The sequence below is a fragment of the Leucoraja erinacea genome, chromosome 8 (assembly GCF_028641065.1).
Source record: "Leucoraja erinacea ecotype New England chromosome 8, Leri_hhj_1, whole genome shotgun sequence".
Taxonomy (NCBI): Eukaryota; Metazoa; Chordata; class Chondrichthyes; order Rajiformes; family Rajidae; genus Leucoraja; species Leucoraja erinaceus.
Genome location: NC_073384.1, coordinates 65,333,953 through 65,406,041, shown reverse-complemented (window position 1 = coordinate 65,406,041; position 72,089 = coordinate 65,333,953).

Sequence of the window (72,089 nt, the reverse complement as noted above, 5' to 3'; positions counted from 1 at the left end):
GTCATTGTAATGCATTATTCTCCAAAGCATAAAAAGGAAGGTTTTCTGGGTGACGATTCTTTCTTCTCCCCTTTGTCCTGTCGACTCCTTCCTTGATATCTTCATACACTGACATGCCCAGATGTGCTGTGAATGCTGATGTGAGCAAAGCCCCCTCCCCCTTCACTGCTCGTGTCATTAAAACAGGAAGGTGGCTGTTCCCCTGGCATCGTTGGCAAGGCTCATTGTATACTGCGGAGTAAATTATTAATGAAGAGCACTTCTGTCGTAGAATGTTTTACCGGTAGTTAAATGATACAGTGAGGATAGAGCTGTCAATGCTTCCTCACTCCCTGCAACTTCTACATGACATTTATGATGTGGTTCAGACTGCACACAAGCAATTAATTTCCAGTGGGAGCCACACTTTGAATAAGGATCCCTGACAATTACTGAAGAGTATTTGTCAGTGAGCACAACAGAGTCATTGGAAACTGGTACAAAGCAGCAAGCGCACAGCTATTTGATTTAAGTATTAGGTGATGAATGTTTACAGATGTCGTTACTTGCGTCCCAGCCGATTATAGTGCAGCACAAGCTGATGTCTTGTGAATGAGCATCTTGTGGTTGTGTTTCGTGCTCTGCATCATCTGGGAAATGGATAAAGAAGAGTCCAGAAACAGACTAGGAATGTGTTATTTGTTTCATTCCTCTCCCGTGAGAAAAAAGTTTTTCATTTATAAACCACTCATTCTCTTATGTTTTCTGAAGTCCTTTGAGCGCCTGTTCTTTGCCCGTATGACTGCCTCTCGTAGACACAAGGAACTACAGATGCTGGTTTACCAAAAAAAAAAGTGCTGGAGTAACTCAGCAGGTCCGGCAGCATCTCTGGAGGACATGATAGGTCTTGTTTTGGGTCAGGACTTTGTGCCAGGCACCAATCGAGAGTGGCAGGGGGATATTTGGCCAATGCAGCCATTTCACTTGAAGCCTGATCCTATCCCTACACAGAAATCTTGCAAGAGTTAATGAACAGAAATGTGATCCTTTCTTCATGTTCTCATGTCTTATACTGGGGGCTGAGGCCAATTGTAGGGCCTGTACTGGCATGGATATCTATGAGCAATTAATTAATCACTGATCGAAACGATTGATCACTGATTGATCTTGACCCGGAACGTCACACATTCAAGTCAAGTCAAGTTTATTCGTCACATACACATACGAGATGTGCAGTGAAATGAAAAGTGGCAATGCTCGCGGACTTTGTGCAAAAAGACAAACAAACAAACAACCAAACAAACTACAAACAGAATGGAACAGAATCACATATTCTTTTACATATTAAATATTGTGGGCGGAAGGAAAAAGGGAAAAAAACAGCAATTTAAAAAAAAGCAGTAGAGTGGTTCAGTAAATTTAGTCCCTGGTGAGATAGGCGTTTACAGTCCTAATGGCCTCTGGGAATTAGGTCTCCAGAGATGCTGCCAGTCCCGCTGAGTTACTCCAGCATTTTGTGTCTATCTTCAGTTTAAACCAGCATCTTCAGTTCCTTCCTACAACAGATTGAAGGCTAGTAGACACACTATTTACAGGATAACCTTGTTGAGCTATTTAGATTCACTGTCAGTTATTAGTTCCATTGCCTGACCTAAAACTGAACTGAAGCCAGGTTTCTTTTCGAAGTTGGGCCATAACCCCAAGACCCCAAGGGGAAGTAAAGACCTTATGGTCCTGATTGGGGCATTTTACAAAAATACATTTCTTAGTTCCAGCTTCTCTGTAACTGTCTTCATGCTGCAGTGTCAAAGCTGATTCAGCAACAGGCCCAGCACTTCTGCGGAAAAACAACAGCTCTGGGCATGTGAGCCAATACTGGGTAGTGCCAGTTTCACTGGGGCTAGTTAAACATAGAAACAATAGGTGCAGGAGTAGGCCATTCAGCCCTTCGAGCCCACCGCCATTCAATATAATCATGGCTGATTATCCAAAATCAGTACACCGTTCCTGCTTTCTCCCCATATCCCTTGATTCCTTTAGCCCTAAGGGCTATATCTAACTCTCTTGAAAACATCTAGTAAATTGGCCTCCACTGCCCTCTGCGGCAGAGAATTCCACAGATTCACAATTCTCTGGATGAAAAAACTTTTCCTCATCTCAGTCGCAAATGGCCTACCCCTTATTCTTAAATTGTGACCCCCCTGGTTCTGGACTCCCCAACGTCGGGAACATTGTTGTTCGATTCCAGGTGGAACGTACACAACGTTTTGGGGGATTCTAAAGCTGTAATAACTGTAAATCAGTTTGTAGCCCCTTAGTTGATGTCCAGGTGAATGACTTCAACAGTTGTCAAGTTTGTTCTTATTGTTGCCCATATAATATATCTCACCAGGAGGGAAACAAAGGGGCAAGGGCATGGTAATCAAGGCAGCCATAAGTGTAAAGCACTGACAGCATTTCGCAACATGCATCAGCCCATTTTAGCTGCAAAAGTGCCGATTTACTTTTAATTCACGTCATGAGTGAAGATTTCAAAAGGAGACTCATACGGTGGTGGCACAATTAACTTGCACGCACAGCAGTTTTCCGAGTAGTCTGCTGCAAATGCAAGATTTTGTACAATGCTGATCCAATATCAGCTCTGCCAAAATGCACCCTTGTGATTCTCTCAATGTCAGAGTTATTTATATGCAGGAAACCTGGCCTTTTAGTGACAGGATGAACTAAATCCCACTTCCCTCTCCCTGGCACATGCCCTCTTCCACAGCCTGTGCTATTTAAGGAGATCTTCAGCAAAATTTCATTTTGTTGGTGATTGACTGGGAGTATTGCAGTCTGGAAAGAGTGCGAAGGATGATTTTGCCTGAGAGTGCTGTTCCTTGGGCTCAATGGGAATCTTTTCCAGGGGTAAAACCAGGAGTTTATTACATCCTCCTCCACGTTGCAGGGTAATTGTTGCAGAGGTTCAGGCAAGTTTGAGCAGCCAGCAGTAAGTCAGGGCATCAGGCCAAACAGCATCACCTGGCCTTACATCCGAGATACAGCACGGAACCAGGCCCTTCAGGCCACCGAGTCTGCACCGACCAGCGATCCGCATGCACTGGCACTATCCCACACACGCCAGGGACAATTTACATTTATACCAAGCCAATTAACCTGCAAACCTGTATATCTTTGGAGTGTGGGAGGAAACCGAAGATCTCGGAAGAAACCCACGCGGTCACGGGGAGAACGTACAAACTCCGTATAGACAGCACCTGTAGTCAGGATCAATCCCGGGTCTCTGGCGCTGTAAGTGCTGTGAGGCAGCAACTCTACCGCTGCACCACCGTGCCTCCACTATTTTTCTTTAAAGTTGTTCCAACCTCGTGTAGAGTCCCAGAATACTCATGGTGGTGGCCCTAGAAATCGGGGATGCATTGGTGACCATTTTCCAATGTTTTCTCAACTCTGGGCCAGTTCCTGTGTACTGGAGGGTAGCCAATGTAACTCCACTTTTTAAGAAAGGAGGGAGAGAGAAAACAGGGAATTATAGACCAGTTAGCCTTACATCGGTAATGTGGAAGATGCTGGAGTCGATTATTAAAGTAGTTTTCAGAACCAAGGATAACCGACCGGTAATGTTAGATGTTCGCCGAACTTCACAGCTATGTATCCCAGGCTTCTTAAAAGTTGTCTCCACTCCTTCTCCCTCCTCCCCTCTTTTAAAGAATTTAGCTTACACTGTGCTTTAGCCGTCTTACTGCGCCAACCTTCCTGTTCATCGCAGTGTGTATCTGTATCACCTTGGCCGTGTGAATTTCAGACAGCGCTCTGCCCGCTTGCTCTGTCCCCCGCCTTTGTGATGTGTGCCTGAAAAATCACCTAAGTGGGACAGGCCCATTAGATTGAACTCTTAAGGCTAAGGAAATCAAGGGATATGGGGGAAAAAGCTGGAACGGTGTACTGATTTTGGATGATCAGCCATGATCATATTGAATAGCGGTGCTGGCTCAAAAAGCCAAAATAACTACCCCTGCACCTATTTCCTAACTTTCTATTCTTGGCAAAACTCGTATATTTATTTTTCAGTGCGTCGTTATAATATTGGGTACTGGCTGGCACATTGCAAACGCTTTGGCTTGTTCTGTATTTTGGGAAGTACAACTAAAGAGCAAAAACCACATCCTGTTCTTGCAGCCTCTGCTCACTCGCATGTTCAAATCCTTTTCCTGCCCACCCAAACTTGGATAAAATTACCTTCTGGTGCAATTACAATAATGTGCCAATCAGTTCACCTACTTGAATAAATCTATGATCAGTTCTTCTCCCACAACAGCCTTTATGAAACCTAAAACTGTCAATGGGGAGCAGTGCTGGTATTCCCAAATTCCTAAACTCCTAATTCCAGCAATTATATTGATTACATGTAAATGTGCACTGCATTTATAGTCCAGTAGAGTTAATCAAACACCTTTAAACAGAGATACCCATATTAATCTTAACCCTGAAGAAGTGTTTTTGAAAACAATGAACAATGCTAGAATACATTCAGTGCTTTGCAAAGAAGCGTTTGGTCAAGCAAATCAGATTTCTATGACTTTTTTTTGTAGTAGAATTTGTGATTAATGGCCAGGAGAAAGATGGTGAGACAATTGTTTCTTCCAGGTAATTCCATCTTTGCGGGGATTCTGAAGAGCCAGCTTCAGGCATGTTGGAGTAGTTCATGACAGTGCCTCAACTGCTAAAATCCAGTGTGTATTGACAGAGTTCATGAGTGTAACATTAGGGACCATTATGAAATGAAGCTGGCTTCAGTCCAGATGAAAACTCATTGACCTGGGGTATGAGGTGTACCTCTACAACACAATACAATACAATAATACTTTTTCTCAGTACAATAAAATTCTCAGTCCCAATTTCCATTGGCCCATATTTTGCTGCATCCTGCGACAAACTTCCTTGCTGCCCACAACTCCTCTAATTTTCATATTGTCTGCAAACTCACAAATCAGGAGAAACTCACAATCATAACAAAGCAATACAATACAATACAATACAATACAATTTATTTGTTGTCATTTGAACCCAGAGGTTCAAACGAAATTTGGTTTCTGCAGTCATACAAACAAGAAGAAGAACCAAGACACAACACAATTTACACAAACATCCATCACAGTGAAACTCCTCCTCACTGTGATGGAAGGCAAAGTCTTATCTCTCCCCTGCACTCCTCGTTCTCCTCCCGATGTCAGAGTCAAAGCCCCCGGCGGGCGATGGTAAATAAGTCCCGCGGCAATTATAAAGCCGCACCGGGTGATGCAAGGCCGCGCTCCGGGTCTTGGTGTTGGAGCCCCCGGCGGGCGATGGTAAGTGTCCCACGGCCATTAAAGCCGCGCCGGGCGATTTAAGGCCCCGCTCCAGGTAATTTTTAACCCCGCAACTCGGGCGGGAGAAGTCGCCGTTGCGGAAGCCCCGAAAAGCGGTCTCCCAGCAGGAACCCGCGGGGCTCCCGGTGTTTCTGTCCACCGGGCCGGCTGCTGGAGCCTCCGAATCTCCGGGTCGGGTCGCAGCCTCGTGCCACCACAGCTCCTCCCGCTCCGAAGTCGGCCAGCTCCACGATGGTGGGTAAGTCCGCAGCTCCGCGACTGGAGCCCCAGGTCATTCCGGTTGGAGGCCGCTCCACGGTGCTAGGCCCCAATGACAACGGAGACCCGACAGGGAAAAGGTCGGGTTCTCCGTGCAGGGGAAAGATTTTTAAAAAGTTTGTGAGTTTGCAGACAAAATGAAAATTGGAGGAGTTGTGGGCAGCAAGGATGTTTTCACCTAAACCACAGCTAACAATGGCCTGTTTCCTTTATCATCATTATTTTTTTGAATATTTTTCATTCATTAGTTCTAATATCTCTCCATATCAGTGACGATATCTCTCATTTCCCTTTCCCCTGACTCTCAGTCTGAACAAGGGTCTCGACCCGAAACGTCACCTATTCCTTTTCTTCAGAGATGCAGTCTGACCCGCTGAGTCACTCCAGCTTTTTGTGTCAATCTTATTGGGTTTAAAAGTTGGCAACTCATGTTGCAACAGTACAAAACGTTAGTTAGAGAAATGTCATTCATACCATTGGAAAAATGTGGGGGCTTTGGAGAGGGTGCAGAGAGGTTCACCAGGGTGTTACAGAAACGTGGAGTTATACAGAACAGTACAGCACAGGAATTGGCCCTTCAGTGTATAATATCTGTGCTGACTATGATGCCAACTTAAACTGCACATCTCCCTTCACATGATCTATATTCCTCCATTTTCTGATGTTGCCTGAATTGGAGGATATTAGTCATAAAAAGTCAGACAAACTTAGATAATTTTCTCTGGCGGATTGGAGGCTGAGGTGTACTAAAAGTATATAAATTGATGAGATGCATAGTTAGGGTATATAGAGTCTGTTTCTCATGGTGGAAATGTCAAATTCTAGAGGGCATAGGTTTACAGTGTGAGGGGGAAGGTTTGAAAGGGATTTGCGACTTTTGTTTTTACACATGTAAGTGCCTGGAACACACTGCCAAGGGAAATAGTAGAAGCAGATACGATAACAAAGTTTAAGATGTATTTAAATAGACATGAACAGACTGTAACTAGGGGTTTATGGACCATGTGCAGGCAGGTGGGATTAATTTAGACACTGGATGGGCTGAAGGGCCTGTTCCTGTGCTGCATTGTTCAACGCCATATATTCTAAGTTACAGATGCTGCAGACATGCTGAATATTTCTAACATATACATGCTTTTCTTTGCTTTAGCTCCCATCTATTTCCCTGATTTAGACCATTCTGAATCGAAGTATGTAGCAATCTTAGAAAGAACTTCCCAAAAGTTGACAGGATTTATTTTGCAGATCTGAAAGAATTTCATGAAAATGGAGGAGGAACCTCTTCAAAAAGTACAATGTGAATATCACTTTGGTTCATGCTGGATTGGCTTCATCATTTATAATTTTTATTTAATTATTTATCTGGCTAGTATTTTTTTAAAATCAAATTTCATGTATTAAGTTTGATGCCTTCTGCAAATTACCTGTTACAACTGTAAAGATTTGTAGAATGTCCCACCGTACACACTAACTGTGCTATCTACGACTACTATTATTTCTTAAAATGTTCAACAATATTAGTTTAGTTTTGAGATGCAGCATGGAAACAGGCCCTTCGGCCCACCGAGTCCACGCCGGCCAGCAATCCCTGCGCATTAACACTATCCGACACACACTAGGGACAATTTTTACATTTACCAAGCCAATTAACCTACAAACCTATACGTCTTTGGAGTGTGGGAGGAAACCGAAGATCACGGGGAGAACGTACAAATTCCGTACAGACAGCACCCGTCGTCAGGATTGAACCCGGGTCTCCGGCGCTGCATTCGCTGTAAGGCAGCAACTCTACCGCTCCGCCACTGTGACCACCCATGACCGTGACCGTGATTCACACAGATGCTGGCTTACTTTCTACCAGTTGTTCTAGAAATTATTTTCCCTACTTAAATAATACTCAAATTAATGCCAGATCATTTGGGGCCCTCAGTTGAGGATATGGGGCTTTTTGATATTTCCAAGCCTCACATCAATTACTGTTATTTTGTGAGGGAAAAGCTTCAATTGATAAGGAGCAGAGGCAGATATGCCCTGGCTGAACAACCCCATAAGGAAAAATGACCCAATGGTTTGGGATAAAATCATTATCACTAACTCTACATGTTTTGCCTTCTTATTTTTTGTTGCTCTACTGTCAGATATTTTGAAAAAAGTTGCCTTGATTTATATTGGTTTTAGACTGTCACTGTTGTTAAGGTCTGATTGGTGTGATTTATAGTGTTGGCTTAGTACATTTTATTTCTAATCAGAACATGTAGAATGAGTGGAGTTAATTAGATTTGCTGCTCCCCACTCTGTTAATTGGATCAATTGACCCAACAAGTAAAAAACAATTACCTCTGTGTTAAATCCACACCAAAATTTGTAAACTAGTATTAATATCAATCAACCTAACTTTAATAAGAGACCTGACTTTTTGTCTCACAATATCTGCCTGCAGAATTTACTGTTCCTACAATTATCGTCTTTGTAGGCTGTGATCTACACACACACACACACACACACACACACACACACACACACACACACACACACACACACACACACACACACACACACACACACACACACACACACACACACACACACACACACACACACACACACACACACACACACACACACACAACGGCATTATTGAAAGTGAGAGTTGCACAGTGGAAGGTCTCTGTGAGCAAATTCCGGATTTCAAGAGAAGAAATACGCTGTGTGATATTTGACAATATTCCATGTCATTCCCAGTGAAACTATATGCTGTTTAGTAAAGAAACCCTGCTCCCATTGTAAATAAATCTTTACAAGAACTTTGTGCAGCGTTTTTATTTTCTCCCTCAAATCATTTTCAGGGTCTGGGTGCTGCTGGTAGGTCAACAATTAGCCCCTCTTGTCTCCTTTTGTACCTCACGCTGCCTCGGCGAGGCCAGCAGCACAATCAAGGGCCAGTCGCACCCTGGCCACTCCCTCTTCTCTTCTCTCCCATCAGGCAAAAGGTATAGAAGTGTGAAAACGCACACCACCAGATTCAGGGACAGTTTCATCCCAGCTGTCATCAGGCAACTGAATCATCCTACCTCAACTAAAGAGCGGTGCTGAACTACTATCTACCTCTTTGATAACTTTGGACTATCTTTGGTCAGACTTTGCTGGCTTTACCTTGCACTAAATGTTATTCCCTTATCATGTATCTATAACAGTGTAAATGGTTCAATTGTAATCATGTATTGTCTTTCTGCTGACTAGTTAGCACACAACAAAAGCTTTTCATTGTACCTCGGTACACGTGGCAATATAGGAAACGAACAATTATTGCCAATGCCGATGTCTTTGAGAATAGTGGTGAGTTGCCTTCTGAGCTGTTGCAATCCTTCCAGTGAAAGTACTCCTATAACAGTTTTGGGAAATGTTAGCATGTAGACACGGTGACAATGATGGACAGGTGATCTATTTCCAAGTCAGAATGGTGTGTGACTTGGAGAGGAGTTCATAGGTGGGTTTTATTATAGACATCATGGGTATGGGAGGTGCTGTTGGTGGAGCTTGTGTAAGTGGTTGGTGCATTTTGTAGATGGTACACATTATAACTAATATCTGGTGTAACCCCCTTGATGTTGTAAATTGCTCGTTTCTAAGTTCTCCCAGTCTAGTTTCAGTAAAAACACTGAATCAAGCATTTGAAACAACTACATTTTATTTTAACAAAAGCGTATCACAGTTCAACTACTGTACCTATCCCACCACGGGTTTGATCCTCATGTCTGCCTGTTCAAGCCCTCTAGGCCTCGCTCAGACAGAGACACTCCAGAAGTTCACGCAGTCCCAAGCGCTCTCCCAGAAGATCGACGCTGGACCTTGTGGTAACGGACTTTTATATGTCCCGGAACCTCGAGGGGCCGAACCACATGGGGGTGGTCTCTTAATAACTCAATTACAGATATCGATTAACCCCCATACATAACAGACATTTCCCTAACCCAATAATACAACAGTTCATACATTGTATAAGAAAGAAAGCTCTCAAAGGAAGCTAACAAGAACAAACATTGAAACATGTGCCCTGAGAATCAAACAATTCAACAGTTCGACCAATCACCAATTAACAGGATGGCCGTCTTGCAACATTATGTATACTGTTTGCAATGCTTTTGCAGCGATCTAATATAAATGACGCATTTAAGGTTAGTTTGCAAAACCGCTATACATGTTATCAATTTAAGAGAGGGAGTACACCTGGATCCCTTACCATCCTGCATATGAGTCTGAGCCTAGACTGGCTGGCGCCAATCAAAGCCTGTAAAGTTCAGCTGACAGGGGTTAAGCAATTCTGACACGTGCAGGGATCCTCCATTTTATGGTGTCTTTAATTTAGCCAATATTAATGTCACCATGAGGTGGTGCACGCAATGAATGTTTAGGTGGGTGAATGGGTTCAACTCAAATTTTAGTTTAGTCCAGAGATACAGTGTGGAAACAGGCCCTTCGGCCCACCGAGTCCACACTGACCCACGATTCCCGCTCACTAACACTCGCCCTGCACACACTAGGGACAGTTTTACCTTGATCCCAAGCCAATTAATTGTCAAACCGGTATGTCATTTGAGTGTGGGAGGCAACCGAAAACCTCAGAGAAAACCCACGCAGGTCACGGGGAGAACGTACAAACTCCGTACAGAAAAGCACCCGTAGTCCAGAATGGAACCTGGGTCTTTGGTGCTGTAAGGCAGCAACTCTATCGCTGCGCCACCATGCCGCACACAAATGGGTTGCTCTTTCCTGGATGTTTCAAATTTAACAAAATAGTAAATGCTGGAAACACTCAGCAGGCCCAAGCAATTTATGTCAGGTCAAATACATGTTATCAGAACCAAATGTTATCCTGGATATTGTCTCTCTTCGACTCCCTTGGTGGAGATGGCAATTTTGTGAAACAAATGTTACTTGCCATGTATCACTTCATGCCTGAATGCTGTCAGATCTTGCTGATGCAGGCATGGGCTGCTTTATTTGCAATGTAATTGAACAGTGTGCAATCATCAGTGAACATACCCCACTTCAGACCTATGACAGAAGAAAGTTCATTGATGAAGCAGCCAAAGATGGTTAGATCTAGAACAGTGCCTTGATGAACTCATACCATGATGGGCAAAAGCTGGGATTATTGATATCTTAGAACAACAGCCATCTTCCTCTGTACTGATGTTAATTGTATCGGAGCTATGAAGTTATCATAAGGTCATAAGGAATTGGAGTGGAATTAGGTCATTCGGTCAATCAAGTCTACTCCGCCATTCAATCATGGCTGATCTATCTCTCCCTCCTAACCCCATTCTCCTGCCTTCTCTCCATAACCTCTGAGACCTGTACTAATCAAGAATCTATCTATCTCTGCCTTAAAAATATCCACTAACTTGGCCTCTTCAGCCTTCTGTGGCGAAGAATTCCACAGATTCACCACCCTCGGACTACAGAAATTTCTCTTCATCTCCATGTGCCAATTGCCAGCATTGTCAACAATACCTTGCATCACTTTACAGATGATTGGGAGTAGACTGATTGGCTGATAAGCATGTGCAGGAAGGAACAGCAGTGCAGGAAGTGTAAGATGCGAGAATAAGACATCAAAGGGCTTGGATGGTAAGCAGTCTGATCAGATTTGTCCTGCTTTTTGTGAACAATTGCAGACTAAGATAGTTGTTCATGTTGTTGTTTCGATATCAGTGTGGTAACAGTCTTCAAGCTGTTTGGTTAGAGGGCAGCTAGTTGTGAAGTGTATGTCCTCATCGCTATATCGGGGATTTTCTCTGCTCTTCTCGTCTATACCATATCCAATGCTGTCAGCGATTTCTTAATATCACACTAATTGAGTTGGCTGGAGAGGGACTGCCATGATGCTGAGGACTGCACAGGACCATCTATCGGGCACTTTGGCTGTACGTAGTTGCAAGCATGTCAGCTTTTCCCTTCAGCTTTTTGCTCATATTTCGCTTGGCCCAGTGGTATGAATATTGATTTCTCTAACTTCTGGTATCCCCGGCATTCCCTCTCTCTATCTCTCCCTCACCCAAGTCGCACTAGCTTCTCGTTTTCACCCATCAAACAGTTGACAATGGCCCGTTTCCTTTAGTGTCGTTATTTTTTGCATATCTTTCATTCATTTTTGCATATCATCATCGTCCATATCTCTTGTTTCCCTTATCCCTAAGAGGTCTGAAGAAGGGTCTCGAGCCGAAACGTCACCAATTCCTTGTCATCGGAGATGCTGCCTTTCCCGCTGACTTACTCAAGCTTTTTGTGTCTATCTGCAGCTTTTGATATGTCAGATGCCGTTTTGCTGAGGATGGGCATGTTCCTAGACCCCCTTCTCCCAATAGCTGTTTAATTGCCCACCTCTTTCCACCATTAGTTGTGGTAGGACTGCAAAGCTTTGATTCAATCTGTTGGTTGTGAGAATACGTAGCTATGACTAATGCATTCTGCCTTTGCAGTTTAGTCCCATGTTGTAGTTTCACAGCAATGGTCATTTGGCACTGCTACAGATTTCTACCTTTGTGCCAAGAAACTGTGGGAAAAAAAACTAAACTGGTGTAGCTCAATGTTTTCAGCCTTGGGATAAGTGTCCCCGAATTTATTAGCTGTATTTCTGAAGTTCATTGTGATTTAAAACAATTTTTTTGCAGGCACCTGGTACCAGCTGTCACACTCGGTGCACCCTGAAGCTCCTCAAGCACTCTGGAGCAACCAAGCAGCTGGGATTTAAACAGATAATGCTGCACATGGATTATGCTGGAGACAGGAAAAGAATTAATGTCTCGAGTCAAAGATATTTCATCAGAATTGCTGACGAGCAGATGGAATGGTTGTTCAAGGACTATACGAGTGTTTTACATCATGACAAAAGGAGCTGGACAAACATCAGAGGCAAGAAGACCAGAGAGAGATGGCATGATGGAAACCAGCAACCACCTTCCTCGAGAATGTACAGACTCACAAAACCCCCAAGGATTAGGTCAATTGATCTTCAAAAATGAAAGGGATAGTTTAGAGCTGTGGGAACTAGATAGGGAGTGATGCGTCCAATATCCATGATCTAGCAGAAAGGCAAAAGCATTCTCAAGGAATTGAATGGATTGTAATTATATGACTTGATATTGACGGAGAACAATCTTGGGATGAAAAACTAGAAATGTTGTGGTTCTGAAAATTTACCGGAAGCAGCACATTGGTTTTATTTTTCCTGCAACGTATTGCGCGGCAGCAGCAATGTTGAGCAGCAGGTGCATGGGAGAATAGACTGCTGGAGGTGGTTCCCACGAATTGAAATGAAGAAAACAAAAGACTTGGCCTCAGGCCTGTAGAGTGGTGAAAGTGTGCAGAAATTGGAGAGAGCTAGTTGCGTTTGGTTTGGAAAGAGCTGAGATGTGCCGTAGGGCAGCAGTCACCAAGTGTGCTATCACATGTACAAACTCGTTGGAGATACCAATACTTACTGCCAGTTGCCCCACATCATGGGCTTGGGCAGAAGTCATTACACTTAAATTAGACTCCCAAATTCAATGTGATTTTTTTTTAATTACCAAAGAAATAGAAGCAGGCACCTACTGCTCACGGTAGGTTAGTGTGTTCTCTTTGGTGTTTAAAACCCAAAAACCTTTCCGCCCATCATGTTGTGCCTTTTTCCCGTGCAGTTTTTCCCTGTCAATTATTATTTTCTGTTGTAAACAAATAAGCCCATTGTGTAATTTGGTCATAAACTCCCTTCAGCATAATTGGCAAGGTGGCCTGTGAATATTTTGTTGATAACTCATTGTCGTCTAGACTGCAGTGAGCTTGCAATTCCAATGCAAACTAGGAGATAGTTTCAATTTAGTCAAGGAGAGAGCGAGAGACATGTACCTGGCAATTACTCAAAATGTTGTCTGTGTACAATGCTGAGCTTGAGAAAAGATATCTTGACAAGCAAGCTGGATTAATAAGTGAGTAAGGATTGCAGGATCAAAGAGTTAACTAACAGATGGCAAATAGTGAAAGAAGATCCGTAATTGGAGCAGTGAAGGAAATATTTAATTGATGGGATTCAGTTTTCCCTTTAACATTGGTATTGGTTTATCATTGTCACATGTACCAAGATACAGTGAAATGCTTTGATTGCATTCTGTCTAGTCAAATCCTACTGAAATGAGCACAATCAAGTCATACAAGTACAACAGGTAGTGCAAAGAGAAAAAATGCCAAAGTACAGAATATAGCGTTACGGCATTATAGCATTACAGTTAAGATAAAGTTAAGAAATAGCTGGTTCTTCTTTACTTTCCAGTGGTTTACATTACTTTAATGAGTATTATAAATTTAGTAATATAGACTGTGTGATGGAAAGGTGGAACATTAGAATGTAGTTCTTGCACCCCTGGGATTAGGATATAGGATGACAGTCTTTTCCTTTTGACAGCTTTTAAGGGCACTAAAGGAAATTAGTTTGGTCAGTTTCAATAGAATTCTCATTCTACAAAAATCCTTTCCTCAGCATTTTTTAATTCACAAGTGATACCGGATCAGACAAAACTAAAAGTTAGAGAAATCATTTTCCAGCCTTTATTTGGATGGAAAATATCTAATTATTTTGAACTTCGTCAAAAGGGTCAAAAAAAAAAAAGAGCATCGATATTTAAGCATCTATGTATACAATTAATATAAATATTATATGTGAAAGAACAGCTCAACAGGATTCCTGTTTGTGGTGTGAAATAGTAATTTCAAGACAGCCGAGGGAATATTCTGCCTCATATTGTCCAAATTAGCCCATTTAAAGCAATTAAGCCTAAACTGTCCTAACAGACTGCAATCATTGTATGTGAGGATAAGACACATGTAAAATATTACCTAAGTGGGAAGCTGTGTGCTGGAGTGGACTTGTACTGTCTCCAGAAGCGTTGCCACAAGGGACATACTGGGGTCAAGTGGCAAATATGCAGAACTCGTTCTGCTGCACTGAACTAACAGAAGATTTATTACTTGCAGAATATTCAGGTATTCCACAACTCTTGCCAACGCTCTGCACTTGGTTTTAGGTTAAATATGAAAAGAGTCGCGGAAAAAACAGCAGCAATTATAAGTGTGTATGATTTGTGCTTACGGACTCTAACAATGCTAACCTTTGTCATTCTGAAAAAGCAATCAAAGAAGAAATGCACAACATTCCACCATTGTTTAGACAAATCCCACACAATTAAATTACGGTATAGTTTTCAGTTTTAGTTTTTTAGTTGTAATTATACAGCACGGAAACAGGCCCTTCAGCCCATTGAGTCCACATCGACCAGCGATCCCTGCACATTAACACTATCCTACGCACACTAGGGACAATTTACACATACACCAAGCCAATTCATCTACAAATCTGAACGTCTTTGGAGTGTGGGAGGAAACCGAAGATCTCGGCGAAAACCCATGTGGTCACGGGGAGAATGAACAAACCCCATCTAGACAGCACCCGTAGTCAGGATCGAACCCGGGTCTCCGACGCTGCAAGCGCTGAAAGGCAGCAACTCTACCACTGCGCCACCATGCTGCCCTAATGCCGGTATGCTGGGCTTATTACCAGGTCACCTCACCTCACCCCTATGCCCCTATCACCATCTTACCAACCTTCTTCTCATGATTTCACAGCTGATCAGCATCAGCATAACATTATCAAGGAGGATGTCAGTCAAGTTTAAACGACAACATCTTGTCCGTCTTCAACAGGGTAAGGTATCCAGAACAGTTCACAAGAGGGTAAATAAAGAAAAAATGACAATGTATTTTCCCACCCAGAGAAGTAACCAATACTTTATAAAAGCAAAAATGTTTTCTGCTTAGTTAAAATAACCTTGTCATTTATTTATTGTGTTCTGCAGTAAGTTGGGCAATGACTTTTGTAAATGTCATGCAGACTCAGGTTAGAGTAAAAAGGTTTCAGAGCACAATTCTGTCTCCCTTTATGTTTACTTCACGCTTATGCCAAACCACCTGAAATGCTGTTGGAAATCATGTTTTCCCCACTGGCTGTGACTTTGAACCAACCTCTCCAGGATGGAATGTATTATTCCACGCTCTGCCTAAACACCATCAGATGGGTATTGGCAATTACTGGAATAATCCAAGGCAAAATCTCTTTGCTCCTTTCCCCACATAGCCTTTTGTAAGAACTGACTCTTTATCTTCAGCAACTTTAACTCTACCAGTATTTACACCATTCACTCTCCGCCTTTCCCCTTTTAACCTTCTCTAGCAAATGAATGAATACTTGATACTTTATTGTCACCTGTGACAAGTCACTGTGAAATTATTTTCTTGCATACCTATGGTATGCAAATAGTCACCACATAAAGGGTACTGACAAACTTACAAAACCAGATCGACCTTTGTTCTCATAGCTCTTATAGGTTTATATACTTCTATCAGGTCTCCCCTCAACCTCCAGTGCTCCAGAGAAAACAATACAAGTTTGTCTCACCTCTCCTTGTAGCTAGTACTCCCTGATCGAGAAAGCATTCTGGTAAATCTCTTCTGCACCCTATCCAAAGCTTTCACATCCTTCCTGTAATGGATGACCAGAACTGTACACAGTACTCCTAATGCAGCTAACCAAAGTTCTATAAAGCTGCATCATGAATTCCAGACTCTTTCACTCAATGCTCTGACCTATGAAATACTTCTTATTTACCACTATATCTATTTGTGTTGCCATGGACTTGGACCTAACAGAGAGCAATTGACTTGGATCGCAAGACTCCCTTGTACATCAGTGTTATTAAGGGTCTTACCATTAACTGTATACTTTGCCTTTACATTCGACTGGCAGCAGCCTCTACCTACAGCCTGTCTGTTATTTCTATCTTTTTTTTATTTTTAGTTAGTCTAAAGTTTTGTGTTGGGGGAAACTTTAACTTTTCTATATGGGTGAGGGGGGCAGGGTAAGGGGGGAAACCGTTTCCCAGTCTCTTCCTGGCGGGGACGTGACTATTTCCCGAGACGCGTCCTCGCCCCCCAACTCGCGGCCAACCAGCTGGATCGGAGCAGCCTTTCCTGCCGGGGACCGGGAACCGGACCAGGGCTGCTACAGCGGCGGCGTAGCGATGGAGTCACCGCGGAGCGGGCGATGCCTACCTGGGTCGCCGTTTGGAGCTCTGGAGCGTTGGGCCACTGCTCCAACATCGTGGAGCTCTGTTGCGGAGAGCTTCCAACGCGGGCGGCGCTGAACAACATCGAGGAGTCCTGGGGCGCCTTGCAGAGGGCCTACAGCAGCAGTCTCCACCCGGCGCGGCCTGCGGACTTTGGAAGCCGCCGACTCCGGTAGGAGGGGGCCGACTCTGGTGTCCACGCCGCTGAGGACGTCTCGCAGCCCCGACATCAGACTTACAACACCCCAGCGAGCGGTCCTGGACATCGGGCCGCCCGTAGCGGCAACTGCGGAGGGCACGGGGAGGCCCTGACCATGGGGAACAATGGAGGAAGAGACTGACTTTTGTGCCTTCCCACACAGTGGGAAACTGTGATTCTGCTGTGTGGGGATGTTTTATGTCAAACCCTATAGTGTGTTGTGTCCCTTATTTTTATTGTATGGCTGTATGGGAATTTCATTTCACTGTGCCATCTGGCACATGTGATGAATAAATCTATCTTGTATCTTATATCTTGTACCTTCCAAAATGCAACAACTCAAACCTGCTTGGATGAAGCCCTATCTGCATTTTTCCACCTATTTCCGTAGCTACTCTATATCCTGCTGCATACTTTGGCAGCCTTCCTCACTGACTGCAACTGCAGTAATCTTGGTGTCATCTGCAAACATATTAACTAACCCACCTGCATTTGCATTAAAACTCATTTATATATAATCACAAACAAAGATCCCAGCACAGATCCTTGCATAACTCCACTGGTCACAGACCTCGTGTCACACTTCAACCACAATTTCCTGTCTTCTCTGAGTGAGCCCTTCCTGAATCCAAATGACCAAGTCATCCAGAATCCCATGCATCTTAATCTTTCAGATCAGCCATTCATGGGGGATTTATAAAACCGCTTTACTAAAATCCAAGGAGAAAACATTCACCACCCTACCTTCATTGATTGTCTTTGACAACTCCTTAAAAACTTAATTAAGTTAATAAGACATGACTTGCCACGTGCAAAGTCACGTCCCAATTAGCCTAGTTCACCCAAATGGGAGTAAATCCTATCCTACAAAATCCTCTCCAATGGCTTTCCCCAGATGTGAGGCACACCTGCCTAAAATTCCCTGGATTCTCTCAGCTTCCCTTTGTAAACAAGTAGACATCATTGGCTACTCTCCTGTCAGAGGGTGTCAGTGGTTATGGGGAGAAGGCAGGACAATGGGGTTAGGTGGGAGAGATAGATCATCTATGATTGAATGGCGGAATAGACTTGATGGGCAAATGGCCTAATCCTGCTCCTCTATGGCTAAAAAGATACTAAAAATCTTTGTCAAGGTCTTTGTCAAGGCACTTGCAGTCTCCTCCCTTGCCTCCCTCAATACCCTGGATAGATTCCCTCAGGCCCTAGGATATTATCCACCCTCGGAATTCCTATTTATTCATAGGAATTAATGCTCTTCCAGAGACCCAACGCCACCTCCTCTTGCTCTCAAACTGCCCTTGCATATTAATATTTCAACAATGACCTCATTGTCCTCCATGTCCTTCTCCTTGGTGAATACAGATGCAAAGTACTTTGCCTACATCTCTCGTAAATTCCACCCTTTATCCTTGAGATCTTAGATTTCCATATCCTGACATAGTTGTGAATTTGGAATAATGTAATATTTTTCCTCACTGATTTGCACATGTTTACTAACTTGCCCAGAGTGTCAATTGTATTCTTTAAATTAACAATTGAAAATGTAATGTTCATATGCTGCAGCCAATTGGTTGATTTCCATTCAACAAACACCCCTATTTACTAAATGACTATGATGCTAAATTACAATGTGAAACGGCCAGTAATTTCATTCTTAGATCAATTACAATTTCAGGTACTTTTGTTTACTGGATTGAATGTATTAATGCAGATTTCCCTCTTCCAAACAAGCTAAAACTCACTTATATATGAGGTTAGAGAATACCACTTGATTATGCAATCACTAAAACTGTTAGTAATGAACATGGTACCACTATTATTTTTCATTTTCACTTCTTTTTGCAAATGGAAAGTTAAATTGCCCACTATCTTATCTAACGCTTTAAACAATTCTCTTGTATCCATTAATCTGAGTGGTGTTATTGATCACAGGGTGTTCCAGCAGCACTATTATAATTAAGTCTGACCAGAGGTTATTAAAAATGTTTCTGTTTGCACTCTTCAGAACAAGCAATAATACTATATTACAATTTCTGGTGGGCCAAATGCAAAATCTAATTTTCTCACAGTGGGAGTGGTATGGAAATAATCCTTTGATTTGCATTATAAGATTTGACCCTGTTTATATTCAGACACTGACATTGTGGTGCAACTCGCTGCTGCAGCCTCACAGCTCCAGGGACCTGGATTTGATCCTGAGCTTGGCTGTTGGTTATGCATGTTTTACCTTTGACCCAATGGTCTTTAGGCTGCTCCACATTGGTGGGTTATCCACGATACTGTTAACTACCCATTCGTGAAGGCAAGTGGCAAAAATATCCATGGGGAGCTGATGAGCCTGGGACATAGAGTGTGAGTTGTCGGGAACAGGGCAATAAGGAGAGCAGAAATGGGTTTGAGGGGCTGCTGTTGGGGCACAGCACATACCCAATGGGCCGACCAAACTCTTTTTGTTCCAATGTAAGAAAATAAATGATTTTGATTTCTAAGAATATACTCATTTTGTTTTGTAAAGCAGGGACTACTTCTACTATCCCATGTTTAACACTGTGAAGATATTACAGCTAAATTTTAGTTAAAACACTGGGGAGGAAACTGCTCAGACAGAAAAGTCCAATGCTCCCTGCTCCACTCCCCCCCCCCCCCCCCCCCAACCCCCCAGCCTCCAACCTCATCGTTCCCCAGCCCCGCACGGCCCGATTTTACCTTCTCCCCAAAATCCACAAACCTGACTGTCCTGGTAGACCTATAGTCTCTGCCTGTTCGTGCCCCACTGAATCTATTTCCACATATACCCCCTGATTAAATCCCTCCCGACCTATGTTCAAGACACCTCAGACACTCTCCGTCGTCTCCAGGCATTCCATTTTCTAGGCTCCCATACTCTCCCCTTCACCATGGACATCCAGTCACTCTACACCTCCATCCCCAACCAGGATGGCCTCAAAGCCCTCCGGTTCTTCCTCGACCGGAGAACCAACGAATCCCCGTCCACTGATACTCTCCTCCGCTTAGCGGAGCGGGTCCTTACCCTTAATAACTTTTCATTTGCCTCCTCCCATGTCCTCCAAATCCAAGGCATAGCTATGGGCACACGCATGGGCCCCAGCTATGCCAGCCTCCTTGTAGGGTACGTCGAACAATCCTTGTTCAAGAAGAATCAGGGCCCCATATCCGACCTCTACCTCCACTACATCGATGATTGCTTTGGTGCCACCTCCTGCACCCACACACAACTCACTGACTTCATCCACTTCGCCACTAACTTCCATCCGGCACTCAAAAACACCTGGACCATTTCCGACACTTCCCTACCATTCCTTGACCTCACTATCTCCATCGCAGGTGATAGACTTTTGACCAACATCCACTATAAACCCATTGACTCCCATGGCTATCTAGACTACTCTTCTTCCCACCCTGCTTCCTGTAAGGACTCCATCCCCTACTCCCAATACCTCAGTCTACGCCGCATCTGCTCCCAGGATGAGGTGTTCCACACCAGGGCATTGGAAATGTACTCATTTTTCAGGGAACGGGGGTTCCCCTCCCCTACTATAGCTCACCATGGTCTCTTCAATACCCTGCAACACTGCTCTCACTCCCCATCCCCCCACTCGGAACCAGGGCAGAGTCCCCCTAGTCCTCACCTTTCACCCCACTAGCCGTCACATACAACAAATAGTCCTCCGTCATTTCCGCCACCTCCAACGTGACCCCGCCACTCCCCACATCTTCCCATCTCCCCCTCTGTCTGCTTTATGCAAACACCGCTCCCTCCGTAGCTCCTTGGTCAATTCTTCCCTTCCTACCCGTACCACCCCCTCCCCGGGCACTTTCCCTTGCAACCGCTGGAGATGCTACACGTACCACTTCACCTCCCCCCTCGACTCCATTCAATGATCCAAGCAGTCGTTCCAGGTGCGACAGAGGTTTACCTGCACCTCCTCCAACCTAATCTATTGCATCCGTTGCTCTAGATGTCAGCTGATCTACATCGGTGAGACCAAGCGCAGGCTTGGTGATCGTTTCGCCGAACACCTCCGCTTGGTCCGCATTAGCCACCTGATCTCCCGGTGGCTCAGCACTTCAACTCCCCCTCCCATTCCGAATCTGACGTTTCTGTCCTGGGCCTCCTCCATGGCCAGAGTGAGCACCACCGGAAATTGGAGGAGAAGCACCTCGTATTCCGCTTGGGCAGTCTGCACCCCAGCGGCTTGAAGCTTGACCTCCAATTTCCGGTAGCCCTTGCTGTCTCGTTCCCTTCTCAGCTCTCCCTCAGCCCTCAGGCTCCTCCTCTTCCTTTCTTCTTCCCCCTCCCCCCCCCTGCATCAGTCTGAAGAAGGGTTTCGGCCCAAAATGTTGCCTATTTCCTTCGCTCCATAGATGCTGCCACACCGCTGAGTTTCTCCAGCACTTTTGTCTACCTTCGATTTTCCAGCATCTGCAGTTCCTTCTTGAACAAAGTTTGATGTTTACCCAGCAGTGGTGATACAGAGATGGACATGGAGATATCAAGTCTGACTTTAGTCCACAGTGAGGGAAAGGTAGGTACGGTCAAATAAGAAGTTGGAGGATGGTAAACATTTACTTTTGAAGCAGGGTTGTAGATTGGCACAGCGTTAAGGGCATGTCCCACTTGTGCGTCATTTGCGCGTCACGCAGGTGGCGTGCGAAGATTTAGTGAATCCCAAAATCCCGGGGCGCCCTCGCGCGACCGCTTGTCATTGCTTACGTCACCACGCACCATGCGCATGTAATGCATGGCATGCGCACATCACGTCCGCATTACGGCCTAAGTGGGAAAGGCCCTTTAGAGTTGTTGACTTACCTCACCAGAGACCTGGGTTCGATCCTGAATACGACCGCTGTCTGTGCGGAGTTTACACGTTCTCCCTGTGACCGCTTGGGATTTCTCCAGGTGCTTCAGTTTCCTCCCACATTCCAAAGACTTGCAGGTTTTGTAGGTTGATTGGCTCCTGTAAATTGTCCGTAGAATGTAGGATAGAACTAGTACACGGGTGATTACTGGTCTGTGCAGACTTGGTGGGCTGAGGGGCCTGTTTCCATGCCGTATCTCTAAACTAAACTAAAACTTCTAACCTCATTCTACTTCAAATCGTGGTCACATTCTACCTTTTTTTGAATGTTCATTTAAGAGGCATGAGAGTAATTGTTTTTGAACTAGGTGATGGGTGTGAATCATTATGAAAGGCACATTCCCTTTCTTTTTTGTTGAGCTTTACCTTATTTCTTTTCTTTTCTTAAGGCCCTCTTCTCTTTGGGGCCTTCTTTTCCTTTTTTGTTTCACATTTTCAAGCACGCAATCTACTTAACCATCATCATTCATTTAACGCCAACTACTGCGGACTACACTTCACTACTATCCTCACCTCTTCTTTCTCTTTTCTCTTTTTCTATTATAGGTTAAAGTTAAAAAAAAAAGAAGTTGTACATGAAATGTAGTATGTTGCATATCATGATTAAGATGTATGTACATTGCTTCTAACAAAAAAAAAGTCATGTGAGTTTTGGGTGGGCACATGGAATGTCTTCTCTCATGTGCACACACACTAGTGTAATGCACAGCTCATCCTCTACAATGTTAAACGCTGAAACCAGTTGGAACAAAATGGGAAATGGAGCCATCCAATTTAATTATTTCCACATTGCACTTACATTGAGCAGAAAACAATGAAATGCCATGTTTCTTGTTCACATTAGAATTATCGTAAAAAGTTACAACATGTTACCAACGTTTCTTAGCGCTTACTGCCCACTTTACAGAGATAAATAATTACATTCACCTAATGCAAATAATTACGTTGCACGCCCAACATCAGTAAGGTCACGGTGCTATTCTACTTCTGGACCTTAGAAAAATTCAACGTAATGGCTCTAAAGGAAACCTAATCCATCACAGTGTTCTCATGTGTTAATTTTGGAATTAAATGAAAATTGATGGTGACCACTTCTGCTTAAATGACAAAATATCTTGTGACTTGAACATCACCGTGTCAGAAGCTTGCCACACAATTAGGATACAACGAATAACCCTGTGACTTAGCCAAAAATAGCCTCATTATATTCTTCTACCAGTCAAATGATCAATAACTTGCATTCATTGACAATGAAAGATGTCACTTGATATTCATTTTCTACGCTCTGTTTGTACCAGGCAAGAGAATTAGACAAGCAGAATCTCAAAAGATTGAATCTGGCAAATTAATTGCAGAAGACCAAAGCGAAGATAAATCCCCTTTCTCTACTGGAACTGCAATTAACATCCAATGTTTTCAATGGGAATTCGCAATCAATATTGCTTCATTGAATGGAAAACATTGGCATGGACAATGAGGTATCGCATCAAATGATTCAGATAAAATGAGTTATTAAACAACCAGATTGGGATTGAATATTGTCACCATTTCTTAATACTATTTTTCTGGGAATCTCTTTATAAAGAATGTGTGATAGTATACTGTAACATTTTTACAAATGCAGTGATATAGCATAAATATATTCACGAAGAAGGTTACCAAACAAGGCAACAAATTTAAACTATTTACATGTTTTTATTCTTCTAACTTATGGTGTTAGCTGAATGTAACATTGTCACAGACATTGTGGAATTCAGTAGAGACACACAAATAAATTAAAACATTGTGGAGAAGCAAATGCACCACGGGAAATTCAGACCAATTCAAATATAAGCATTGATGCAGAAAATAACATGTTTTTGCTCAGATATGCACCATGCATTATGTTGGCAACAGTGGAGATAATGCAATAATAGAACATGAATGCACAAAGAGAACACAAATACAACATTGAAGGCCAAGTGTTGCATTTGAGTGAGTGTAGAAACAATGAAATGCAGATGCTGGTTTACAATAAAAGACACTGCAGGTCAGGCAACATCTATGGAGAACAAGGATGTGGCATTTTGGATTGGGACCCTTCTGCAGGAAGGTGGAGGGAACCAAGTTGGAACAGAGTAATAGGTGGATACAGGTGGTGGGGGGGGGGGGGGGGGGGGGGGGGGGGGGGGGGGGGTTGATAGGGGGGGGGATGGTTGGACGGATGGTTAGGTCAGAGATGTAAAAACAGAAGGTGGGAGACAAAAGGATTAAAGAGTTGCAAATTGTGAAGCTGGAGGAAGGAAGTGGAGGAAGGTAGGTGGAATGGGAGGAAAGGGGGGGGGGGGGGGGGGGGGGGGGTGGATAACAGGTGCGAGTCCAGGTAGGGCACAGTGGAGGAGGGGGGAAATAAAGGGGGGTTTGGGGAAAGGCGGGGTGTGAGATTGGGGATTACCTCAAATTGGAGAATTCAATGTTCACCTTAAATTGCTACTCAAGCGGAATATAAGGTGCTGTTCCTCCAGTTTGCATGTGGCCTCACCCTGACAGGGGGGGGGGGGGGGGGGGGGGGGGGGGGGGGGGGCGCAGGTCAGAAAGGTCAGTATAAGATTGGGCAGAGGAGCTGAAATGGTTGGCAACCAGGAGATCCAGTACAAGTGTTTGGCAAAATGTTTGCTGAATCTCTGCTTGGTCTCACTGATATACAGGGGCCCACATCAAGAACACCAGATGCAGTAGATAAGATTAGAGGAGGTGCATGTGAACCTGAAAGGACGGTCTCACCTGAAAGGACTGCTGGTGTCCCTAGATGGAGGTGAAGGATGAGGAAGAGGGATATGGTCTACATCTCAAATGATACAAAAGTGAGTGGTTTTGCAGATAGTGAATATGGTTGTGAAAGATTGCAGGAGGATCTGGATCGATTGGCCAGGTGGGCTGAGGAATGGTTGATGGAATTTAATGTAGTGAAGCGTGAGGTGTTGCATTTTCGGATGTCAAACAAGGGCAGGACCTACACAGTGAATGGTAGGTCTCTGGGTAGTGTTGTGGAGCAGAGGGATCTAGGAGTACAGGTGCATGGTTCCTTGAAGGTCTAATCGCAGGTAGATAAGGTGGTCAAAAAGGCTTTTGGCACATTGGCCTTCATAAGTCAGAGTATTGAGTATTGATGTTGGGAGGTCACGTTGCAGTTGTATATGACATTGGTGAGACAGCATTTAGAATATTGTGTTCAGCTCTGGGCACCATGTTATAGGAAAGATATAGTCAAGCTTGAAAGGGTTCAGAAAAGATTTATGAGGATGTTGCCAGGACTAGAGGATAGAGGGTGTGAGCTAAAGGGAGAGGTTGAGTAGGCTGGGTCTCTCTATTTCTTTGAGCGCAGGAGGATGAGGGGAGATCTTACAGAGGTGTACAAAATCATGAGAGGAATAGATCGGGTAGATGCACAGTCTCTTGCCCACAGTAGGGGAATCGAGGACCCGAGGACATAGGTTCAACGTGAAGGGGAAAAGATGTAACAGGAATCAGAGGGGTAGCTTTTTCACACAGAGGGTGGTGGGTGTAGAACAAGCTGCCACCAGAGGGAGTTGAGGCTGGGATGTGCTCCTTCATTCTCACATCGTATAAGAAACAGTTAGACTGGTACATGGATAGGACAGGTTTGGAGGGATATGGACCAAGTGCAGGCAGGTGGGACTAGTGTAGCTGCCACATTTTGGCCGGTGTGGGCAAGTTGGGCTGAAGAGCCTGTTTCCACACTGTATCACTGTTTGACTCTATGAATCTACCTCCTGCGGCTTCAAGGGAAAGTACAGCGGCAGGGAGTGGTTAGGGTGGGTAGGGATGAGTGAAACAAAGAGTTGTGGAGGATGTGCCTCTATGAAAGGTAAAAAGTGTGGGATTAACCTAGAAACATAGAAAATAGGTGCCATTCGGCCCTTCGAGCCTGCACCGCCATTCAATATGATCATGGCTGATCATCCAACTCAGTATCCCATCCCTGCCTTCTCTCCATACCCCCTGATCCCTTTAGCCACAAGGGCCACATCTAACTCCCTCTTAAATATAGCCAATGAACTGGCCTCAACTCCCTTCTGTGGCAGAGAGTTCCAGAGATTCACCACTCTCTGTGTAAAAAATGTTTTTCTCATCTCGGTCCTAAAAGAGATCTTATCCTTAAACTGTGACCCCTAGTGCTGGACTTCCCCAACATCAGGAATAATCTTCCTGCATCTAGCCTGTCCAACCCCTTAAGAATTTTGTAAGTTTCTATAAGATCCGCCCTCAATCTTCTAAATTCTAGCATGTTCAAGCCGAGTCTATCCAGTCTTTCTTCATATGAAAGTCCTGCCATCCCAGGAATCAGTCTGGTGAACCTTCTCTGTACTCCCTCTATGGCAAGAATGTCTTTCCTCAGATTAGACCAAAACTGTACGCAATACTCCAGGTGTGGTCTCACCAAGACCCTGTACAACTGCAGTAGAACCTCCCTGCTCTTATACTCAAATCCTTTTGCTATGCTGTAAAAATCAGCATCTGCAGCTTCTTGTTGCTACATTTATGTCCAAGTCATTTATATATATCACAAATAAGCAGAGGTCCCAGCACAGATCCTTACGGAACTCCATAGAAGGAAAGTATAGATAGGTACTTGATGGCCATCATATGCAATGGTGGTCAACAGCTTGTTTCCTTGCAGTAAAGATTTTATGACTAGGACTTCAGTAGTAAAAATTGTCTTGCTCACTTACAATCACAATTTTATCATTATGCAAATATCGGGAAGAAATGGGTGGCACGGTGGTGTAGCGGTAGAGATACTGCCTTACAACACCAGAGACCCGGGTTTGATCCTGATATGTGTTTATCTGTACGGAGTTTGTATGTTCTCCCCATGAGATGCGTGGGTTTTCTCAGAAATCTTCGGTTTCCTCCCACATTCCAAAGACGCACAGGTTTGTAGGTTATTTGGCTTTGAAAATTGCCCCTAGTGTGTGTGTTGCATAGTGTTAGTGTTCGGGATCGCTGGTCGGCGCGGGCTCGGTGGCAGAAGGGCCTGTTTCTGCGCTGTGTCTCTAAACTAAACTAAACTAAACAAAAATGGAAATTAGAACTAACCCAACCTCAACCAATGTAAAACATCTTCATTTACCAATGTCACTCCTATGGAGTTATACAAAACAAGTGATGTGTGAGATGATGGAAGAGTTTCACAAAATGAATTATGGTGAATGGAACATAAGCATCTGAACTTTGAGATTATAATTGTGGATCATGGAACAAAATCACAAAATGTAAAATGCTTCCCATTTGAAACAGGTAGGTATTCCAAATGGCTGTCCATCCTTGGAACACATCCAAGATGGCAATGATTGAAATGCCAGCTTAAATGATCTCTTTCCTTGTTTACACCAGTGCAAAAATTGGTCATTAATACACCTCACACATTTAGTACCAATGCAATTTAGCAAAAGATGACAAAAATAAACTGTGAGAACAAACTTAATACATAAAAGTTTTATGTACAAAGCTTTGAGCACTAAGCTTTATGGATCAGGTTCGTTTTTAAAAGGCTACGATTATTCAAATGGAAATGTTTATGGATATACAATTACTATAATTACATTGTATTCACACCAACTGTTATTCAAATGACTTTTTGCTTCATTCTCTTTTTAATAATAACTTTAATCTAAGTGGCACAATTCATATCCCTTTCACAGCATCCCAAAGAGATTTGCAGCTAAAGGCAAACATCTGAAGGATAGTCACTACTACACCAGAGGAAACAAAGCAGCCACTTCAGGCGGTAAGTCCCTAAATAAGCAGTGTGATAATGACCACCTATTTCTTTGATGACAACTGAGAGATGAATATTGGCCAGTACATTAGGTATAATTTCCAAACCCCTTCTCATAATTGTCCTGTACCTCCTTTACATCCATCAAAATGGGCAGACGCCAACTCAGTTTAACATCTCTTCAGAAAGGCGACATCCCCAACAAGCTTTAATTCCATGTTTAAGCATATAACAATTACAGCACGGAAACAGGCCATCTCGGCCCTACAAGTCCGTGCCGAACAACTTTTTTTCCCTTAGTCCCACCTGCCTGCACTCATACCATAACCCTCCATTCCCTTCTCATCCATATGCCTATCCAATTTATTTTTAAATGATACCAACGAACCTGCCTCCACCACTTCCACTGGAAGCTCATTCCACACCGCTACCACTCTCTGAGTAAAGAAGTTCCCCCTCATATTACCCTAAACTTCTGTCCCTTAATTCTGAAGTCATGTCCTCTTGTTTGAATCTTCCCTATTCTCAAAGGGAAAAGCTTGTCCACATCAACTCTGTCTATCCCTCTCATAATTTTAAAGACCTCTATCAAGTCCCCCCTTAACCTTCTGCGCTCCAGAGAATAAAGACCTAACTTATTCAACCTTTCTCTGTAACTTAGTTGTTGAAACCCAGGCAACATTCTAGTAAATCTCCTCTGTACTCTCTCTATTTTGTTGACATCCTTCCTATAATTGGGCGACCAAAATTGTACACCATACTCCAGATTTGGTCTCACCCTTGTACAATTTTAACATTACATCCCAGCTTCTATACTCAGATTCTATACTATACGTTTCTTGTATCGTGTTGTGTTTTATGACTGTTGGCAGACCAATTTCCCTCCTGGGATAAATAAAGTTCTATCGTATCGTAAGCCAGCATATATTCAGTACTGCAGTGGGTTATCGCCCCCAATATATGCTGGGTCTCTGGTAAAAAAAAATTCAATGCCCAACATCTGACGCAGAGATAGGAGTGCAATGAGGTATTTAGTTCCGACAATCATGCACACATGTTTGGGCTTGATCAGGAAACCGCCACAAGTATCTTCTTCAGACCTCAAAATATAATGACCAAGCAGCGAAATCATCAGAGCCTAACTTGTATATTTAAAGGGGAGCCCACAGGCATGTACTCTTTCATGTCAGCACCCCTGCCAGCCGCACCACTTGTCTAAGGGTGGCACAGTGGTGCAACTTGTAGAGCTGTTGCCTCATAGCTCTGAGACCCAGGTTCGATACTGACCTCAGCAGCTGTCTGGGTGGAGTTTGTGCATTCCCTCTGAGACTGTGTGAGTTTCCCCCAGGAAGTCCGGTTTCCTCCCACCTCCTCGCAAAAATAGGCAGGTTTGTAGGTTAATTGGCCTCTGTAAATCGCCCCTAGTGTGTAGAGATGAGTTGATGAGAAGATGGGATGACAGAGCCAGTGTGAATGGGCAATCGATGGTCGGTGCATCGAAGAGCCTGTTTCCATGCTGCATCTTAAAGATAAACTAAACTTCAAACTGCAATTGGCGACAAGTCATCAGGATCCCATTTCATTTTAATAGCCGCCCCCCCCCCCCCCACACACACACTGACTCCTCTTCCACGTCCATCAGCAATCCTCCACAAGTGACATGAGTTAGCTGCAGTTAATATTGAGGCCACTATGCTCAAATTTTGGGAAAATGCACCCACCCCAACGCTTAAAATGTGTATTACAAGCAAGTCTAAAATGTTACATCTCGAAGATATGAGATTCGTCCTAGGTGGAAAATCAGAACAATTCTTAAAGATATGGTCTCCTTTCATTGATTTATTACAAGTATAATATGGTGCAACACAACTCGGGAAATTAACCGTTTCGGAAGTGGGTGAAGGGTGTGGAAAGATATGAAGTTGGTACATTCCTTTTCTTTTCTGTTCTGTTTTTTTTTCCCCCTTTTTTCTTTTCTTTTTTTCTTTGTTTTTCCTTTCTGGGTTTCTCTTTTTTTCTACATCTTTATGGGTTCTTTCTCTCTCTCTATCTATCCACAAACTACTAATTGTTAACCTCTGAGGCTTACACGTCACTACTTTCCTTAATCTTTTATTTTCTCTTTTTTTCTTGCTTCTGTTATTTTTCTACTGTTAAATTAAAAAAAAAAAAAGAAGTTGTACATGAAATGTATTATGTTATATGCCACGGCTTATATGACTGTACATTGCTTCTAATAAAAATATTTTTAAATAAATAAATAAATAAATAAATAAATTGTTGAGGCCACGTTTTAGGATGGGGTCAGAAAGGGGATGAAATAAATGGTTTGTTGGTTTTAGACACAGTGTTACTTTCAGCGTCTTTTCGGGATGAATTAGACTTGGCGCCCTGATTCATTAGCCATGGTTCCAACCTGCCTGCACTTTTAGATTAGTTTTTTAGTTTAGATACACAGTTTAGTTTAGAAACAGGCCCTTCGGGCCCACCAAGTCCGCACTGACCAGTGATCCCCACACATTATCACTATTCTACACACACTTGGGACATTTTTTACATTCACACCAAGTCAATTAACTTACAAGCCTGTGCTTCTTTGGAGTATGGGAGGAAACTGAAGCTCTCAGAGAAAACTCACGCAGGTCACAGGGAGAACGTACAAACTCCGTAAAGACAGCACCCGTAGTCAGGATCGAACCCGGGTCTCCGGCACTGTAAGGCAGCAGCTCTACCACTATGCCACCATGCCGTTTACTAGGGCGAGACATGGTGTGCCACAATAACTAATCTTCTACACCTGAAAGATATCTGGGGAAGTGTAGCAAGGTCCTAGAGTGAGCCCCGATCTCTCCTCCAAACAATATTCCAGAGCCAACTCAATCAGAAGGGTCTCGACCCGAAATGTCACCCATTCCTTCTCTCCAGAGACGCTACCTGTCCCGCAGAGTTACTCCAGCATTCTGTGTTTATCTTCAATCCAGATGATCTATTTCTTAATAGACACAAAAGCTGTGGCTGGTTCCTTTAATGAACTGTTAAGCAACTGAATGGCATCCTTATCAGTTTTTAACCTCCTCAGTCGCTGGTGAGACGGTCATAGCACAGTGAGGCTATAGTATGCGATTCAGGGAAAGATCATTCTGCAGCTGATGATTTGACTGATCCCTATTCTAAATGGAGGATGATACCATCCAGGAATATACCAGAGAGGACCAGCAATTGTGCTAATGATAGTGAAAGCACCCAGGGACTGCGCTATGAAGCAGTAAACTCTGAAGACGGAATAACTAAAAAATAAGTAATATTGAAAAGACCATTTTCACTGTGTGCGAGGTGGTGATCGATAAAAAGCAATTCTCTGAGTGCAATCTCACTAATGAATTAGAGAGAATTAATGCCATTTTCTTGAACATGTTCTGTCCGGCACGGACAATGAACATTCAGCTATATTGACAGGCGCAAGGAGCCCATGTTTAAGAGGATTTTTTTTAAACTTCTTGGTGAGACAGCATTTTGTGATTGCTTTTAATTTTGTTGATTATAGGTGGCGAGACATGGAGACCAGAAGCTGCAGTGAGGAACTTGCTCCACACTGGCGGGCAAGCCAGCTTCAGGTTCCACAGCCTTGGATCAAGGAAAGGCCATGACAGTGAGTTCACGAGGGGCGAGTTGGTGGGCAGTTAAACCAGGACTATTTTGCAGGCAAGTGAAAACAGGAATAATGGTAACCAAGATTTCTCAAGTGTCAAGATTCAATCGTATTTTGTTGTCAGATGTCCCAGATAACAATGAAGTTCTTACTTGTAGGAGCAAGACAGGATATGTAGACATAGTACACTGTAAACAATATAATAAACAAGAACTAAAGTTCAGTGTTTGTGTGTATATATATATATATATATATATATATATATAGAAACATACATATATGTGTGTGTGTGTGTGTATATATATATATATATATATATGTATATATATACACACACACACACACACACACACATATATATACACGACCAACTGGGACCCCTGTCACATGGGAGGCCTGATCCCCCAGTGCAAGCTGTTCCCTTTTTCCAGCAGTCACCCATAGCCGACAATTGCGCAGGGGCTGCTCATTTCGCCTTATTCAGCCTCCCTCATTCTTTAAAAAAATGCATTTGTACTTGCTAGGGCGACAGAACTCAGTGTACTTGGATAGCAACAATGTTGCGAGCAGGGCTGAGCACAGGGAAAAAGCAGTTATTTTATCCAAGTTTCTGCACATTTGTGAACATTTTCATAAATAACTCGGGAAATAATGCATCAAATTTTCAGATGAGGTAATTTTTGACATCATGGAGTAAATCTCTATTGGAATATGTAAAAATGTCACCATTAGTGCGTTGTGTTTTCGAGGAGATGTGAATCACAGACAAACAAGACACACACACACACAAATACATACAAAATACATCCACATCCAAGATCAGGGTTTCAAAAGTATATAGAAGATATATGTGTGTGTGTGTGTGTGTGTGTGTGTGTGTGTGTGTGTGTGTGTGTGTGTGTGTGTGTGTGTGTGTGTGTGTGTGTGTGTGTGTGTGTGTGTGTGTGTGTGTGTGTGTGTGTGTGTGTGTGTGTGTGTGTGTGTGTGTGTGTGTGTGTGTGTGTGTGTGTGTGTGCAAAGGGTGTGTGTGTGTGTGTGTGTATTGGGTTCATGACTAACATAGTATCAACAAAAAATGAGAAAAGATGGCATATTGATGGCAAGTTTCCGAAAATGGCATCAGAATACACAAATACATTTTGTGTCACGGTTGTCGCGTGGTTTCCACCAGTGACCTGTTTGGCACAGTAAGTGAACTTATTTCTTATTCCTTTCTATATTTATGAATACCACATGGAACAATAAAATTGCAAACACCGTTTCCACTTCATTCACCTGATCATGTAGTAGAATACTGCATTTATCTGAGTGGACACCACGACGCGCGTTACACATCATACACACAAATGTACGTTGCGGTGGACACTCAAAGGTTTGGTGTCAAAGAAGCTGAACGTTACATTATTAGCGAAAATCAAACATTTTCACCAATGTGATCTAAACGGTGGATTTGAGCTATATCGATGGCCAATGATTTGTCAGAAGGTGATTTGGGGTGGTTTTTTAGTAAGTAAAATGTCTCCATGACGGTAGTTGTGGAGCTTCCGGAAGTTGACACGAAGGAATGAAGTTAGCGACATGGTTCGTACGAAAGGTAAACAAGAGACAGTGTGTTGCCAAATTGAAGATTGGCTCCGTTTCTTAGTTTTGAAGACCAATTTATGTCCCAAATTTTTTTTTTAATTGATTTAAAAAAGTCGGAAAATATATCGTAAATGGTCATCGCGTTTTTGACACCACGTTTTTGATATATTAAATTGGAAAATAAGAAAAAAATAATTAACTCGCCCAAAAATCGTTACTACCATAGGATACCTCGTTGGGTTTTTGAAAAGCATTAGAGGTTTGGAGCCTCCGTGGTTTAACTTACGGAGGTACCGAACCTGATAATGGTTGTTGTGACAATGAACACCAAGCACAATGACCGTTACAGGATCTTTGTGAGGCGGAATACCAGACTTGTTACTGTATTTTTCACCTGGTATTGATGAAGATATTTCCCAAGATCATTATCAAAACGTATATGTATAGGGGCCATATGAAGTTTGTTTATGAATTAAATATTCATGACTAAATGTGGCAGAGTTTTTAATGTCTCATTTTTGGTGTCCAAATTGGTGGTAAAACGACGAAAATTTGTCTGTCGAAAAACTTTTTTGACTTTCGGTCTTGAAGTCATCTAATTTATAACCGTTATTTATAAGGTTTCAAATTACGGATAGATTTTTGTTTATAACAGTGTATTGGTGTGAAAAACTGAATATTAATCTTGTTCCTCAAAATCTCTCCAGTATTGTAAAAAGACAATACTGTGCACACACAACATATATACACACACACACACACACATATATACATATATATATACACACACATACATATATATACACATACATATATACACACATACATATATACACATACATACACACACACACACACACACACACACACATACACACACACACACACACACACACACACACACACACAGCACACACACACACATATATAAACACAACACACACACACATATTTACTGTATATATATGGACATCCACACACGTACAAATAAAAAACAAACAAACAATAATAGTGCAATAACAATGATAATACACACACACACACACACACACACACACACACACACACACACACACACACACACACACACACACACACACACACACACACACACACACCACACACACAGTCTATGTAGTTAATAGTCTATGTAGTTTTGAGCTTATTTGAGGTTGTAGTGTTTAATAGCCTGACGGCTGTAGGGAAGTAGCTATTCCTGAACCTGGACGTTCCCGATGGCAGGGGTGAAATGAATGTGTGGCCTGGGTGGTGTGGGACGCTGATGATCCAAAGGATAATAAGATTCAGGCAAATTATGATGGATATCTATCTACCAGGTTACAGTTAAGGGGTTTTCCTGAAATTCCTGCCCATTAGCAGGTTAAACAGTGAACTCCTATCCAAGTAATTGGACAATCTTGCATACATTTATGAGGCTTCTTCTTGAGCCTGCTCTACCTCAGCAACCCAAAACAAAGAGTGCAAAAATAACAACAATTGGTATCCAAACATCAAAACAACACTCCTGAGCAGAGCTGGGAAATTCCTCCTTATAACTTCAAATAGATATGGATGTTTCCAGCTTTACACTATGTTCATGAAGATGAAGGAGACTGGTGGAGCCAACTAAGCTGATGGTGCTCACAAGATGACACCCAGTGTCATACTCGCCAGCCAGCCGATCAGCTCTTCGAGTGCACAACGACCAGCGATCCCCACACATTTACCCTATACACACAAGGAACCTATTCCAAGCCAGTTAGGCTAGAAACCTGGACCTTTAAAGTTTGGGAGGAATCCCGCGCAGATCATGGGGAGAACGTACAAACTGTGTATAGACAGCACCCGTAGTCGGGATCGAACCCAGGTCTCTGACAATGAAGTCCTATAAGGCAGCAACTCTACCGCTGTGCCGTCATGCTGACTTCTACCAACTTCAACCAAACGAAACTCCTCACGTCCAAAACTCACCATTCCTCCGATTCTCGATACCTGTGCATTGTGTTCCATTTGTCCACCATTGCCAGGTGTGGCGATGGTTACCTTGGAAACAGAATTGCCCTTCCCAAAACCCGCCCCACTACTTCCTGGCAATCATTCTCTTTGAACACTCCCTTCTCATACCACCTTCTTTGATTCAACATTATTGTTGATTACATCTTTGTAAAAATCTCCATACCTTGCAGCTATGTGGATGTTTTGAAATATTTGGATGGCACAATATGTTCACTCAGAAATCATTTCCGATTGATGGTCCAAACATTCCCATGATTTGATTGAATCATCAGCCCAGATATCTACAGGATGTATTCCTATAGGAAAATAATACTACTTTGCAGAATAAGAATGGCTGAATTACTTCCCAAAATCTTTCTTGTTTTAGATCCCTGATGACTCCACTTTTAACGAAGCACATTCTCACCAAAGGCTCAAGTTTGAACTATTTCACATATCTGAACATGACCAATGTTAACAAGTCCTTAAGAAAAAATAAGTGGGTGCTAGATCTGTGTATTAAAGCAATTTACTCCCCAAGAGAGTTTTTAGTACATCTTCAAAAATACGTACATATTCAATCACAACTAACTCACCAATTTATGTTATAATAAAGCAGACTTGACTCTTAATCTAGAGAGGAATGTGAACCCATAGGCATGTTCATATTGTTCATCCTTGGGAGAAATATCAGAGTATCTGGTAACAAGGGTACTGTGCTCTTCTCTCGGTTTATTTTTCTTAATCACATTTCTTTTTAAAGGTTCCACATTCCACATCAAAATGCAAAATGTTCTTAATCCTCAGTTTAGTATTCACCTTAATTCCACAGGACAGAGCCATTGACTGGCAGGAATTACTAGCAAAAATCAGTGAGTGATATATAATTGCTCGGGTTAGAGTACAGAAACAGGCAGGCTTTGAGGATGAACACACTGCCTGGCAGACATTGCGAAGGTGGTTTTCAGTTTTGACCTGCTGTTCCTTCCAGCAGGATCCAACTGCAGACCCCTGGTCTGTTAACAGCAGGGGCAGCCACTAATCCCTGAGGATAGAAGATCCTGCAACAACTATTAGTCTGCCTGGATCCAGTCTGAACTGTTCGTTATGTAGAAAATGAAATGTAATGAAAAGCTTGCAATGATCACATTAAATTAAAATTCTAAACGACTTTATACAAAAATCAGGAATACATTTACATTAAAGTTCTTGAAATTAACACATTAACAAAGGGAGCAAACTTACGAAGTGCAGCTTCTCTTGAATCCAATCTTTTTTTAAACTATACTCAGTATTTGGTTTCAGTTTCACCTTCATACAGTTAGATTTCAGTTTGGTCACAGAAATTCCCTCTCTGTGAGTAGGAAGGAACTGCAGATGGTGGTTTACACCAAAGATAGACACAAAATGCTGGAATAACTCAGCGGGACAGGCAGCACCTCCTTCCATCCAGGCATGTTGCCTGTCCTGCTGAGTTACTCCAGCATTGTGTGTCGATCGTACTGCTCTGTGTGGCAGGAGCTATGCTCACTCTCTCTGCAGGCACCACACTGGTGGCAATCAATGGTGGAGGACCGATTAATGAGGAATTACCAGTGTGCCATGCTGAAGAATTAGCTGGAGGATGATGTGCTCCCTTCTCATATTATCATTCTTGTCTATTTTCAGAATACATGCAATATTGAAAGGTCAGCATTTATTACACATCCCGAATTGCCCTTGGATTAAGTAGTTTACTACACTATTTCAGAAGGTGTTTAATTTAGCCATATACCACCTTGGTAGGGCTGCAGTGACATATAGGCCACATTAGGTAAGGGTCCATGATTTCTTCCCATGAAGAACATTTGTGACACAGACGTGCTTTTATAAGCAATCCAGTAGTTTTGTGATCATCATTATTCATCATTGGGGAATTTAATTTTAAGACTAGATTATTGATTTAATCAAAATTGCGTAACTCCCACTGTGTGATTTTAAGATAGACACATAGATTGTTAGGCTCCGCCTTGCGATTCTATTCTGATCATTTAACCACTCTGCCACGGCCACCATACACTTCAAGGATGGCATGGTGGTGCAGCGGTAGAGTTGCTGCCTTACAGCGCTTGCAGTGCCGGAGACCCGGGTTCGATTCCGACCTTGGATGCTGTCTGTACGGAGTTTGTACGTTCTCCCCGTGACCATGTGGGCTTTCTCTGAGATTTTCGGATTCCTCCCACACTCCAAAGACATACAGGTTTGTCGGTAAATTGGCTTGGTATAAGTGTAAATTGTCCCTAATGTGTGTTGGATAGCATTTATGTGCGGGGATCGCTGGTTGGCGCGGACTCGGTGGGCCGACGGGCCTGTTTCCGTACTGTATCTCTAAACAAGCTTCTGTTGAGGTGCAGGGCATCGAAGAATGGGTGGTTTGCAAGCACACTCTACCGGCGTTAAAATCAAAAGGGTCTCCTGAAAGGATATTATTGATTCTCCCTCATTTTAAGCTGAGCGTGTGAAATATAAAGCAGATCCTACACCCAAAACCTGCAGATGATGATAACACTGGGGTCTCTATTTTCCGCAGATCCTTAACATAAACATATAGCGTGAAAGTAAGCATGTAGTGTGTAATTCATAAACTGCTAAATAGGTGAAAGCGTAGGAAACCTATCGATAGACCAACCTTTGAAGATGCAAGTCACTGCAATGCACACTATTGTTCAGGCACCAATAATAACCAAATATTTTATACCCTTGTGGGATTATAACAAGGAATAGTTAAAGGTAGTGTAATGTATGTTTTGAGCAGATAAATATCTAACTATAAAATATCATGGATAGTCACAAAAAGCTGGAGTAAGCATAATCTACGCTTAGTCCACCTTGGCCTACGCAAACTCCCGGTTGCCAAACATTTTAACTCTCTTTCCCAATCCCATATTGACCTTTGGCCTCCTCCACTGACAGAGTGAGGCCACATGCGAATTGAAGGAATAGCACCTCATGTTTCACTTTGGCAGTTTACAACCAAGTGGTGTGAGTTTTGACATCTCTAATCTCAAGTAACACTTGCATTCCCCTCTCACCCCATCCCTACCCCAACCTAGTCATCCTGCTAGTTTCACTGAATGTATCCCTTCATTATCGCCTCTTCCACAGCCAGCAATGGACCATTGTGGGCTCCACCTTTCCTTGATCATCGATGCTGGCTGTGATTTGCTCTGTGCCTTTTCATGCCTCTAGTTCAGGGGTCTCCAAACTATTCGGCCCGCCACGAGATTTTATCCGGCCCGCAGCAAGTTCTTAACACGTTCCATGCGGCGGGCTGTAAGCGAGTTCGGTATTCCGACTGCACATGCCCAGGTCATCGGGCACTCTCTATAAACATTGTCGGGCGCGGATCTGCTGTTATCAGACCTTCGTTTCATCCATTGAGTGAGCAAGATTGTGCTGCTGCGTGGGGTCGTGATCGGGCCCGGGTCCCTGGCGCTGCATGCGCTGTTCAGTTGCTGCTGGGCCGTCCCCGTTCCTCCCCGGGTGCCCCGGCCCTGTTCGGGGACGGTCGGAGGTGTTGCCCTGGGATTGCACCCGGCGAGTGGGGAAGGCGCTGACTCCAGCTCGGCTCTCTCGGGGTTCGCTGCTCAGCGCGGATCCAACTCCCAGTAAAGTCCCTGGTGGACTCTTTTGGAGTGATGTCAGATAGGGAAACAGGTGGAGTGAAATATAAATCCAGAGAAGAGGACAGGAGAAAGGCAAAAGGGGGGAATAAAGGTGAGATGATCCCGAGTCCCTCATTTCCCTTTATCCCCCTCTTTCCCCTCCCCTCCAAACCGTTTCACCAATATCCCTCTCTCATCACCTGTCCTTCCCTCCATAGATTCAGCCTCATCCACTGAGTTCTTACTACATTTGGTGCTTTGACCTTAAATCATCAGTTTGGTTCTATCTGACGAGGTTTCTGCCCTACCTTTGAACCAAATCTCTAATGACATCTTTAATATTGTGATAAGGTGATCTACCCCACCTCAGTGTTCACAGGCTGCCTACACCTTATGAAATTAGATCTCCCTTCAATGTCTCTCCTGTTGTCCACTTTGGTAAGACCACACTCTCCTCATTCCATTCCTTCTCCGACAGTCAGAGCAGTCATCAACTTCTTTTCTACTCCTATCGACAACTCTTCTTTGGATTTATCTTGGATTAAAATCCAGCATAAAAGTGATTAAACATACTTATGGGGCGGCATGGTGGTGCAGCGGTAGAGTTGCTGCCTTACAGCGACCGAGACCAGGTGCTGTCAGTACAGTTTATATGTTCTTCCTGTGACCTCATGAGTTTCCTCCGGGTGCTCCAGTTTCCTCCCACACACTCCTCCCAATTTGTAGATTAATTAGCTGTGGTAAAATGTATAAATGTATAAATTGTCCCTAGTGTACAGGGTGATCGCTGGTCAGCATGAACTCGGTCGGCTGAAGGGCCTGTTTCCATGCTGTATTTCTAAAGTCCAAAGTCTAAACCAGGAACTGCAGATGCAGGTTTACAAAAAAAGGACACAAAGTGCTGGAGTAGTCCAGCAGATCAGGCAGCACCTCTGGAGTACATGGATAGAGGTTATAGAATCGGGGTTTTACATATTATGTTGTGCTACTGCAGGTAGGAATTCCGTTGTTCTATCTGGGATATATGGCAATAAAACACTCTTGATTCTTGACTCTTATTTTAGCTCATAAATGTATTTGTGCAGTAACATAGAATTCTTAAAGAACATTTGAAGTCCATCCTCATAATTGGCTCCTCAAAATTGGATCCTCAATTCAATGAAATTTTGAAATCAAAAAAGCAGTTCCATCCATCCCATTAACGTGGTTGTATAAAACTTTATGTTTTATTGGTTAACCTTGATTGATGGCTACATTTTGTTTTGAATTTCTTCCATTTGTTTTACTTAAGTTCCTTTTTGAGTTCATTAAATCTAAAAAACTGACATTTCTTTGTTTTTTCCTACAGCCCGCAAAAATGTGCCAAATATATAATGTGGCCCTCATGCTGAAAGGTTTGGAGGCCCCTGCTCTAGTTTTCCTCTCCCCTGACCCTCAGTCTGAAGAAGGGTCTCAATCTGAAATGTCATCTATTCCTTTTCTCCAGAGATCTGCCTGACCTGCTGAGTTACTCCAGCATTTTGTGTCTATCTTCGGCGTAAACCAACATCTGCAGATCCTTCCTACATACAAAATATCATAATTCTGTTCATTAATCTAGTTCATGTTTAAGTTCAAATTTAATTGTCACATGTACCATAAGGTACAGTGATATTTGAGTTACCATACACCAATACTAAGTAAAAAGCAACAAGACACACAGCCACGTAAAATAAAATTTAACATAAACATCCACCACAGCGGAATCCACATTCCTCTGTGATGGAAGGTAATAAAGTTCAATCAATCTACATGGCAGAGTTAGAAGATCCTGTACATTAATGCATACTTTTCATAGAATGTTTGACAGAATATAAGATTATAGTTAATGCATTCAAGTTTGTTCAAGTTTGTGAACATCATTGCATTCCCTCAGTTCCACAAGTCTGAAGGGTTATTCTTTCTATTACCAATGAACTAAACAAAACATATTGATGCAGAAAAACTGAAATATTTAATCATGTTTTTCCTGCTTATGTGTTCCGATTTGTTTAAATCAGCAAATTACACATTCAAATCAATGTCATGACATTGTTCACTGTGTAATTGAACTGCACACGGTGCACTTCTGCAACTAAATATCTTTCCATTTTCAAATTTCTATGAATCCATTTTTACTTTAAAATTTTTAAAAAAAAAAAATGACTCCCCCCCCCCCCCCCCCACACCCACCCCCCACTTTCTCCACCTCAGATTTAGTAAAATATAACGGCAGAAATGGATGTTTCATCTCTGTCAAAGTGGCCTCATAAACATGCATCTGTCTGATTGTTTGTTGGTATAAAATGATGCTTTACTGCCCTCTACTGGACAGATCTTCCCTGTAAAACAAGAGCCAGTAAAAAGACAAAAGGATGTCCGTGAGTTTGGCTGGAAAGAGCTACACTTTGTAACATGTTAAAAACCATGGTGGGGAGTGGCAGAGGGGATCCATTTTAGATGGAGCCAAACAGTGAGTGGAAATCAATATTTCTCAACATTAAGCTCGATGGATCAGATTCAGAGCCATCGTTCCAGCAATGCAATAATTCCAAGATTCCCAAACAATTGGAGATAGTTGGTATGCATGAATTTAAATATTCCCTGCAATCATGAAATCTGAATAATGCTGCAGTTACTGGCAACGGAAATGAAGATGCGAAGAAAAGGAAGTCTGGACAACAAGACAAGTGCCAGATTTAGTGGGCACTCATTGGATGCCATGTGCAAGGTGGAATGGATTCACAGAAACATCATCTGGTTACTGGTGGCGGGAGCCTGTAGCCAATACCAAAGTCATGTGTCTGGAGTTAGCGATGGAAGTCAGTACATTCACATTCATGGATTCAATGTTGTCAGCTATTTAATGATCTCTTCAGATCATGAAAAGTGAGAACAGGACAAATGCATCTCCACACTGACAAGTCCAACTTCACTACCTGCATTGTGCCCCCCATTCCAACCTATCACTTAAGGTCATAAGGAATAGGAGTAGTATTAGGCCATTTGGCCCATCGTCCACTCCACCATTCAATCATGGCTGATCTATCTCTCTCTCCTAACCTCATTCTCCTGCCTTCGCCCCATAACCTCTGACACTAATCAAAAATCGATCTGTCTCTGCCTTAAAATATGTCCACTGACTTGGCCTCCACAGCCTTCTGTGGCAAAGAATTCTACCGATTCACCACCCTCTGACTAAAGAAATTCCTACTCATCTCCTTCCTAAAGGAACGTCCTTTAATTCTGAGGCGATGATATCTAGTCCTAGACTTTCCCACTATTGGAAACATCCTCTCCACAGCCACTTCTCACACCTATACCTATTCTAGGTTTCCCACATCACCATCTCTCCAGCCACCAGAAATATCCAGTCTCACTTTCCGAGCCTTGTGTTTCTACCAGATAGTCACAAATAACAAAGGTTCTCTGTTCATTATTGAATGAATCTACGTCATTACACCCATTTGTGTTATTTTTGTTCTTTGCTTCCAGGATACTTGGCACCTGACAAGTGTAGGGTCTGTAGGCTCTTTGGTGCTACTCCTTGCAAAGGAAAATATCAGAGGTAGAACGAGGAACAAAATGTTAATGTTACACCTGGATGAGTCACTGCTGCATAATTCCAGTAAGCCACGTTCAGTTCTGATCTCTGGTGCAATTTGTGTGAGATTTGCTTTGTCCCGTGACCACATATGTTTTCTCTGGGTACTCTGCTTTTCTTACACATCCCAGAGATGTGTGGGTTAGTAGGTAATTGCCCACTGTAAATTGTTTCTCTAGTGAAGGTGGATAAAACCTTGGAGGAGTTGATGGGAAGGTAGGATGCACAAAGTGGGATTAGTGTAATGGGTGCCTGCTTGATGGTTGCCATGAAGTCAATGGAACAAAGGGCTGTCCCTGTGTTGCGTGACTCAGTAACATTATCCTTATTTTAGGCACGGGCTCTCAATTAACAGCAGAGTCTGGCAGAACATTGTAATAAAATTCATAACTCATAGTACAAACTAATTGTCCACTCCCTGCTTATGGCACAATACTTCCATTTGCTACCATGCAACTTCACCCTTTTCCATATCTAATTACCTTTTTTTAAATTCCCTTACCATGCAACATTTGCGTTCTTCATCCAGACTGCTAGTTTTCCCCCTTGCCAAGACCAATGTCTGACTGCTCCACTCCGCCTGAAGCCCAGGTTCATATTCCTCATCACATAGAAACATAGAAACATAGAAATTAGGTGCAGGAGTAGGCCATTCGGCCCTTCGAGCCTGCACCGCCATTCAATATGATCATGGCTGATCATCCAACTCAGTATCCCGTACCTGCCTTCTCTCCGTACCCCCTGATCCCCTTAGCCACAAGGGCCACATCTCTCTTAAATATAGCCAATGAACTGGCCTCATGATACGTGTCGTCGCCGATCAACTGCACTCTGACAACTTGCATTTGTTTTCCAGACACACTTTATGTACTTGTGCACAATGAGAGCAGCACGGTCCCAGTTACTGCACCACTCTGAAATTCAACTCAGAACTGTCAACTTTTAATACAGATTTTGATCCTTGAAATTGCGCACAATATCCAATTTCTTATCATCAATATCGATATACGTTCTCAAAACACTAATACACATGCAATAACTAATTCAAGTAAAATGAATGCTATTTAATCCTTTATTTAATTTTCAGTAAGGATGACTGTCAAGAACCTTGTAGTGTGCATCAAGGAATACTTATTAGGAACATTGGTGTGCGTCAATGAATGCTTAAAGATTGCTGTGCTGTACAGCTATCTTAACCTTCGTTATACTGCAGCTTCAACTGATGTACTATGATCAATTTTCATTTGCAATAGTCAATCGTTCTTCATCAGAGCCGCTGAGTGTTTTCAGCAATTTTTTCCTTCAGATTTCCAGCATCTGCATCTGCAGCCTCTTGTGACGTTTGTTTATTGTTATGTTTCTGCTGCTTCTCTTCCCGGAATGCTGAACTATAGAGGACCTTTGTTCCTCTCGCCAACAGGACGTCTATCTGCCCTTGATCATTTGTTCACCTGAAGGTTTCTTGTTATCCTTAGTTGTGATTTTCCAACAGTTCTTGTTTTTATTTGAGATTTCTGGAATGTTTTCGAGGCCCATCTCCATTCAGGTAACTTTCCTGCATATTCATAGGGATTCATAAAACTGGAGGTGTTATGATGTCACGATGGTGTGCTTTCAATATTAAGAGCTAAGCTATAATTGTTCATAAACTGAAAATTTTGTGACATCAGATTGGCATCAGATAAACAGAGACAAAGGCAGGTCACTTAGACTTTGCTGACTGCTATGCCATTCAAACCAATCATGTCTGACTTTTCACCTCAGCTTCACTCTCCTGCACTAACTCAATACCATTTTTATATAAAAATCTATTAAGCTTTCATAAGTTCATAAGTATTACGAGCAGAATTAGGCCATTCAATCCATCAAGTCTACTCCGCCATTCAATTGTGACTGATCTATCTCTCCCTCCCAACCCCATTCTCTTGCCTTCTCCCCACGCCACCCATACTAATCAAGAATCTATCTATCTCTGCCTTGAAAAATATCTGTATACCTGGCCTCCGCATCCTGTGGCAATAAATTCCACAGATTCACCACCCTCTGACTAAAGAAATTCGTCCTCATCTCCTTCCTAAAGGAACATCCTTTAGTTCTGAGGCTATGACCTCTGGTCCTAGACTCTCCCACAATTGGAAACATCCTCTCCACATCCACTCTACCCAGGTCTTTGCCTTGAATTTGCTGAGCAGCTGAGCTGAGCAACGGGTGTAGAAATCTGAAGATTCACTATGTGCTGGAACTTCAATGAATACCCTCAGTGGCATTTATACTGATCAGAACACAATGCTCCAGGTATATTTTCACCAGGTTCTATACAAACATAGCAGGCACGTGCCGTGAGTAATTACTCAAGGTAGGCAGTCAGCCGGCTATAAACAAAATCTTAAACCGCGCATGCGCAGATTGTTCTCTCCGTAAAAAATAAAAATAAGTAACAATTCAATTTTCCCAAGGCTTCTAAATCTCCTTCATTTTTTAATTACTGAATGGATGGGGGACGGAGGATGAAGGCGGGTGGAGAGATGGTGGGAAAAACGGGAGCACACCGGGGCGTTGAATCAATTGTCATCTTATTGAATGACAATACTAATTCAAGGGTCCAATTGGAGGGAAAGTTCCTTTCACAGCGTGTGGAGAGTCTGTGCCACGGGTTAAAGATGCGGGGAGGGCAGGAGTGTCGAGAAGGAGGGGGTCGGAGATCATGTCAGACTCACTCACCGCTGCCGCAGTGCTCCTGGCACAGACAGCAGAACTGGCCGCCACTTCCAGGGAAGGAAGCAGCTCGAGTGACTGCGAACGGCCGCCGGGACCCAAGACAGCAGAACCAGCTGCCACCTCAGCACCTTCTGCCGGCCCGCTCACCTCTGGCAGTGCTCTCCGTCTGAACACCTCTCACCTGCCGCTCGCCGGCTTCGCTCATGTCAGCCGCTTCCCGCAAATCCTTAAATTCCGACAGCTGAGTAAACTCAATTGGTCCCTTGAGCGGAATTTAAGGATTTGCGGGAAGTGGCTGATATGAGCTAAGCCGGCGAGCGACAGGAGAGAGGTTTTCAGACGGGGAGCACTGCCAGAGGTGTGCGGGGACTGGCAGAAAAGGTTGTCTGGTCCCGGCAGCCATTCGCAGCCACCCGAGCCACAGTGCGGTGGCTCCATGCCCGGAGCGTCGCAAATGGGTTACTGACCCCGATTCCCTCTTCCACAATGCTCCTGCCCTCCCCGCAACCTTATCCCGGGCCAGATTCCCCAAACACTGTGAAAGGAGCTCTACCCCACCCCAGGAAATACAGTATTTAAAAAACATAAAGCACCAAGAAATGTACTTACCACGTTATTGGTACATGAACTCCATTCTTCACTCTTTGTTTCCTAAGATACTCTTAAAATAATGGCAATCCATATTTGAAAAACCCACCAAGAAACTCGCTCTGCGCGTGCGCAGTAGGCTGCTGCGCATGCGCAGGTGCTACAAATGCAGAATTTCTGCTGTCTTCAGCCCCGCTTGAAATTGACGGCTTGAAGCAGCGCTGACGGCACGTGGGCTGCACAGACCTTCCCGTGACACACGAGCTGCGGGTGAAAGGCACGGAGAATGATGCCTACCTAAGGGATCGAACTCTTAGATAGGCATAATTCTCCCATGCCTTTATTATTGATATTTAATAATTGTCATTTCATAATTTTAGTCAGGGTAGGCAGTGCCTACCTTGCTTACCCTGATGGCACATGCCTGAAACATAGTAAGACCTCACTAAATTTGTTCTCAAATTCTCTTGCAAATCCTCTTTGCTCCCTCCCTCATTACTTGCAGTGCTGTACCTATTTTGTTTCTATTAAATGGCAAGTGGGTATTTTAAGTTTAATCAGATGGGGAGTTAGAAGTTTTGTGGTAATGGTTTGGACATACAGTACCATTAAGCACGGAACTGTTGAAGAAAAGGTAAATGAGAAAGGCCCAATATTACCTCAGAGAGCAATGTTGGAAGGAAATGCAGATGGTTGTTTAAAACAAAGATAGGCACGAAAAGCTGGAGTAACTCAGCGGCACAGGCAGCATCTCTGGAGGGAAAGAATGGGTGACTTTTCGGGTCGAGACCTTTCTTCAGACCAATTTCATGGACTGGACATAGCTTTAACGGACAGAATATGCAAAGCCAAACAACATTGTGTTATATAGTAAAGGGCAGTTCCAGCTTTTAAGGTGGTACATCAGTTGCATATGATTTAGACTGTGAGCTAACTGCTTGCTTTTTCACATCATGCGGGTGTAGGGTCTTGGTAGCATGGTCAATTGTTGCAAAGCTGCCTTTACAGCACAGCCGCTGGGGATCTTTAGTATGGATTTAGCTTACTGTATTCTTGCTGCTGGTTGAGTCGACAATGCTGAGTACACAGGAGGAGGGTGTGCTTCCTGGGTTGTGTAAGTAGAGCCTTGCTGATGTATTATGCCGTGGACTGTGTGGAGCATTGTTCTTGATCCTTTAGCTGGTGGATACAGAAGAGCTCCCCTTGATAAGGCATCAAAACCCATTCGCACACTTTTAATGGCATTTGCCACGTTATTGCGGGAGGACACATGGTACTGTTTATATCAGAGCCTTGTGGCTTTGGCTCCTTGCTGGGATAACTGTCATGTTCAAATCGGTATCATCCCACCTGAAGAGCCAACCCTTCAATCCTGCAGTAATTTGGATTAAAGAACTACAATAGGTTCCCGACAAACCGAAAGAAAGTACTTTCTTGTGATTGCAGACGCCGACTGGAGCATTCATGGAGTGGAGCCCTTTACGAACAGTTACCCACCTAGCTGTTCTGGGATCCACTTATGGTCACAGGGGCAATACATGTTCCCCAGCGGCTGGGAGGCACAGTGGCGCAGCAGTGGAGTTGCTGCCTTACAGCACTTGCAGCGCCGGAGACCCAGGTTCGATCCCGACTGCGGGTGCTGTCTGTACGGAGTTTGTACGTTCTCCCCGTGACCTGCGTGGGTTTTCTCCGAGATCTTCGGTTTCCTCCCACACTCCACAGGCATTCAGGTTTGGAGGTAAATTGGCTTGGTATAAGTGTAAATTGTCCCTAGTGTGTGTAGGAGAATGTTAATGTGTGGGGATTGCTGGTCAGTGTGGACATGGGCCGAAGGGCCAGTTTCCACACTGTATCTCTGAACTAAACTAAACTTTGTGCATTTGTTGTTCTAATTGTATATTTTTAATTGGATAAAAATATTGAATTTTCTTTAATTCTAAAATATATAGTTGTCATTTTTTTTAATCATTAGGAGAAGCCTCCTGCATATGGTATGCGGAGGGACTGCAGATGTTGGTTTACACCAAAGATAGACACAAAATGCTGGAGTAACTCAGCGGGACAGGCAGCATCTCTGGAGAGAAGGAATGGGTGACGTTTTGGGCCGAGACCCTTCTTCAGTCTGAAGAGACAGAAGGAACTGCAGATGCTGGTTTACAAAAAAGATACAAAGTGCAGGAGTAACTCGGTTGGCCATGCAGTAGCTCTCGAGAATATGGATAGATGACGGTTCGGGTCGGAAGTCTGAAGAAAGGTCTGAACCCGAAATGTCATCCATTCCTTCTCTCCAGAGACGCTGCCTGTCCCGCTGAGTTACTCCAGCATTCTGTGTCTAACTCCTGGATATGGGTTGATATTTCAAGAGATTCATCGCAAGGAAGCTTTTGAAGACCTATTACTCTTCCCTGCATAATCTGGTTTAATATAATCTTGACTTCAGGCAAATGAAGATCAGAGATTTGATGCTGAACAGGTTGGCCAGTAGAGTGGGAATATCGGCGAAAGTGCAGCTCTGCCGATCATTGGCCTGAAGATATGAAAGAGACGGGGAAAAAATCAATAACTGCTGTTATATTTATTTAAGTTGGTTAATCACTTAATATCATTTTATGGTTGGAACAGTTTAGTGTTGAAGAACTGTATATGCCTCCTGGATATTAGCTATAATTGAATAATTCTTCATTATTCTTCACAATTGATTTTAAATTCTCTTCTAACTACAGCACCACAGGTGAATAATGCACTCACTGAAATGTGTTCTGCCAATTTAAAAATGCTTGAAGCAACAAAAGCTGTATGCACTTTTCAAATGCCTGTTTTATAAACCTGAAATATCAAAAGGAAATTGTGTTAAATGTTTCAATATTCACTGGCTTCCTAACATAATTGTTTGCACTAAAGACTCAGCAGTCATATTTCAAGTTGCATCGGATACAAAAAGCTATTGTGGATGAGGATGATATTTTGCCCCATTCGAGGTCTGCAAGTTGATCCCTCAGAGACTCAAGTACTATGAAATCAAAATCATTAGTGACTTTGTGCCCTTTTACACGCAAACTGCTAAGTGCCGAAGATTAATTGACTAATGAGGGAAGTGACTAAAGGTCATCAATCACATTGACTTACTTTTAAACATGAGTGAAAGCATCGTCCAAAAGCTATTGGTGAAACTGTAGCTTAGTTTGCGGTGGAATTGCAAGTTTTGAGAGGCATCCAGATCATCATTTGAAAATGAGGCAATGGATTTTGACTCTCAGATCACTGAGAAGTATTGAAGGCCAATAAACTGCTTTATATTCCTGTCGGGAGCAGTGTCCATTTTGAGAAGAGTCTATTATTATATTGATGTTGAAGTGCAACATCTGGATGGACACTCACATACAGCTTGCTGGGTTCATGATTTACAGTGTCAAACAGCGTGAAGGTAAATGATGCCTGGGGTCATTGCTATTCTTGGCAGTACGGACATTATTCTAATCATTCCTTGTTGGTGCTTTAATGGATGTTCAGCCTAATAAATGGAGAGGCAATACGCTGCATGTACTGGAATCTTGAGCAACTGTAGATGTTGGCATCGTTTGTCCATTTCCCTCAACAGATGCTGCCTGATCCATTGGCTTCCTCAGGCACTCCATTTTCCGTCGGATAAAGCCAGGTAGATGTTGTATTAGCGAAAAAAAAAAAGCAGATTCTGGTTTACAAAAAAAAACCACAAAGTGGGTCAGGCAGCATGTCTGGAGAATATGGATTGATGACATTTCGGATTGGGACCCTTATTCAGAATGATTGTGGGGGATGGGTGGAGGGGGGGGATGGGGGGAGAAGAAAGCTGGAAGAAAGGAGGGACAAAAAGCCTGGCAAGTAATAGTAAAAGCCAGAGATGAAAATACAGAAGATGTGCAACAAAAGGCTTGAAGAGTTGGGAATTGTGAAGCTAGAGGAAGGAATGTAGGTGGAACGGGAGGGGGAGGGGAGGAAGAGGTGTGAGAGAGGGAGAGTGTAAAGAGAGGGTGGGAGGGGGAGGTGCAAGATTAGGGGTTAGTAGTTACCTAAAATTGGAGAATTCACTGTTCATACCATTAGATTGTTAGCTACCCAAGTGTAATATGAAGTGCTGTTCTTCCAGTTTGTGTGTGGCCTCACTCTGGCAATGGAGAGGAACCGGGACAGAAAGCTCAGTGTGGGAATGGGAAGGGGAGATGAAGTGATGGGCAATGGGGAGATTCAGTAGGCCTTGGTGGACAGAACGTTAGTGTTCAGTGACCGTCCACCCAAGTATTGGTGACTGCCCACCCAAGCTGCTTCACTATGTCGTCATAGAAACATAGAAAATAGGTGCATGAGTAGGTCATTATGCCTTTCGCGCCTGCACCGCCATTCAATATCATCATGGCTGATCATCCAACTCAGTATCCTGTACCTGCCTTCTCTCCATACCCCCTGATTCCTTTGGCCACAAGGGCCACATCTAACTCCATCTTAAATTTAGCCAGTGAACTGGCCTCAACAACCTTCTGTGGCAGAGAATTCCACAGATTCACCACTCTCTGTGTAAAAAATGATTTGCTCATCCCGGTCCTAAAAGACCTCCCTCTTATCATTAAACTGTGACCCCTTGTTCTGGACTTCCCCAACATCGGGAATAATCTTCCTGCATCTAGCCTGTCCAACCCCTTAAGAATTTTGTACGTTTCTATAAGATCCCCCCTCAATCTTCTAAATTCTAGCGAGTACAAGCCAAAATGATCCATTTCATGTTGTAGATTTCAACTTTGCCAGCCATCTGAATCAGTCGGCTCCATTGGCAGATACTTTTTAGGATAGTGTTTACTGGTTGTAGAGAAAAAGCAAGATGAAAAGATTGATCGCTGCAAGATTTGGGGTGCTGCTCTCTTGTATACACTTGCAATTCCAAAGTGGACTGAATTAGTTTGTGCCAGGATGGGCTTGAATCATTATATTTGAGATGTAGGTTTAGTTTAGATTAGTTTAGAAAAATGGAGTACAGCGCAGTCCCATTGGCCCACCGGGTCCGCACTGACCAGCGATTCCCGCATATTAACACTATCCTACACACATAATTTACAGGGACAATTGACATTTGTACAACGCCAATCAACCTACAAACCTGTACGCCCTTTGAGTTTGGGAGGAAACTCAAGATCTCGGAGAAAACCCGTGCAGTCACGGGGAGAACGTACAAACTCACAAACGTACAGACAGCACCCGTAGTCGGGATCGAACCCGGGTCTCTGGTGCTGAAAGCACTGTAAGGCAGCAACTCTACCATTGTGCCACCGTGCCGCCCACGTCTAGATTTTCCTTCCGTTGGACAAAATGAAACAGCATGAGAGTGGAATGGTGCGATTTTTCATCAACTCCCTGACTTAATATGAATTTCCTTTCCTCCTGCAACCAACAAGAAAGATAGTCAACTACCTCTTCCCTAATTGTTCAACGTGGACATTAGCAAAGAGGCAAGGCAACAGTTCTCAATTCCATTTGCAATTGTCATGGGTATACAACCTGAATGAGTAGGATTTATGTACATGCACAGAAAACCATTGAAATCCTGAATTTACTGCCGGGTTTGGAAAATATCTGTGAGTTTTCTCAATTTCAATCTCTCTTTTTGATCAAGCTTAAAACATAGAAACATAGAAATTAGGTGCAGGAGTAGGCCATTCGGCCCTTCGAGCCTGCACCGCCATTCAATATGATCATGGCTGATCATCCAACTCAGTATCCCGTACCTGCCTTCTCTCCATACCCTCTGATCCCCTTAGCCATAAGGGCCACATCTAACTCCCTCTTAAATATAGCCAATGAACTGGCCTCGACTACCCTCTGTGGCAGAGAGTTCCAGAGATTCACCACTCTCTGTGTGAAAAAAGGTCTTCTCATCTCGGTTTTAAAGGATTTCCCCCTTATCCTTAAGCTGTGACCCCTTGTCCTGGACTTCCCCAACATCGGGAGCAATCTTCCTGCATCTAGCCTGTCCAACCCCTTAAGAATTTTGTAAGTTTCTATAAGATCCCCTCTCAATCTCCTAAATTCTAGAGAGTATAAACCAATTCTATCCAGTCTTTCTTCATAAGACAGTCCTGACATCCCAGGAATATCTTCCCTAATATCACATTGGATGAATATCTATATTCAGTGCCTCATCTCCCTTCATTCAATACCTACCTGCTGAAATCCTCAGTCCCATGCTAGTCCTTGAGACTAATGTTTGTCAACAAATCTTTATAACAACAATTTTAAAAGTCACCTCGATTTTCAGCATGGACCATGGAGCAGATGGAATTTCAGTCAGTTCTCTTACCAAACCAATTGTTATATTTTGCCATTATTATATTGTGTGCAGTTTTGGTCCCCTAATCTGAGGAAGGACATTCTTGCTATTGAGGGAGTGCAGCGTAGGTTTACAAGGTTAGATCTCGGGATGGCGGGACTGTCATATGCTGAGAGAATGGAGCAGCTGGGCTTGTACACTCTGGAGTTTAGAAGGATGGGAGGGGATCTCATTGAAACCATATAAGATTGTTAAGGGCTTGGACATGCTAGAGGCAGGAACCATGTTCCCAATGTTGGTAGTGTCCAGAACCAGGGGCCACAGTTTAAGAATAAGGAGTAAGTCATTTAGAACAGAGACGAGGAAACACTTTTTCTCACCGAGAGTGGTGAGTCTGTGGAATTCTCTGCCTCAGAGGGTGGTGGAGGCAGGTTCTCTGGATACTTTCAAGGGAGAGCTAGATAGGCTCTTAAAAATAGCGGAGTCAGGGGATATGGGGAGAAAGCAGGAACGGGGTACTGATTGGGGATGATCAGCCATGATCACATTGAATGTCAGTGCTGGCTTGAAGGACCGAATGGCCTGCTCCTGCACCTATTGCCTATGGTCTATTGTCTAGTGTCTATTGCCATTTAAACACCTGAAACAGTGAACCATTATTCTGTTCTATGATTCTGGAATTGTAACTGAGAGACTAATATATTTTCTTTCATTTAAATTTTTCCATGCACAGATTCCAAATGCTTTCTTCCTCAAAGGCATAACACATTTTTATTGACACTAGAAGATTTCATCCATTTACATTATGGTGTGGTTGAATATATCTCTGTTCGTTTCTGTGAGTATTCTTTGTATGATTCATTGTAAGTTCACCACATTGCAGAAACATAGGGAAAGAAGGGGAACAATGGTCACATCGATTGTCAGGTTTTCCACAGACTTTTCAAACAGGATACAGTGATGTACCAGCCCTTTTACAGTTTGCTGCAGTCGCTATTCTTCACAATATATGGTGGAACCAAATTAACTTCCATTTATGTAGTCAATAATGGAGCTTTGATTACAATGCCATGATGACTAGGAAAAGGGGAGATGCAGCGAGACCTGGGTGTCATGGTACACCAGTCATTGAAAGTAGGCATGCAGGTGCAGCAGGCAGTGAAGAAAGCGAATGGTATGTTAGCTTTCATAGCAAAAGGATTTGAGTATAGGAGGAGGGAGGTTCTGCTGCAGTTGTACAGGGTCTTGGTGAGACCACACCTGGAGTATTGCGTACAGTTTTGGTCTCCAAATCTGAGGAAGGACATTATTGCCATAGAGGGAGTGCAGAGTAGGTTCACCAGACTGATTCCTGGGATGTCAGGACTGTCTTACGAAGAAAGACTGGATAGACTTGGTTTATACTCTAGAATTTAGGAGATTGAGAGGGGATCTTATAGAAACTTACAAAATTCTTAAGGGGTTGGACAGGCTAGATGCAGGAAGATTGCTCCCGATGTTGGGGAAGTCCAGGACAAGGGGTCACAGCTTAAGGATAAGGGGGAAATCCTTTAAAACCGAGATGAGAAGAACTTTTTTAACACAGAGAGTGGTGAATCTCTGGAATTCTCTGCCACAGAGGGTAGTTGAGGCCAGTTCATTGGCTATACTTAAGAGGGTGTTCGATGTGGCCCTTGTGGCTAAGGGGATCAGAGGGTATGGAGAGAAAGCAGGTACGGGATACTGAGTTGGATGATCAGCCATGATCATATTGAATGGCGGTGCAGGCTCGAAGGGCCGAATGGCCTACTCCTGCTAGCCTTGTACCCCGTGCAAGCTGATGTTTGGACTTTTCAAGTTCATTTTGTCCACTCTTTTACCAATTTACACCATTTAATTAATTTGATAAGTTTCAAATGTTCTCCCTGATGCTCATAGAAATATAGAAACATAGAAAATAGGTGCAGGAGTAGGCCATTCGACCCTTCGAGCCTGCACCGCCATTCAATATGATCATGGCTGATCATCCAACTCAGTATCATGTACCTGCCTTCTCTCCATACCCCCTGATCCCCTTAGCGACAAGGGCCACATCTAACTCCCTCTTAAATATAGCCAATAAATTGGCCTCAACTACCTTCTGTGGCAGAGAATTACAGAGATTCACCACTCTCTGTGTGAAAATGTTTTTCTCATCTCGGTCCTAAAAGGCCTCCCCCTTATCCCTAAACTGTGACCCCTTGTACTGGACTTTCCCAACATTGGGAACAATCTTCCTGCATCTAGCCTGTCCAACCGCTTAAGAAGTTTGTGCAGACTCCCACACTCCAAAGAGGTAAAGGTTTATAGGTTAATTGGCTTGGTATAAATGTAAAATGTTTCCTCGTGTGTGTAGGATAGTGTTTGTGTGCGAGGATCGCTGGTCGGTGCGCACTCAGTGGGCCGAAGGGCCTGTTTCCGTGCTGTATCTCTAAACTAAACTAAACTAAATTCAACTAAACTAATTTAAACCTTTCATTCTTTTGTAATCTTATGTAAGAATTACCTTACATTTCACCTTAGACTGTGGATATATCGAGCCTTTGTTACCCTCAAAGCCCTGTCCCACGGTACAAGTTCATTCCAAGAGCTCTCCCGAGTTTGCCCTGATTCGATCTCAGAGATTTACGGTTGTGGCCACTCGTCGGTACTCGGGGCTCTCGTGGACATTTTTCAACATGTTAAAAAATGTTCACGAGTCTTCCCGTGCTTACCTGCCATTAGCGAGTCTTCCCGAGTATCTTCCGTTAGCGTTACGAGCCGCTAAGAGACGTCCCCGAGCTCCGACGTACCCGCTACGTTCATTCTTCGTGCTTACCACGAGTTTGATTTTTTTAAAACTCGGGAGAGCTCTTGGAATGAACGTACCGTGGGACAAGGCGATTATAGTTACAATGATGAGAACTATTTGAATGGCATGAAGAGGGAATACAGATTTCTGGGGCTGAAGTGGAATGTTTCTGGTTATGTTCCTTACCTTTTTATAAGTTGACATTGATTAGAACCATACACAAATCATATACATATGCATGATAAATCAGTCTAAAAATACAGTCTGTCAGATTTCAAACACTGTAACCTGTATCTTAGCTAAAGATTATGTTTAATACAACTGTTGCCATTATAAAGCCAAACAAAATGCTTCATAGAGCATCCTACCGACTTATAACATAATTTGGCCTTTTGTAGAGTCTCTGTCACAAACTCAAATCAAAGCTTAATATTGTCCAGAAACTGCACTTTATTTCTGTGCTTCTTGTGTAATATGAATAGTATCAGGTATTTAATTTCACTGAGAAAGTTAATATTAATATATTTTTGTGATGGGCCACTTATTGTGCCACAGGTTCTCACAATAACAAATAACAACAACTTCAATATAGAAAAATCAAAATGTCCATGGTGTTTTACAGAAGCATTATCATACAATGAGTTGACATGAGGAGATACTAGTGAAGATGATTAAAAGCTTGGAGAATGGTTAAAATTGAGCACACTCGCAGATATATTCTAAACCCAACAGTAAATTCAGGATTTCTACATTGTCTACATGTCTTCTTGTGTATGCACATAAATTCCAGATTTTACCTTCCTTCACCAAAAAGATCCAGGCCTAGGCTTCAAGATTGCAGAACTGTAGTTTAGTAAACAAGGCAACAACACAATTCAAGCTGGCAGACTGGTAAAAGGCTCCCATATGTTTGGTGGACAATTTCTTATGCCTGAGATAATGACCTGTGTAAAAAAGGCATCATCAATATTTTTGTATCTTTTTTGTTGCAGTTAACGATTTATAATTGCTTGCAGAAGCCCTTAGATTTAACAATATTTGCTGTTTAAAAGCTGCGTTTCTCCATTATCCCTTACCCAACAGATGCACGTTATTAGTGTAGTTTAGATTCAACAGACTGATTACTCGATGAATAGTTAAAATTCACTCAGAGCTACTGGTATTAAATGTGCAATATAATTGCACCAACATCAATAGAACCAAATTTTGGAGTATAATGCTTCTGTACTATTGTATAATATAGCATATTTAATGTAAGTATCCATTTATATATTTCTATCCATGGATATCCTAAACGACAAAAAAAATAGTACTTTTCATTGAAAGGGAAGTAAAAACATGCAAATGTGCCTTGCATTTGTCAGGAATTCCTTTATTGGTGGTTTCAGATGTGGCTTTTATTGCCAAACCTCTGTTTAATTTGTGGTGAGAATTACAGATAAATGCATACAGATAAATGCAAGCATCCCACAGTGTAATGTCATGTCTTCTCCATCCTCGCTTCCTGCAGACTAAGTTAACAAAAGGGAACCAGAAGGAACTGCAGATACTTGAATCTTGAGCAAATATCGTAGATTTTTTTAATTAATTAATTAATTCATGCCATTTATAACATTCACCACATTAAATAATCTAATCTAATCTAATCTAATATGCATGCTACCTTTTACATGGTATTACAGTACTACACAAAGACTCTCTCTCGCTCGGGCACTAGTTAGCAAACCAGACACAAGCAGCTGGCTGTTGAAATGCTCCAGTGTATTTGATGGAATAAAGTTCGACTTCATCATGAATATGTTTTTATTATTGGGCTTCCAATAAACATGGTGTCAGAAGTGAGATACGAACCCACGCCTCCAAAGGAAACTGCGATCTGAAAAATGCTGGAGTAACTCAACAGGTCAGTCAGCATCTGTGGAGGAAATAGGCAGTTAACGTTTTGGGTCGGGGCCCTTCTTCAGAGTGATTGGCAAAGGTTAACAAAGGTATGGTTACCAGATTTGATTCATGTAATACAATCTGCCAGTTTGAATTGTTTTTACCTTGTTTACTCTATTACGGAGCATTTGGTGTCCAAAACATGTGATTCAAAATTCCACAGTGAGGTAAATTTGCAGGGAAAAAAAAATTAGCATCTTTAGCTTAGATATGCAATATGGAAACAGGCCCTTCAGTTCACTGAGTCTACATCGACCAGCGATCTACGCACATTAACATAAGCCTACACAAGCCTAACTAGGGACAATTTACACTTATACCAAGTATACAAACCTAAGCCAATTAACCTACAAACCTGTACGTCTTTTGAGTGTGGGAGGAAACTGAAGTTCTCAGAGAAAACCCATGTAGTCACAGGGAGAATGTACAAACTCCGTACAGACAGCACCCATAGTTTGGATCAAACCCCTGTCTCTGGAGCTACAAGCGCTGAAAGCTCTGCAAGGCAGCAACTTTACCGCTGCGCCACCATAGTGACAACAAAACCATCAGTGCCTGGTACTGTTAGTTTGTCAGTCAGCAACTGCTGGAAAATGGAAGCTGCGATTTGCAACATCTTTTCCCTTTACAGTCTGCACTGCTTCCCTTATTATAGATGCAATCAGAACAGAATCATTGATTTGACCAATTTTCTATCCATTTTTTTCCCAATAAATAAACATTGCTGTTAGTTTTTATTAAATGAGATATAATTGTCTTTTTTTTTTAAAAACAAAATGAAAATAGATAATTAATGCTCACTGGCATTGGGTAACTAATTTTATACTTGTGATACAATAAATCCTGATGTTGACATTTAAAACAATGTTAGGAATTTCTTGTGATAATATTGAAGATCTGCTCATCAGAAGTAAATGCAAGTGCATTAACGAGTATTTCAGTTATCAAGATTTTATTAGAGCTGATTTAGCCCAATTTTCATTTAAGGATAATCTAATTGAAAAATTATTAAATAATTAAGGAAATTGATTATATTTGAGTTAATAATTTGTTCCAATTAAACCAATTAAGGAGGATCAGAAACAGAGTGTTAGGGTATGTGGTAGTTTAGCTGTCAGGAGGTGTTTGTTTCCCCCAAATAGCCTTATAAGTTGCCCATTTTCAATTGTGTCAAAGAAGCTTGCAAATAATCACAGTTCAGCATTAGCCATACACCATTCCATGTTCTTTTTTGGTGGGTCAAATGATGAAAAGAATGAGCATTTTCTTTAGATTATATTTAAAATCAGATCAGCAAACTTGAAGGAACTATGAAGTCTGAGTCAAGTTCTCATCAGTTATGGTCTAGATCTGAGGTACACAAAATTGCTGGAGAAACTCAGAGGGTGGAGCAGCATCTATGGAGCGAGGGAAATAGGCAACGTTTCGGGCCAAAACCCTTCTTTAGACTGATGGGGGGTGGGGGGGGGGGGGAGAAGGAAGGAAAAGGGGAGGAGGAGGAGCCCGAGGGCGGGCGGATGGGAGGGTGGGAGGAGACAGCTAGAGGGTTAAGGAAGGGGAGGAGACAGCAAGGGCTAGCAAAATTGGGAGAATTCAATGTTAATGCCATCCGGACGCAAGGTCCCCAGGCGGAATATGAGGTGCTGTTCCTCCAATTTCCGCTGTTGCTCACTCTGGCAATGGAGGAGACCCTCCCATCCGCCCGCCCTCGGGCTCCTCCTCCTCCCCTTTTCCTTCCTTTCCCCCCCCCCCACCCCCCATCAGTCTGAAGAAGGGTTTCGGCCCGAAACGTCGCCTATTTCCTTCACTCCATAGATGCTGCTGCACCCGCTGAGTTTCTCCAGCAATTTTGTGTACCTTCGATCTTCCAGCATCTGCAGTTCCTTCTTGAACACATGGTCTAGATCTGGTTTTGTTTTAGTTTTTGTCAGATTCAAAAGATGACAAATTCATTATTCCTTACTCTAAACTTTTCTGTCCCAGTCTTGGCTGGGAGTCAAATGAAATAATTTGTGGGAAGGAACTGCAGATGCTGGTTTACACCGAAGATAGACACAAAATACTGGAGTAATCTCAGCGGGGCAGGCAGCATCCCTGGAGAGAAGGAATGGGTGATGTTTTGGGCCGAGACCCTTCTTCAGTCTGAAAAAAGGTCTTGACCTGAAACGTCACTGATTCCTTCTCTCCAGAGATGCTGGCTGTCCCGCTGAGTTACTCCAGCATTTTGTGTCAAATGGAGTCACATCTTCTTAGCGGCCCTTTGAGGTGAAGGATAACTTGCTTTCACTCTGTGGATTGTGAAGTAGTTGATAAGGACAGTTTCAAATCTACACCCTGTCACAGATGGGACATGAGATACCTGACTGACGAATGACTCCCATGGAAGGTGGTGCACCCCTTCTCCACTTTCTACTGGACTTCCATGTGCTCTGGACAAAGTCCCTCAAGGTTCAGTGTTCCTTGTTGATTGGAAATGGGCGAGTGTAATTAGACTCTTGATTTTAGCCTTCTAAAGGACATTTAAATTGGTTTAATTATCCTGTTTGTGGATTTGGAGGAATTTGATAATATTGCACTGGACGTCTCTCTCTCGCACTGTGGACCTGCTCACTGAAATACACAAGTGAATGAACCTTACATGCAACATAAGCAAAAATAAAATCTCGTACTATCTGCCCTGTTGCACAACACTGCTAGTCAATGCCCATGGTAGGATCCTAGAAAATGAGGACCATTTTTATAAAGGGTCTGTCCCACTGCGACGACCTAATCTGTGAGTTAAGAAGGGTGTCCTCAACCTTGAAGCTCGGGGGTACTCGTCTGGAAAACCTCGAGCTGGATCGACCGTCCGCACACACACACACGCACGCACACACACGCACGCACACACACAAATACACACGCACGCGCACGCCCGCACGCACACGCACGCACACACGCACACGCACACGCACACACACACACACACACACACACACACACACACACACATCGCGAAGGCGGGGGCCAGGGAAAGCGGGGGAGCGCTCTCTGAAATTCACACCCGCGATGAAGAGGTAGGTAAAAGACGGCTGCCACAGTAACGGTAAGTCCTTTAGAGAGCACTGGGGGGGGGTGTGGGGGGGGGGGGGGGGGGGGAAGGGGCGGAGAGACGGGGGGAGAAGGAATGGAGACACTTTTAAGAAATATAATAAAGTTCAGCGGGCATTTTACTTACCGGTAAAACTCCAATGAGCCAATGAAAATGCCCGGTCAGCGAAGGAGTGCCTACGGCTGCCCTCGACTGCCTGTAACTAAATAGCGACCCCACTACACTGCAGTACGAGTCAAAGAGACCCATGCCGACCAAATTTTACCTGCGGAAATGTTTTCAACATCTGAGGCTGCGGGTATGCAAGAACTTCCCTTGAGCATGAAGGAGAGTTCCAGTGACCTCATAGGACCTCCTAGGACCTTGTGTCGACCATGCCGCGAGTTTGAGTCGATATCTGTAATTAGATTATAAAGAGACCACCCCCATGTGGTTCGGCCCCTCAAGGTCCGGGGATCTATAAAAGTCCGCTGCCACGAGGTCCTGCGTCAATCTTCTGGGAGAACGCTTGGGACTGCGCGACTTTCTGGAGTGTCTCTGTTTGAGCGAGGCCTAGAGGGCTTGATTAGGCAGAGACGAGGATCGGACCCGCGGTGGTTAGGTACTGTAATTGTGTTTTGTCAAAATAAAGATTAGTTGCTCAAGTGCTTGATTCAGTGGTTTTTGACTGAAACTAGAGTGGGGGAAGCTTAGAATGAACTATTTACAAGGTCATATGGAATAGCAGTAGAATAGTAAGATTAAACGAGTACTTACCAGTACGAAGTTTGATCTGTATTTTATGAGGAGTTACGGTGAGGGATTAAGTGAAGACCCCAGCTCCAGTGCGCAGGTGCGGCATACTTCGAAGCAGCGGTGTGAAATCACAGAATAGACACAATATTTGAAGTAAGATAGTAAAGATCACGAGACATCAGTTTACTAGTTCGATCTGTATATTGAGGGTGGGAGCGGCGGGCACTTAATCCCTCACCGTAACTCCTCATAAAATACAGATCAAACTTCGTACTGGTAAGTACTCGTTTAATCTTACTATTTTACTTCGGAGTCACGTGAGTGATTCCGTGAAGACTTCAAAGGTCTGTGATTTCAAACCGTGTAACAGTTTTTATTTCACTCACTGCCGAAGTTTATGAGGGAGGAAGTGTTATCGTAATCAACCAGTGGATCTGCTTTCAAAAGAAACAGAAAGGTATTTGTTAACAATAACAACATAAAAGAGCTCCTCTGAGCTTAAATTAATATTGCAGTTTGTAATATTCTCCTGCAATTAAATCAGGTTTATCAACGGTTTATAATAAAAAATGTTCTGAACGCGGTTCCCTTGACCATTCTGCTGTATTGAAAATGTGGTCAACCGGGATGTCCATTCGTTCAGCCGCTGATACCAATGCTGCCCTAGTGGAATGGGATTAAATGTATTATTATCTATTCCGGCAGCTTTCAGTACCTGTTTGAGCCACCTTGGAGTGGTTTGGCTCGTACCCCGTCTTGGGTTACTGTGGTTGACCCATAGGCTTTCCTCTCCCTCTAAGATAGTGGGTTGTGTCTATATATAGTAGTAAATGGGTCACCACACTCAACCTGGACTCTGGTGGGTAGGCCCGGAATCCCACCAGTGAATCGGGCGTTCCTGGTCCATATAGCCATATAACGACTACAGCACGGAAAACACAGGCGATCTCGACCCTGCTAGTTCGTGCCGAATCCATATACCTGCGAGTTAGATTTTACCAGACCTAAATATGAACTTGATGCGTCTGGGGTAATCACCATGTATCCAGTCTAGTTTATGGAGTGACCGGACTCTTTGAGCGTGTACGAGAGCCATAAGCATGAGCCTTTTTTAAAACATAGATTAAGCAAGCTGAGGGATCTGGCTGGTGCCATTCTCTGAGGTATGTCAATATCACACCAATATCCCATACATGGGTATATACCTGGGTGTTTGGGGCTTGTATTATAGTTGCCCTTCATAAGTTTACCTTCAGTGGATGGGATCCCATGCTCTGCTGTCCTGCGGTTTTAGATAAGCAGATAAGGCGCTCCATGCTGTATTTACGGCACTGTAACTCACCTTTTAGTCATGGTGTAGATGTTCCAGGAACTCCAATACGTCAGTGGTTGAATAGTTCGTTGTCCCTGCGTCATGGCAGTATTTTACCCATGTTAGCTTTTAGTGACTGTTCGCAGGGATGCCGACATGGTGGTAATGGTTCCTTTGGATAATCCCAGTCCCTGGTAAGGTCTATTCAAAACCTGCACCCAGGAGTTTGATGTTTCCCTGGCATGGGTGGCTTATGCCTGATACTGGGTTGAGTCAGCAACCATGGTCCACTAGGGAAATCCATAGGTGACTCGCCCACCGTGTCGTGATGAACTGGGAACCATGGCTGTAGGCCGGTCGGGCACGTTCAATATCTCGGAGACAGATCCCATCTGTATTGCGAAGTGCCCGACTGATGAGGCAGAAGGGAGGAAGGCAAAGCAGAAATCCCCCCTTCCAGCGTATAGGCATCTATCGCTGCTGCCTCTAATCTGGTTCCTAAGTCACATACATGGGTTACTGGTGATTCCGTCTTGTGCGACCAAATTGATATCTGGCTTTCAAACTGCTTAATAAATTTAGCAGATATTTTGGGTTATGACATCTATTCAATGTAATCATAAATTTTACCCCGTGACATGGTGTCTCCCACTGTGTTCTAGCTTCCTAGGACATAGGCAGCTGATAGTTAAAATGTCTTTTGACACACCATTGCCAGATTTGTTTGACCAATTTGTTGCACAATAATGATTATTATGCTCCCCATATGGTTGATATAAGCCACCACCATAGTATTATCAATCCGTAACCACATGTGTACGTGCTGCATTTGAAATGCATATGCTTTTTAGCCCAATAGGCGATCACCAATCCCAAGAAGTTGATGCCCGGTATGTGTAGTAACGATGTTTGTGACTTGGTCCATCTGTTACCTGTGCTGGATATGGAGTTTAGTTGCTCCCCAGCCTAAAGTACTGGCATTGGTTTTTAAAATAACCAAGTTGGGATTGGTGATGATAATAGGGCTGAAAACTATGCCAAATATATGTCTGCCCACCACCTTAATTGTGATATAGCTTCAGTGGGTACATTCATGATTTGATTATAGTGACCCAAGTATCTTGGCAAAGTAACAGTCATATGGACGGAATTATTATTGAAGCCCAGATAATCCTTGGTAGTTAACGCTTCAATTCTGGTTTATCTGGGCGTGGGATGAACCTCAGCTTTAGGGAGCTGTTTCGTAGCTAGAACTGCTCCACAGCTAATTCCTTTGTTTCCCCTAATATGAGGATATCATCCAATATGTGCCATGATTATGCTTGTTTTCTTAATATTTTCATGGCCATTTATAATAGTTTAGGGCTGAGGTTTAGACCATATGAAATGCTATATGCTCCCATGGTTGCCCTAACCGGGATATCCATGATCCAGGTAAATATATTTAGGTATCTATAATGATCCTAGTGTATGGTATAAGATAGTTAGCATCTCCCATATCAATGCTCCCCATAGGTATCCTAGGGAGATCAGATGTCTGGCAGTGACAAAACTCCACCTCCATCTTAAAGTGGATATACTCAACAGATTTATTTAGTGATATTAGATCAATGATGATGCTACATTCATCATCTTTTATAGTTTTGGTGAATATATTCGATACAAATTCCAATCCGTTTAGTAATGTGCCTGTTTAGTTCAGCTTGCCTTCTCACTTCTCTTTTCTTAGAGGGAGAAACAGCCCTTTGGGCGCATTGCTGAACTGGCAGTAAAATGCCCAATTTGAATTAGTTTTTATCCTCTAATGCTGTTGAGTATATTTTGGTTATTTGTGACAGCATCCCATGCTTAGCCCACTCCCCATGCAGTTTAGTAGAACACCCTTGTTTTAGTGTAAACTGGGAGGAACCAGACTACCTACCTCCATGCTTGTTGTTTTTCATGAAGGCGTAGTTTGCTGGTATGCTGGTGCTGTCGGTGGGGCGGCGCATCTTCCCACGGCTCCGCTCTGGGCCCCGTCTAAAAAGAACTATGGGGGATCTGCAGCGGTCACCAGGCTTTCACCAGTCCTTGTTTGATATTGCTGGTGGATGCCGAGGGGTGCTGCCAGCTGGGTGTTGGATGTGATGTCCTGCTCGTCCCATAGCCTGCTCCCTCTTCCCCGCAGCAGCGGTTTGCATAGCCCCATATATTCGGGGTTGCGGGCAGGTCTATATGCACCATCGTTCAGTCGAGTATCCCAAATATGGGAACATCTTAGGCATCAGCACCAAAGGCGAGCAAAGGTGGTAACATCTTGACCTTCTGTAGAATTCGCTGCTTGTCTGTGAGTCTACGAGACCCAGCTGCCTGCGGATTTGCCTCTGGAAAGGCCTGCTCCTGCAGGGCTTTTGTTGGGAAGATGGTCGCGTGGAGGAGCCATGTAGTGGCCCACGACACCCAGTGGCTCTTCCTGATCCTGCTCCCCTGGCATACTGCTGTTCTCGTCCGCCTGCCCAGCGCTTAAGCCAGCCCAGCCCTGGCCTCCTTAGCCCTTAAAAAAGGAGCATAAAGGATGCGCTAAATGGGAGGAGGCAAAGCACTCCACTCCGCTGTTGCATCAATCCCTCGACAAGGGAGATGGCTAGTGCAATAGCACTGGGGTAGGAGTCAGCTCCCTTGGCATTCAGCCAGTGCCCCTTTACACCGGCGGCACAGGGAGCGGCTCAGTGTCGAGTGAGCGGGAGCATTGAAATAGCTCCACCGCTACTGGTGGCTGCCTCCCAGATAAGGACCCTCGTGTGGAGTTGGGCAGGCAGTCCTTCTCCTGGAGGTGAACTTCATGACCTCCTCTGGCTTGGGGAGACAGACATACTTATTTTGCCTTCTCCAACCTGTTCCAGCTTGGAGGAAGTTGGCTCCTGTAGAACCTGTAAATTGGTAAGATTTCCCCTTACCTGTAAGTAGAGGCTGCCTGCCGTTTTCCAGGCGGCGTTGTGGCGGTTCCCGGGCGGTGATTCTCCTGGTCAGGAGTCTGCAGGGCTGCCGGTCGGGTTTTTTTAAATTTCCCCGCCGGTCCGCGGCTGTACGGAACAGCTGTTCAGCGGACCGGCATTAGCGCAGCTCCTAGCAGCGGTCCGCAGCGTTAGCGGTCCGGGTGGCACCTTTTCCCCGTCACTGTCGGCCCCACGCTGGAGTCGAAACGGGGCCCGCTCACCATGCCTCACTTTGCTCCCCCTGGAGCAAAAATCACAAGGCCCGATTAAGGTAAGTACTTACCTCTCGTCCCTGGATGCGGGAGCTAGCCCGACTCCCGCTGGCCGCGTTCTGCACGCTGTGCGTAATGCCGCACCTGCGCACTGGAGAGCTGGGGTCTTCACGGAATCACTCACGTGACTCCGAAGTAAAATTGTCCATTTGGCCCATCAAATCTACTCCGCCATTCAATCATTGCTGATCTATCTCTCCCTCCTAACCCCATTCTCCTGCCTTCTCCCCTCTGACACCAGTACTAATCAAGAAAGGTATTTTTCCTGATTTTGGGAGCCAACTCTTAGCAAAGGCAGACATCCGTGCCTCCAGTGCCCCACCAGCAAGCCCTTGCTATCTGAGGTTACAAGCACTTGAAGATCAGGACCGCCAAACCCAGCACAAGATTCATGGTGTACTGGGCAGAGCAGAATCACGAGCTCTCTTTACTTCAAAGTCTCTGCATTCCTCAAATTGGATGGAAACCAGCGTGAAAATTTTGACCTCAGGCTTTAGAGGTACTGGCCATTCTGCCCACTGATTCCATGCCAACCAACGATCACCCCTTACACTAACACTATCCCACACATGGAAGACAATGTCTCACACTTTGTTTCATCAAAGCCAGTTAACCTACAAACCCATACGTCTGTGGCATGTGGGAGGAAACAGAAGTACCTGGAGCAAACCCATGCAGTCACAGGGAGGATGCACAAACTCCATACAAACAGTACCCACAGACAGGATTGAACCCGGGTCTCCTGCGCTGTAAGGCAGCAACTCTACAGCTGTGCCATGGTGCTGCTCTTCCTTGTTCTACCAGGAGTTTCGTCAGAAATATGGGCTTGATATAGTTAAAGATAAGTGCAACTTGGGGTCAAGTCCTTAAATTAATCGTTTTTCTTTTCCAATTTTGCTGTTGCGCTCTACAATTCAGATATAACAGCAACTCCTGTAATATTCTCCAAGATCAGCTTATTGAATTATCAGCATTTTATCTTGCCTTAGGTAGACATTTAGTTAATGACAAAGGGCAATTCAATCCCCTGCTTCATCTTGGACCCTGATGGAAATAGAATTTAGAAGATATGTCCGTTCGAATCAAAAACGGCATTCTCAGTAATATGTAGAGCAAAGCATGGGATAATAGTTTGTGTGATTTATTCCATAAACCGAGCATTTTAAAATCCACAAATTTATTTTGACACAAATATTAAACGGCTTGCAAAGGATGCCAAAATATTACAGCTTCCAAGAATAAAAGCCACGTGGAGTGGTGAGTCTCAGTGTTCTTTTGAGCTTTTTTCCAGCCTCATTATATTTCATGCCTTATCGAATGCCTCAGACAGTGTTATATCTACATTGAAAGTCAACGAAATGTGACAGCCAGATACATAATAATGAACTTCCAGCCCTGAAGGACAGTCATGATCATTCAATATCATGAAGGCCCAATGGAGGAAAAGTACCCAATGCCAGTGAAGATGTAGCACCTCTTGTTTTGGAAAACAGCAGAAAAGATGTGCAATAATTTGCATTGCTTTATCCCCCCCCCCCCCCTTCTCTCCCCCCCTCGCTCCCCTTCTCTCCCCCTGCTGCCTCCCTTCTCTACCCCTCTCTCTACTTCCCTCCCCTTCTCTCCCCTTCTCTCCCCTTCTCGCCCCCCCACTCCGCGCTCTCGTAAAGCCATTTTACCTTCTTCTTCATCGCGGGTGTGAATTTCAGACAGCACTCCCTGCTTTCTCTGGCCCCCGCCTTTATAATGTGTGTGTGTTTGTGTGTGTGTGTGTGTGTGTCTGTGTGCGTGTGTGTGTGTGTGTGTGTGTGTGTGTGTGTGTGTGTGCGTGCGTGCGTGCGTGCATGCGTGCGTGCGGTCAATCCAGCTCGCGATTTCAACGCGGACGGTCGATCCAGCTCGAGGCTTTCCAGGCGAGTGCCCTCGAGCTTGAAGGTCGAAGACACTCTTTTTAATTCACGGATTAGGTCGCCCAAGTGGGACAGCCCCTTTGGAATAGATCAAATTTGTAAAATTGCACAGTGGAGAGGAACAAAAGACAAGTCTAAGGGAGAGCGAAGAGATATAGAAAAAGATATGAAGAAAATGGTGAAAGTGGTTAAACATTTAAAAATGCTAATGAAGAACGATCTCAACCTGAAACATTGCATGTCCATCCCTTCCGCTGATCGCCAGGGCTGTTATCTGACCCGTTGAGTTGCTCCAGCCTTTTGCGTGTGGGGGGGAGGGGGATAGAAAACAGCTTTCAAAAGCACAAAATCAGACATGGATGTAGTCTATAAGAACATTAGTCTGGCCAAAAAGATTATTGTAATAAAAGTGTTGGGATATTAGAGTAATGGTTAGTAAAATATTTTGATCATGCACCACCACAGAATGCACGTTAGAGGGATTAAGAAAGTCTTTATTACTTGTGGTTCCAAGAAATGTATAGTTTTTCGTCCACGGTGCAAATTGCTTTAGTTTGAAGATTTACAAACAAAACTAGATTATGCACCATTTTTATTCTCCTTATCCACCAGCTTTGAATCGGGATAAAAGACATGTCTTGCCTACATTTGAGGAGAAGGTATGGGAAAGGAGGTCCATGTCTAGGAAGGAACTGCAGATGTTGGTTTAAACCAAAGATAGACACAAAATGCTGGAGTAACTCAGCTGGACAGGCAGCATCTCTGGAAAGTAGGAATGGGTGACATTTTGGGTCGAGCCCCTTCTTCAGACTGAGATCCAACTGAGTAACCATCATGCTAATCTTCAAGGAGAGCTTGCTTGTCAGAATATGTGTACTGAGACATGCAGAAGATGAAAAGATGGGATAAAGGGGCTGTCCCACTGCGGCAACCTAATTGGCGAGTTTAGGAGAGTTTGAAAAAGTGTCATGTTGAAGACCTCCTTCAACCTCCTTCGACTATGTTGAAGACAAGCTTCGACTAGCTTCAGGAAAATTGGACACCGAATAGTGGAGAGTGAAGACGACCTCCTTCGATCTCCTTCGACCTCCCTTCGACTATGTTGAAGACTATCTATGACTACCTTCGACTTCCCTCGAATACCTACGACTAACATGCCGACCTGCTACGACCTACTTTGACTAAACCTACGAGTAAAATAAATATTGGTTTTTTTCTATGGCGACCATTTTTTACTCGCGGGCGTTTTTCAGCATGTTGAAAAATACGCTGCGACCTAGCTGAGGCCTCGAGTACGCGGGGATTACTCTCGAGCATGAAGGAGAGTTACAAAGACCTCCTAGGACCTCGTGTCGACCATGCTGCGAGTATGAGTCAAGGGCAATCTCTTCTAAACTCGCCAATTAGGTCGCCACAGTGGGACAGCCCCTTAATTGGGATACAGTCGAGGTATACGGTTCTCAGAATTAGAGCAGGTGAGCAACTCAGAAAAGTTCACATAATTCTAGCATACGACGCCCAGGTGAAGAGCAAAAAACCCCATGAGATTCAAGATGTTCCAGAAGTTAATTCCACGGTTGATCAAACAGCCGATACAAGGCAAGCCAATAGAAGACGATATATCATCTTAGAGAGATGAATTAAACCTCTCGTTCAACACAATAGTATTAGTAAGTACAAGATACCGTGACTGAATTAAATGTGTAAATGGTTTCAAAAGAAGCATTCTTGAATATATAAAAATGATTAATATAATGGTGAGCATAACTACTGTGACCAAGGGTAGGTTGAATAAAACCATCAGGATAACCAGCACATGTTGTTTGAGCCCCTTGTGCTTTTTGTACCTTTGCAAAGGGCTGGTTGGAGCTTAAGAACTCACTGAAAACACATCCGTATAGTTTGACACAGGGGGTCTTGTAAGGAAGAGTTTGTTAGTAGCATGGGAGAAAAGACAGGTCAGTCTTTACCATTGACAAATATTGAGGTTGGCGTAAGGGGTTACTCTGCCAGGTGTTGGGAAGAATAGGGTTGTTAGAATAGTAGGTGGTGGGTGTTCAGTGATTGTGTGGGGGACAATATCGGCAACCACTCTGCACCCTGTCCCCGCAAATGATATTAGTTGGGGTAGTTAAATTAAGACCTGGTGATAAAATAGGTAGGCTTATCATCACCAAATAGGTGGGTGATAAAATAGGCTGTGCCACTAATCCACCTGAACCCTGCCCAGAATTGCACACATCAAATTGAGAAAATGTAACTCTGCATTCTTGACAATACCAATGCAACTGATTTGCCCCCCTCTCGTTCTCTCTTCTATGTCCTTAGGAAATGCAACTTCTGAATCCTAAATAGCACTGCCAAATATTTACAGCATTCCTCTGATCATAGGCTTCAGCGTAAACAACACCTCCATTTTGACATTCTCCCCCTTGCTTTCAGATCTCTCCAGGGTCTCACCTCTGCTGATTTATTTACTAGAGCAACAAACACAGGACTTCATACACACAAAAATGTCAATAATTTCAACCAGTGTACAGTCAGCAATGTTGGACGCAGCTGCTGAATCTTTACCAGAATCACTCACAGCAGGTATTGCGGCCGTTAGGTTGGAATTTGTTCCTTGAACAACCTCCTTCCTTCTCTGCTTTGCTGGATTCAGTCAGGAAATTTCGATTTAAGGAGCCAACCAATTTATATTTAATTTAGAAATTACTGTAAAAAAGGACAATTTGAGTTAATTAATTACATATCTTCCCGTGTTGAAAATTCATTTAAAGCTTCTGCCTTATCTTTTATTATAACTTTTATTGCCATCACTGGCCATTAATCCCACTATTTTCCCTGATTTTTCCAACTTTAACAAAGTCAGGCAAATTGTGTGTGCTGGAAAAGTCAGCGTAGGTAATAACTGGGAACATTTGGCGGACAGAGGTCGATTCTATCTTTGACTTTACCAATGTTCAAGTTTCGAAAGCTTTGCATCAGAAATTTGAAAACCAGGTTTCATAACAAAAAGATAGTAATAAAGCAGCGGAAGAGAAATTTTAGGAGGTTTTCAAAATGCTCGGAGCCACAGATTATGCAGAAGCGGAGAGAATGGAGAGTTGGACTTCAATGGAATTGGTGAGAGGATGGTGGAATTAGAAACTCTCTCAGTCTAAATGTAACTTGAAGAGATGTGAACTGCATGGCTACAAACCAAGTGCTCGAATATGCTGTTAGATTGAATAAGCATCTATTTCCTGGAACAGGCATGATGGACTGAATAGTGTGATGGGAGGAGAGTGGTGGTGGTGACGGAGGAGGGGATAGCTGGTGCAAGGGTTGAAATTGGCAGGCACATCAGTTTTAGGAGAGGGAGCGATTCCCATGACAAGTGTGAGTTAAAATGTTTCTAAGAATCAACCCAGATGATTCTTAAAAAGTGACCAATTTCGGAGCCTCCTACAATTTTAACCATTCACCCTTTCTCTTCATATCAGCCAAATAGGGTTAAAAATGAAATAAATTAAATAGATTTTCATTGAATCTCTGTATACATGTGTGCACAGATCTATGGCTTGCAATCTTAGTTGTCATGATAGTTTTCAATGATAGAATTGCCTGTCCCACTTAGGCGATTATTTTAGCGACTGCCGGTGACTCACAGTTGGGCAGGTCGCAGAAAAACTGGCGCCTGGACCCCGCTACGACAATGTCCATGACAAGCGACAACAACCTACCACCTAGTCGACGGCAAGCTACGGCAAGCTACCATCAACCGGCGACCCGATCGTCACGACTTAGGACGTCCACCTACGACACCGTACGACCACACAGGCGACAACTTACGACAACCAAAGTCAACCTACATCCACCCACGACACGCTACGACCATGCCGGCCACAACTGAATACAACTGAAGACAATTCCTGCCACTTCTTGATTTCTCTTGACGCCGGTACCTGTCTCCAGTACCTGTCCCCGGTTGACGTAGGTTGTCGTAGGTTGTCATTGGCGCCAATGGAATTCACCAAAGTCAGGTTCACCGGTGACAACTTGGTGACAACCTATGACAGCACCTACGTCAGGAGAAGTCAAGATACGCTCATTGGCGTCAAACCCACTGGCCGACTGTTGCCGCAAAATGTTGAACATTTTGAAAACCCAGCCGCGACCAGAAAGACGCTAACATATAACCATATAACAATATAACAATTACAGCATGGAAACAGGCCATCTCGGCCCTTCTAGTCCATGCCGAACACGTATGCTCCCCTAGTCCCATCTACCTGCACTCAAACCATAACCCTCCATTCCTTTCCCGTCCATATAACTATCCAATTTATTTTTAAATGATAAAATCGAACCTGCCTCCACCACCTTCACTGGAAGTTCATTCCACACAGCCACCACTCTCTGAGTAAAGAAGTCCCCCCTCATGTTACCCCTAAACTTCTGTCCCTTAATTCTCAAGTCATGTCCTCTTGTTTGAATCTTCCCTACTCTCAGTGGGAAAAGCTTATCCACGTCAACTCTGTCTATCCCTCTCATCATTTTAAAGACCTCTATCAAGTCCCCCCTTAACCTTCTGCGCTCCAAAGAATAAAGCCCTAACTTGTTCAACCTTTCTCAGTAACTTAGTTGCTGAAACCCAGGCAACATTCTGGTAAATCTCCTCTGTACTATCTCTATTTTGTTGACATCCTTCCTATAATTAGGGGACCAAAATTGTACACCATACTCCAGAATTGGCCTCACCAATGCCTTGTGCAATTTTAACATTACATCCCAACTTCTATACTCAATGCTCTGATTTAATGCTATGACTGTGGGTGACTGAGGAGACTACTCACAACAATACAGGCAGCACCCCGGCAACCATTTGACGACAGCCTAGTCGCCTGTAGTCGACAAAAAAATCGCCTAAGTTGGACAGGCCCTTGAGAAGGTAATGTTTTCAAAGTCAGTCTGACCAATAAAATAGAAAGTAAAAACCACAAGGTTACACTGATGCAAGTATTGACTATTAAATCCCTTTAAAAAAAAAAAGGAAAACCTGCAATACCTTATATTAACTCAAAAATAGTTTTAAAAAAGCCTATTGTAAAGTAATAAAATGATAACCAGAAAAACGTTGAGGAAAAGGATGGGTAACGTTTCAGGTCGGGATCCTTCTTCAGACTGACGTGAAACATCCTTTTTCTCCAGATGATCACCTAATTTGAACAACATGGATAGGAAAGGTTTAGATGGATATGGGCCAAATACGGGCAGGTGGGACTAATGTAGATGGGGCACCTAGGTTGGCATGAGCAAGCTGGGCTGAAGGGCCTATTTCTGTACT